This window comes from Marmota flaviventris, chromosome 1 (genome assembly GCF_047511675.1).
Source record: "Marmota flaviventris isolate mMarFla1 chromosome 1, mMarFla1.hap1, whole genome shotgun sequence".
Lineage (NCBI taxonomy): Eukaryota > Metazoa > Chordata > Mammalia > Rodentia > Sciuridae > Marmota > Marmota flaviventris.
Genome location: NC_092498.1, coordinates 187,033,554 through 187,105,642, shown reverse-complemented (window position 1 = coordinate 187,105,642; position 72,089 = coordinate 187,033,554). Strand labels below are relative to the sequence as shown.

Below are 72,089 nucleotides of genomic sequence, written 5' to 3'. Positions count from 1 at the left end.
AAACACACCAATAACACCCAACAGATTATTCGGGATTCATAAAGTTCCAGGCGAGGAGTAAGGATGACCTGTCACAGACTATGCTACACAAGGACTGAAACCAATCAAATTAGTTACTGATTAAGGCCATCTTCTCTTAGTTGCCAAAATAGAAACGAAATTCTCCCTAGAGGAAGATAATATTTATAGTTTCTCATTTTCTCTACACATTTATTATATAGTCCAGAACTCAATGAAAATAATAATCAGATATGTCGGGAGAAAAGATTTGACCAAAATCTCCAAGAGAAAATAAAGGAAATAGAAATGGAACTACAAGTGACTCAGATAATAGCACTGACATATGTGAACTTTAAAATATCTACCATCAATAAGTTCACAGAGTGAAAAGATAGTTCTTAGCAGAAAATTGGAAACTATAAAAAGAGTAAAAATAAATTCTAGAAATAAAGATTGCAATCATGGAAATGACAACCTTAAATGATGGTTTTAATGTATGATTCACGGCTAGCAAAAAATATTCATTCAGTGGGAGATAAGCCAAAAGAAGAGATCCAAGCTAAATTACCAAGAAGCAAAAGAGTAGAAAGTTTAAACAAGGGCAGGAGAGACTCAGGATACACAGTTAGAATAGCAAAAGGAACAGAGAGAATAGATTAGGAACAATCACCGACATGGTAATGGTCAGAATCTCCCCAAGCCAAAGGGACACATCAGGCAACAGATTAAAGAATAACAGTGAAACTCATGCAAAATAAAACACAAAACATATTTATGGTAAGACCTTTGGAAATGAAAGCAAAAAATGTGTTCCAAATAGAAGAAAAGGGTAGATTTTCTTCAGAAGCAAGACTGACTTCTGATTTCTGCTGACTTCTCTACGGAAAAAAAATTATGAAATCATGTCTTTAAGTTAATGAAAGAATATAGATACTAACCTTGATTAGTAACTCAAATGAAATTTCCTTCACATATTTGATGAAATAAGGGAATTTTCAAGTGCAACCCCTGAGAAGATATGTTACCAGAAGACTTGACAGAAATGAAAGCACCAAAGGGTTTTCTTAAGCAGAAGGAAAATTATCCCATATAGAATCTCAAAATTGCAGAAAAGAAAGATTACTGATGAGGTTAAACATGTGGGTCAACAAAAACAAATATTGAGTAATATAACAGTAAAAACATTACAAATATAGCTTAAGCTTTTTTGTAGGATTAAAATTCATGACAATAATTATTCATAAAGTAATGGGAAGTAGAGTTGAAGATTTCTGAAGTTTCGGTTTTTCTTGGAAATTGGAAAGTATACATGATATAAGACTTTAGTAGGTCAAAAATACATTATCTCATTATCTGCAGTTACCATTAAAATTATAAATAATGATGATTTTAGGTAAACAAAATCTAATGGATAGATGGAATCATACAATAATTTTCTATTTTTTTATCATGAGTGTAAGGAAGAGAAAGAGTTAGAAATGTCTATGCTATGTTCTCAAATTGAGAGCTAACTGGTGAGTCAAAACTTTTGGGGACCAAACTCAGGTTGACATCTGGATTTTGCTGGCTCTTATTTGTTTAGCTGGAGCAGTTTACCAACCATTCTGAGTTTCAATTTCCTCTTTATACATTAAAAACAACAGCATTACCTAGAGAATTATTGCAAAAACCAGCAACAATGTATGTAAACCACTTAGCATCAACCTAGGCACATTGTCAACTGCCAATCAACTGAGCCAAAACTGTTGTTGATTACTGAGCACCAGAAAAATCTTCTGGTCAGAAAAGCTAAATTCATCAGATTTAATATATAGTGAAGGATAAGGCCTTGAAAGTGTTTTGAAAAATGAAGGCATAGTGTTTATAGGGTTTTAGGGCCTTGGGGGTAGATGTGTGACTTTGAGGTCCTTGTAAGACAGGAACTGGTTAGGGCTGAGCAAAATTTATGACATAGTTGTTTGAGATGGGTGTTAATAGTTACATGGGGATGTTTGAAAAAATTATTGGTATGTAATAATCATACGTAACAGTGGGATTTATTGTGATATATTTGTACATGCAGATAACATAATTTGATCAACTTTATTCCCCAGCACACCCCCTCCCACGCCTGATCCCCTTCCTCTATTGAATGCCTTTCCTCTAGGGGACTCCCTTTGGTGACTGCTCAGTTCTAGTGTTGTTTACATGGAAGTATGGAATTATGATGGTTTCAGTTGTCATCTCTCTCTCTCTCTCTCGGTACAAAACGTCACTTATTATCATCTAGGTCTCACTTTTAGTATGTGAAGTGAACACAGCTATAGAAGAAGTCTCTGTAGGAAGTGGAAGGGTGCTCAATGAGAATAGTACTCTGTGATTGTACTATCTGTTCTGACTGCAGTTTGCCTTTGATATCTTTTCCATTCACTAAACTCACTAGCATTGTTCATTTCTGTTCTTGGAACTTTCCCATGAAAGGAAATGATGAGAAGAACCTTTGGAAACCCCCAAACAAGTCTTAGTGCAGACATTACCATCTTGTGCTATTGAAATGTGGAGCCCACTTTGATTCCTAAATTTACTGGGTAAAAGTAACAATCTTTCAATTAGATCAAATTGCACTTAGCAGCCCAAGAGCTTAAGCCAGTTCTTGTTCTTCTCCCAATGCCATTAGTGAAACTTGCAGAGAGGTATCCTTTATCATTTTGATGTCATTCTCTAGGAAAAAAAAAAGTCCTGGCCTACTAAAACCCAAAAACTATTATGTGATTTTTAGGAGTTTTTTTTTATCTTACTCTAGGACTTAAAAATCATTTAGACACTTGATCCTACAGCAAACACATTAAGAATGAGAAAAGGGTAGACTCTCATGGGCTTGTGAAAGGGTTATTGATTAATTCTAAAGTGTTTCAAATATAAACTCTGGAAAGATGCAAAAGGCTTTTACTTGCTCATGTTTTGATTTAAATTTATTTTGGGGTCAGGTGCAAATGAGAGGGTTTAGATAACCATGAATCCAGGTAATTCCTAAAAAAAAAAAAAAAATGGTATCAGAGGGATGTCCCAAAGAAGACTATCTTAGAAACAGTCTTGTAACACCTACTGATGGCCAAATATTCTCAGGGTTAATGAGAGAGTAATATGAGGGTCTGATGGACTGATTAATACGGTACTGATAAAAATATCTCGGGGATAGATAAATTATGTTTACTAGTAGGCAAATAGATGCAGAAAATAAATGAAAATATTATTATTTTTCCCATTGTTGATCTCCTGGAAGATGGATGATAGTGGTTGGGTTTATTTTTGCTTTGTTAATAAACTCTAACTAACTGTCATGAAAAGTATGAATCATTAAATTGCTTAGACTGCAGCACTATAGTGATTGGGTATTATTCTATCAATTACAACCTGAAATAAACAAATTCAATGAACTGATTAAACTTGGTGTTGTGTCTGGGCCTAATTAGATCCAAGGAACACCAAAGGGGCTTTCAAACCCTTGAACTGATGTCTACCTGATCATTAGTGAACAGCATGAGTTTGGAATTTTAAGCCTGGTATTTAAATTCTGGCGCCGATATTTGCTACTTGTTTTGCTCTGGTTAAATTACATAATTGTTCAGCATGTGAAATTTTACTACTTGAAAACAGATAGTTCATAGGTTATTTAGGGAATTAAATAGAAGATTATATTTAAATGCACTGCACCGGAATTGGGATGAGGATTCTTTCTGTTTTCCTTTTAAAATGAGGTAGGATCATGGAGGTATGTAATTCTTTGGTCAGAGAAATAGCTTCTCTTTTATCAGAATTTTAGTTCCCACAACTGCTTCTAAATCAGGGTGCTGCTGCTTATTTCACAAAGGCTGATGGATGGTGTCAAAAAGGATAAAAGATAAAGAGTTAAGTCCCAGTACACTATGTTCTACTCTGTTCTCCCAAAATCTTGAGCAAGGAACTTCATACTGAATCTGTTAATAAATAAAAATAGTGGTATGGGATTAAATGACATCAGATATTGTAAAAGAGCCAATGCTTCAAAAAGTAGTCGATAAATTTTTGTTGATTCTGTACTGCAGCCACTTCTAGAATAATTTGGATATTTTCTAATTTAGATCTTTTTTTCTCTGGATATCAGACTTATAGACACTATTCAAGGAAATATTCTTTTCTTGGTAAGGACAGAGTTTTCCAAAACAATATAAAGGAACCACTGGTTCAGGATGAATAGTGACTGTATACATTATCTTTCTACATTAAAATAATAGACAAGGATTTTCATAAATGAAGTAACCCCATACTGTGAGAGCTGTTGGTGACCCTTCTAGATTCAGTAGGATGTTTCAGAGGTGGACTCTTAACCCAGTTGCTGTGAATATATTCAAAGTTCATAACTGCTATGGGCATTTTCTGTTTTAGTGCTTCCCAGGGGGTCAGGCTGGAGCACAATTCCTGTGCTGTGCATTTAAATATAATCTTTTATTTAATTCCCTAAATAACCTATGAACTATCTGTTTTCAAGTAGTAAAATTTCACATGCTGAACAATTAGGTAATTTAACGAGAGCAAAACAAGTAGCTGAGACTATAGCCTGCTCAGCTCCTTCTCCTGCCCTGACCTGCTACCCAGCTTCCTTTCTCCATAGACCTCTCTCCTAATAAGTTGCTCGCATTAGAATTCCCATCTCAAGTACTTCTTCTAGGGATCTCAAACCAAGACAACCCATAAAAGTGAATAAGACAATGTGCGAGGGGCATGGCTGTTAAAGTTACTTTTGGGTGACAGTTTCTAATACATTTCTTAGAAACAGAAAGCTTATTGATAAATAAAGTGGTATGGAAGCCAGTACAGGAATAGATTCTGGGGCTCAATATTGGTGGGAAAGGAGTGAGATATGGAGATAAGGTAGGATTAATAGAAAGATCAAATTTAGAAAAGTATTAGTATGTCCCCCTTCCCAGCACATACGCTCCACCATGCGTGTTAGGTATATTCACATTTGTCCCAGCCAAAAACCATATGATCTATCCTTAAACAAACACAAAATTCTGTAAAGAAGTAGGGGTTGTCAATGGCCATGCTAGAGCTGGTCTTATAAAACTCCTTCAGATATTTCAGACTAGCCAACAGTCAACTCCCTGCCCACCACAAATAGAAGAAATCCATATACCTGCCTAGATTAGTCAACTGGATCCTTTACATTTAAATATGAACACACCAAGATCAACAGGTATATGAAGGCCAAAGTAAATAATCACAATAACTGACTCCAGAAAAAAAGAAAGGAAGAAAGAAAAGAATTGGAATGGGAGAAGATATTGATCCTATTAAGCAAAAACTTGGCGGCATCTATCTTTTTGTTTCATTTAAAAATAATAATAGAACAAAAATGTTTTGAGAAAGTCCAAGTGGTTGCAAAGATAAAACAATCAATGGGAATATTGGAAGACAAAATTTAGGTGTTCTGCCATAATGTAGAGTGAAAGGGTAAAGAGAAATTATGAAGGATGTATAATATACATCTCTACTGTCATATATGGTAGCCATTTGCCACACTGAGTGCCACAAATAGTCTAAGTGCTCAAGGCATGGCTAGTCTGAAGTGAGGTGTGCTATACTAATTAAATGTACATCCCAGATTTTGAAGTCTTAATATAAAGAATATAAAACATTTCAGTAATAGCTTTATATTGGTTAAATGCTGAAATAATATTTTGGATAAAAATACATAAAATATAATTGCATAAAATGTTATTAAAATTATTTTTACTGCTCTCATTTTACATTATTAATGTGGTAGCTAGAAAAACTAAAGTTGCATAAGTAGTACACATTTATGGCTCATTTTATATTTCTATCGGACATAATTGCTAGCGAGGTGACTCCAAAAGGTTCAACTTCTGATTAGTAGAATTTCATGAAAGGAGAGTTTGGAAAGAAGGAATTTTTCTAAGCACTAATGGATAGAAAGTTTCTGGAGCCTAAAAAAGAATCATCACTCATGAAAGCAGAAGATCTCATGGAGAAATAGAGTTTACTGAAATTATAGAAATTGTAAAAATAATAAAATGAAACAGGAAGCTGATGCCTATAGAGCTCTGGTAAGAAACATATATGCAAGCTTCTCTGTACTTCCAGATAGAAGAGAGAATGAAACTATGCATTCAAAGTTACAGAGAATCTCAAATTCCTACCAGCTGTTTTGTCAAATAAGCATGAAAACATTAAAGACTTTTTTTTTTTTTAGATATGATAACAGCTCAGATAGTTTACATCCTTTCCAAGGAAGCTGGATGGAGATGTATTTCAATAAACATAGGGTGGAAACCTCCCCAAAGAGAAAGTCACGGGGAACAAAAATACAGAATGGAGCCAGAAGTCCCCTTAATGGACATCCCAAGACACAGCTGTGTGACATGCCTCTAAACTAGAAGAGGGACCATGCTTAAGTAGCTTATCTTCAAAGAGGAAGACTGGAATGGATCCCAAATAACTGATGCAAAGTGCAAAAACGCCTTGCTCTGATGTGGGAGGATGCTTCTTTTCCAGAGGAGGAAATTTAAGGACACGGACACTCTAGAAACTGCATGCACACGTGCGCGCGCACACACACACACACACATACACACACACATACACACACACAATAGAAGGTCATAGTGGGACTATGAAGAAAAGGAAGATGTGGCATGATTTTCTGCAAACTGATGAGCAGGAGGAATTGGATCCGTTAGGTCTTCACAGGAAGAGCATGCTCCTTCCAATTGAATAAGAATTGTAACATGGAACTTGGAGGCAACTAGCTTCAGCTCATAACTTAACCAAGACATAGTACTGTAAGCTTTGTTTGTTAGTTTTAATTCTAACATCCAACCTCTGGGCAGTGCTTGGAAGAATAAATTACGATGATAGCATGGAGTATTTCTGTTACAATATAAAAGCTGATGTGTAAGTTGGATGATGGAAGTTAGAGGGAAAAAGCCTGCATCAGAGAGGAAGATGAAGGCATTTCAAGAAAATCAGTTGGAGTTAAATTGTTTATTGTGCACATAAAAGAACACTTTAACAATTAGGAGACCTTGAGCCAGGGGCAAGCCACTTTCAGCATTTAGAGCACAGTTTACAAAGTGTTAAAGAGGAGGTCTTTTGACTTGTTTTATGATTGGCTGTTTTCCATTAACATTCTTTTAGAGCAAAGCAGAACTATTTAGGTGGATTTGCTTATACCTGGTTGGTTTGGTTTCTCTAAATTCTGCTAACAAGATGGTAAAGCATATGTTTTGAGTTGTGTTTATGATTAGAACGAGTGTTTCCAGAACATCAGGATGACTTTGTTATATGCTTATGGACAGTTGGGTTTGGCTGTGACTTCCAAGTTTGTTTATTTTTTAAGAGTACCAGTCACAATAGCTTACCTAGAAGGGAATCCATCCACTCTGGGCACTATTTGTTGACTTCCAAAAATAAACTCATGCAGTGGTTATAATAAAATTATGGAAAAGAAAGAGGGGGGTTTGGGATGCACCAAAATCTTATTTTTTTATAGCAAGGAGTCAAAAATGATAAGCTGAGAGATCAGAACAAAGCTATTAAAAATATACTTAAAAGCACTACAGTGACAATCACCAAAACAAAAACAAAACCAGAAAGAGGTAAGTGAGAGAGAGGGAAGGCCTGAGAACGAGATTGTTGCTTTGATTACCAGCCATTCTGCTCTGCTTCATTTTTAAACTCTGTGCACTCTGGGTTGCTTCTAAAATTCATTCATGTTAAACTCTTGTGAGGGTCATTCTGGTTTTGACCAGTTGCCCAGCACTCACCTTGGGCTTCGAGTACTGCTAGTTGTGCAACTCAATGGTGCTGTGGCGGGTGGGGAGATCTCTGCAGAGGGTCTCCACCATCCTTCATTTCCACAGCAACATAATGAGTCTGCTACCATGAATCTTTCCATTCTCCATCCTTAGTTCTCAGCCCAAAGATAATAGCCTTTCAGTTCATAAACCTGTTTGGGGCTGGTGATGTATCTCAATGGTAGACCACTTGCCTATCATGTGTGAGGCCCTGGGTTCAATCCCCAGCATTGCCAAGAAAAAAAATCAATCTGTATTTCTTATTCATTGTGAAAGTTTTGATTTGGAAGCTAGAATGTCATAAGCTTTGAACACCAGAAAAGGATAGAACTTCTGCTCAACCAGACACCTTAGTGGCCTCTTGGAGAGACACATCCCTTTGTACCTTGCAGCTTCTCCCAACCCTTCATTTCACAACTGAAGAAAGTGCACCAGAGAACGGAGTCACTTGTGTAATAATATGTAGGGTTTTATGATTAAAAAAAATAAAGTTTAGCTAGGGGCCAAGAACCAGGCCATCTTGATTCCAGATGATTTATATTCAAACAGCTTGTATTTCCAAATGTTTTTATTTTGAAGAAAAAAAAATTTAATGTATTTTTATGCGAGTGTACACATAACATAAGGCTGTGGCATCCGTCTGTTTTGGCCACTTCTGGGCATCCTCACTTACCCTGGCATCTAGAGAACATGTGTTTAGATAATTCAAAGCATTCTTTCCATCACAGCACTAAATTCCTGTTTCTGACTTAAATTGCTCAGATGGGTCCCTGTTCCCTGATCTTAAGTCACAAATTCCAGACTCCCCATTTGGTTTGACATTTCCTTAAGGTAATGATTTACCGGCTGTGCCTACACCCTGCTGTTTGTCCTCCCTATTACTGACTCCATCAAGTAGTCCAATTCTCATTTACCAGAAATTATTCTAAGGCTCCTAGTACATTTGTATGACTGCAGTTTATTTCTTTGCTTGTTAAATAGAAAACCGAGCTGTGTTCCCAAGTATTGTTTTTCTCATTAGACATCGTTGGTAAATCTGCTCTTTTTTTTTTTGGCATTTGTTTACTCCTACATCCTCTTCTCCAACTGTCATACATTTTTCAGTGGCTGGACACCTAATGAGACAGAGTCAGAAGATGTTTCCAAGCGATCCGACTTCCCAGGCTGTGACAAGCCGGAGCTTGGATTTTCAATTAAAAGAAAGTTGAAAAGAGAGAGAAGAAGAAAGCAAGCAAGTAATTAAGCAGCAACAGGGTCTTGGCAGAAGTTGTTCAATGAATTATTTAATGAAGCAGTTTGGTGCAAGGAGACCTGGCTCCCTCTGGCTCTTGCTTCCTGTAAAACCCAGGGTGGCTGCTTCTTGCCCTCTTTGTCATGCTCTGACAAAAAGCTCCACTCTGTGAGACTGTGAGATCTGTGAGACTTGGGAAAGTGGGGATTTGTGTGACCAATGCTTTTCACTGAGTTTGTCAGCCTGAGAAGACTCTGCCATGAAAAGGCTTTCTGGCTAGGAGCTTTGTTTGGGTATTCCCAGCACCCCAACCCAGTGAGGATGCATGAATAGGAGTGGCTCTCTTTGAGAGGTAGCCTGGCCTAACACCAGGGTTTCACCATCCTCAAGGTCCAGGGGATCCAGGGCCTAGTCAGGTTGAAATGACTGAGGAGGGAATCTGGAAGTTCAGGTTTTTATGTTTTATCTCCCTCATCTTAGCAATGAATCCAAAACACATTATTACACCCTTCTGGCCAACTGCTGACTAGATTCAACCTCTGAGCCGCCAATTTAATTTGCAACCTCTGCGCTCAAGCATGTGAATAAGGGAAGAATTCCAAGAAGAGAAAGGGATGAGAATAAGAGAGGGCACATGCTACTGAGCTTGAGTCTCCACACCCTCAGGTACCAGTGATTTTTGTGTCTCAACCTCCCCCAGAGGAGAATAGAAGAGGAAATTTCCTTATGTGCACATCTGGGCTTAACCATCCCAACCTGAGGCCCCTGCGGTGGAAATGAGTGGGTGCTGTTGTGTGTCTCCATTTGCAGGATATCTCTCTGATGAAGACAATTTGTGTGTGTTGCTTTGTAGGGTGTGTGTCTCAGTGTGTGCCATGTACAGCAGAATCCCCCAAAGGAAACAAGAATACATTTGAATAATACAGGGGACTAACGGAAGGGACTAGAGGAAGTGATATGAGCGGTAAAGAATGACTTCAACTTTTCAAAAGGAAGTCTTGAGGTACTAACAAGGGGGAAAGCATATAGAGGGTGCCTAATAATTGTCTTTGAGGATCTGCTACCAAGTTCATCAGCTGCAATGTGGTTGATCATAAAGGATTCCATGTGAGACCAGGAACAGGAAAACACATCTAGGAAAAGGAAGAAACATTGAAAGAAAAAGACTAATGTCTGTCCTGGGAGGGAGTAGGACTCACTTTGAGAAATCAGGCAGCCATGTCCTGGGGGCTACAGGAATGTTGAGAGGTGTCTGTGCATAGTGAGACAGACACTCCTATGGACTGTGCACCTCCAGGTGGTGAGATACCGTGAAGACAGTGCTCAGTTCTTACTAGGTTCTACCTCTAGTGAAGAGGAGGCTACTAGTAGCCTATTAGGCTTGTCTCTAGTTGAGTCCAAATGCTGGCCTGTGCCTATCTGTGTCCAGGGAACGTTTTAGGACACTATGGTAGTTCTGCAACAGGAAGTCAATTGTGTGTGAAGAAGCCACATACCCACACTAATCAGAATGGCTGTCATGTCCCCAGTCCTTCCGACAGTGAAACAAGGGATTTACTGGTGTTATTTAATTTAATCTAATCTTCACAATACATTTAAGAAAGGCATTATTTTCCTCACCTTGAAGATGAAAAAGCTGAATCTCAGAAATATTAATTTACTAGTTCAAAGTCATACGATGTATAAGGGGTAGAGCCTGGCTTTAAAGCTCTGTTTGGTTTGACTCCAAAGGCAGTGGATAATGAATACAGTTTTTATTATACTATCCTTCATAAGGGGTTGTAAGGGTATCACTGGGCTAGAAAAGGATGGGGATTTTCTATCACTGAAAGGAGAGCAGAAAGAGAAAAAAAGGTTAACTGGGGCTTGTCAGTTGCGGGGAGCTCACCCAAGGTCGCATGCTGCCTGACCAGCAGGGAGAGGTGATAAGGGAGATTGGAGGTTGTTCAAGGAAAGAAGGACTTTACTTATTTTTATGTCAATCATAAAGGATAAAGTTAGTGGTTGAGAGAAGAAGTTCAAGAGATGAAAATGTAAAAGATTTTCAGCAGACATGACAGAGTCCCCTGATTGTCCCTCTGCTTCCTAACTGTGCCTCCTATCTTTTTTTACCCAGCTCCCTCATTCCATGAAGTCTGATTGGTTGATGAACTGTGAGACTTGTAAAAACAGTTCTTGTAAAATATTGTCTCATGTTTGGGGGAGCTTCCTCACGGACCATAAAAACCAGAAATAATTCCCCTAAGTCCTAAGTTTTGGTTAAAGAAAAAAACTTCGAATGATGCCTATACTTCAAGGACAACCACACAAATGTCCCCTTCCTGGTCTATAAAACCCTGACCCAGTGCCAGCTGGGCAGTGTCCTGTCAGCTGGCCAGCCAGATGTGTATCAGCAGAATCAAACTTTTACCTCTATGGAAGCACTTAATTTTCTTTTAAAAAAACAAATTTTTGGACAAAAATTTGTGAATTCTCCTGTTTTCCTCTGTATTTTCCAGGTAAAGAAGGCCACTTGTCTCTTCTGTCCTTCCCTCCTCAGAAGACACATGGCTGATTCTTCCTTCCCAGTTTCTACCCATTTCCTGAATCTTTCCCTTTTTTTTTCTTCTAAATTTTTGTTCCCTCATTAGCTTCTCTTTCAAATAGCTCCCATTCCCTACTTTACTATTTCCATTCCCTCAAACTTTTTACAATCCTGTCACCTTCTCTACCCATTTATATTTCTACCTCATTTTCTTAATAATCTTTTAAAAAAATCATGACCTTTAGCTTTTGGTTATTTTCATTATGACTGAGAAAACGTCTCCCTCAAGATTCCACAGTGAACTCCTGACTACCTGCCCCTCTGGTGCCCACCCCCCGCACACCAGGAGCTTCATGGTCTTAGAAAACATGGTGGACATTGGCCCCTGAAAGTTTCCCTCTGGGATTCCTGCCTTTCTGCATAACTACCCCAGACTTCTCTGTGAAGAGCCCCTGTCCTCTTTCCTCTCTGGTTGGCATTCTGTCCTCCAGTTTTCCCCTTGGAGATGTTATATCCTGAACACTGAAACATCTACAGTTGACCTCTTGGTATTTCCATCTAGATCTTTCTCTTAAGACTGCATTTCACATAGGTGTGACTTCAATTATGTCAAAAATAGAGTCTGTCTTGATTTCTTTCCAGAACAGAAACTGTTCTGATTTCTAAAAGTCCTTCTAGTTAACCACACTCAGAAGTTCAGGATCACTTTTGGTCCTTCTTTTTCTCAAGCCCTGATCTTTATTAAAATTCTAACACTTCTCTCCAGCTCAACAAAGCCGCAGCAGTGGATGCCTTCGGTGGCTCAAGTGCTGAGCCCTGTACTGGATGGAACTAGCCATCATCAGGCCTCCCCAGAAGGCCTGCATTCATGGACTGTGTGTTCTCCATACCAGCCCCACCAAGCCTTGCTCCTCACTTCCATGCTATTAAGTAGTTCTCTTACTGCTTACTTACATTTTGCACACCACTGAAAGATGCAACTCTTATCATACTCTACTACCTAGACAACACATTAAAAAGTTTAAGAAAAAATGCTGATCGTTTCTGAACTTTCCATTTATTCTAGCTTAAAACCCTCAACATTTTTTTTTCTTTTTGCTTCTATAATGGTGCCTTTGCTGCCAAATTCATTTACTTGCTGGTTTTTGAGCATTCTTTACATTCAAACTATATTTCTTTCCTAAAATATACCTCATAGCTGGATAACCACCTTTAAAAAATCTAGCTATCCTCCAAGAACCTTTAAATGGCAAGTTTCTTCACTGGTCTTTATTTTCACCTTGGAGTAGAGTTATTCTCCCTAGCCTCTGAACTTTTAAGATTTTTTTTGTGTGTGTGTGTGTGTGTGTGTGTGTGTGTGTGTGATATGTTTTTAGTTTTTCATATTATATGACTTGGATATTTTGTTTTTCATTTTTTGGTTCAGTTTAGTAGTACATAATGGTGGGATTTGTTGTTACATGCATACATGCACACAGTATAACAATATAATTTGGCCAATCTCATTCCTCCTGTGTATTCCTATCCCTTCCCTCCTTCTTCCCCCTGTTCCATTTCCTGTATTATACTGATTTCCCATCAATTTTCATGAGATTCCCCTTGCTACCTTTCTTTTCCAGCTTCCAAATATGAGGGGAAACATAAGACTCTTGACCATCTGAGTTTGGTTTATTTTGCTTAACATGATGGTCTCAAGTTTCATCCATTTTCCTGCAAATGTGTATAATTTCACTTTTCTTTATGGCTAAATAAATGTAATATTTGTACACATACTACATTTTCTTTATTCATTCTTCCTTTAATGGATACCTAGACTGGTTCCATAGTTTGGCTATTGTGAACTGTGCTTCTGTAAATATGGATATAATGCTATAGTATAATGACTTTGATTTTTTAGGATAAGTACCAAGGAGTAGTATACCTGGGTCATATGGTGATTCCATGCCTAATCTTTTGAGCAACCTCCCTACTGATTTCCATAGTGGTTGTACTAATCTACAGTTCCACCAGCAGTGTAAAAGTGTTCCTTTTCCTCCACTTCCTCTCCAGCCTTTATTATTGTTTGTTTTCATGATGGCTGCCATTTTAACAGGAGTTATGTGGTGTTTTTAAAAATATCAATGAATAACCAGTATTTTTCCCCTAATCCATTGCAAACTGATAGTCTGTAAATTACAATAAAAATAGAGCACAAATAAAATGAAATAAAAGGGCTTGCACAATATTAAACTCTGAATTTCACTATTATATTCATTATTCAAGACCTTATATCTTATGGATGTTACAGCAATGCTAGATGATTCAAAGTCCCTACACAGTTACCCTCAAATTGGGTTTTCCCCATTGTGGACAAGCAATAAATGGTGCCCAGTCCAGCCATATCTGCAAATTCCACTGTGGGTAGTAGTGCTTCAGGCTAGAGCATTGACTCTACCACTTGTATATTAATTGACTTGGAGCAAATTGTATGTGCATTTGCCTTATGGATAAATATCCATCGGATAAATCATCTAAGATGATGTGGATTAGGTCTTAAACATTTTTGTATCTCTCCCAACCCAACAAAATGTTGGTGACAAATATTTATGAAATGACTGACTTACTGAACAATTGAAAGACTTATACACATACAATATAGTTTCTCTCTTTTGATATGAAAAAATTCCCTAGAAACATTTTACATTTAGGTACTTAATGTAAACTACATTATAAATTTATCTTCTGGCTTCTGTTTTTCTTTTCTCCTCTATCTAAATTAGGTTCTTGACCTTCTCTTACTGTCACCACTAGCAGCCATAGCTAATAATCATGTTTTTATTGAAAAAGCAAATTCTAGTAAATGAAATTTGATTTCTATTAAAATGGCAGGTTGTGGATATTAATATCAAACAAGAAATAGTCTTTGCTTGGCCTTGAACCTCTTATATTCAACTTTTATTATTTTGTCTTATAATTTTAATACTGTGCTATCATAAATTTGTAGACTGACATTCTCATGTATTCTAAGCAAACATTGAATTTTTTGATAAAACTTCTTTTGTAGTATAAAGAAAATGATTGAAAACTGAATGTAGTACCTCTTTCCATGTTGCTACTATTAAATAAGAAAAGAATAAAATTAAGCCAACTTTTACAGAAAAGATTGTATTAAATCTAGTTTGAAAATGTAAGGCAGGGCAGGAAATATTGCTGATTCTCAACTCCCATCATAAGAAGATCTCAGAATGAGAGGACCTTAACCCCAACAAAGACCCTTCCAAAAGTGTCCAAAGATCAAACATCTGAGGCTAACTGAGGTTATCAAGACTTCAGTTAGAGAAGAAAAGAAATCAGAAGTCCTAAAAATCAAAATGATAGAGACTCTTTGAATGAAAAAGCAGGTAATGATCTGCTAATAGATAAAGTAACTTTCCCTCATTATGGGCTTTTAGTGGAATATGTCTGAGAAAAAACATCATATTTGTTCTTGAATGGTATTCCTTCCATTTAGGTTTCCTCACATATTTTCATGGCTTGATAGTTATTTTCAGTGTCAAATAATATGCTAAGGTCTGGAGATATCCCAGTTGATCCATTCACCTGTGGAATGATATCTTGACTGATTCCAAGTTCTGGCAATTATGAGTAAAGCTGACATAAATATCCATGTGTAGCTTTTTTGTAGACTTGAGTTTTCTTCTCAATCGGGTAAATACCAAAGAGTGTGATTACTGGATTGTGTGGTAAGGTTATATGTAGTTTTGTGAGAGAATGTCATACTGTTTTCCAAAGTGACTGTACTATTTTGCATTTTCACTAGGAATAAATGTGAGAGTCCCTGTTGTTCCACATCTTCCCCAGTATTTGGTGTTGCCAGATTTTGGTCATTGTATTACATGTGCTGAATGCATCTCATTTCTGTTTTATTTGCATTTTCCTATTAACACATGATGTGGATTTTTTCATGTAGGACATTTTTTTTTTGATGGAGGGAACTGGAGTTTTTAGTACAAAGGACTTGAAATAAGGATTTAAATTTGGGGTTATGGCTTATGTTGGCCCAAACCACTTGGGGAAATCTCTTTGTCCTGGGGACCCCAAAAGAAATTAAAAATGGTTTCAACTTTAAATATTGAAGCAATTATGTTTTTAACTTTTATGAAATTGTTTAATCTCTTCAGTATAGGGGTTTTATTGCTTGAATAAACTCATGAAGCATAAAAGAGCAGAAAGGAAATAAGAAGAGGGCTTGTTTGCCCTAGTCCTTCCTAAGTACACAGTAGCTCTAAGTTCCATGTGGGCAATTGGTAGCTCTGAAATGGGGCCAGTTGGTAAGTGGGGAAGGCAGAATAACACTCAGAGAGTGTCCCAGAAAAGGTATCATCAAGCGGATAGCAAGAAAGAGGAGAGAAGAAAAGATCTTGAGTGCATATCAAGGGAACAAAACAGGAAATATAAACCAGTATAATTTTATAGAATAGAATGACTATTATGAATTTTTTTTAAAGATTAGAAATATTTTAAACTAGAAAAATCTTGACATAAATAGAATATTGCAAAAAAAAAGTTTAAGGAAATATGTTCATATGAAAATCAAGTAATGTTGATATTTCTAATACTATCTAGCAGAAAGTAAAAACTAATGATTGCTAAGTTTTTATCTGAGATATAATAGAAAGTGTATATTTTTTTTTGTAGTCAGATAGATATGGATTAAAAATCAGCTTTCACTTCTAGTGCTTATGAGAACTTGGACTATTCATTTTAGTTTATTCTTATGAGAAACAAAATGGTATTGGCAATTTCCCATAGGAAAGAGAAACATGAGTCAATCAATATACCTAGCTGCTTCATATGCATCATGTGTCAGTATTAGACTTCGAGTCAGTGTTGGTATTAAAATTGGTCCTGGAGTTGGTATTAGTGTTCATATTGTAGGCATACCCCCTTTTTAGTACCTTTCTAAACATTTTCAGTCAAGTGGAGATGTATATGAATTTGTATTTCTCAAAGAAATGACTGACAAGTGTGAATCCTGATACTGTGGATTGATATTATATGAGAAGTGAACAACAATGGTTTAGAATATTATTCTACATGGGTGAAGATGAAAATGGCATAAAAATTTGACAAACATATATTCCCAACATAGAGACTGAATAGGGTGTTCAATTGTTGTCATATTTTTTATAAATCATTGTTTATTTTCATAAAAAAGACTGGATAAATTCAGTGTTTGGAATAAACACTCAGCTGAGACAGGAGCATGTTTAATTATGTTTGCCTTCCTTGGTTAGGCTGACAAATGAAAATAATTTTAAATTCAACAAATTTTAGTTGGTCTAATGTTCAAAAGATATTTTCTTGATAAATATTTGCTACTTGTTAAACATTATGTATATTGCTGCTGCCAAAGATCAACAGTTTAAATGATCCACATAGCTTTTAAAAATGTTTTTCTTTTATTATTTTGTAGAGACTGATTTGAGAAATCCACCAAATATAATTATAAGAAATATATCATATATACATATAAAACTAAGAGTGCTATGTGTTATTGTGTGTGTGTGTGTGTGTGTGTGTGTGTTTTGAGATGTATTTATTATTCTGAAGGTTAAATGGATGCTCCCTGGTTATGAAACTCTTGATATATAGGAATTAAATTTTACCTCATTTATTCCACAGGGTTTATTATTTTTTAGAGGCAGACAATGCTGCATTATGTAGAGAAAATTAAAGTTGTCAGGCTCATGAATCAAGGCCTTAAAGTGAGATTGCAAGTGAAAGGTAGATATCACAAGAAGGCATTACGTTGCCAATCATTGGTGATTTTTCAAGTCTAGGACTGTGGAGATGGTACTTGGCTGCAAATTAAGAGGGAAGTCAAGGGCAGTTTAAGTGAGGATAGCATTCAGATCCTATGGTTTCTCTCCATGATGAGGAACAATCCCCTTCTCCTTGTTAAAAGAAAAGGTGGTGATCAGGTTTGAGGCTCCTCCTGAAATTCTTTGAGCTTCTGCAGAATCTCTGGAGCATTTATCTCCAACTCACTTTTTCTTAGGTTTTACTGTACATATCAGGATTATTATGTACCTTGAGTATATAAAATATAATTTTTTTGACCTTGCAAACTTTGAGTTACAAATAACTCTCTGAAATGGAACAGTTGCATAATTTGGAAAATATTTTTGCAGTTTTCAGTCAAGTAGTGAACATTAGCCCAGAATATACATAATTTTTATTGTGGTAAAAATGTAGAGAAAGATAAATTTACAGCACGTTGACAAGTTGCTCAGGACATCCTACATAGGAATAATTGCATAAAATGTGAATTATCTATTCAACTCTTGGGCAAAAGTTGAACATTAGCAATGATACACGTATTTTACTGCAATAAAGGTTTTATGAGAAAATAAAATTACATCGGCAAAATAGTGTTCTTCTTTCTTTGAGAAATCAATTCAATTCTGACCAATATTCTCATCACATTTCTGGAAGTTATTTTTGACACTGGCCTGTAATAAGGACATATCATGATCAATTATTTAATAGTTTCGGAATTAGACCATTGTTCAACTATAGTTATCAGCTTCTGTCCACTCTTTTTTATTCTTGATAACTTATTTTCAACAATGATAATGGAAATGAACATATCCTTTTTTCATGAAAAGATGCTAATTTAAAATTAAATATGCAAATTCTTTGCAAACTTATGATGGTCTTGGACCTCTAAAATAGTGTCTTTAGAGAGAAAAAATAGTTTGTCGCATTATCATTTCCTCTGTATTTTAGAATGTTGTAAGAGAAACTGATTTTGAATGAGGGTATAACAAACCTGTTATAAATGTAGCTTACTATGATAACTTATTCCCTCTCCCTTTTATTACACCTGTGACAAAGAAATACTCTAGCTCCATGGATTAGAAGGGAAAGTTTCTGAGATGAATTATCTTAATCTTTTCTGACACTTCCTGGACCTTCAATTATTAAGTACAGGATATTGACTCTTAAACATGGGGAATGAGGGAGAAGAAATTGCTATGTACTAACATTTCTAAGATAGTCTCAGTCCTCATTTTAATGTTTGATAAAACTGTGTACATGATGTGACATTCCAGATTAGACTACAATGTTCATTCCTCCAGTTTTTAGTGGAGAAAATGGTATCACTGCATATAGCTATGCTTCATTTTCTTTGATGCTAATGTAGCAATGATTATTATCTCTATCATAGGAAGGAGTACATACTGATTTAAAGAGATAATTGAGAAATAAATGATAATTCTGGAGCACATAATACTTGATTAATGATAGCATAAGTACATCCAAATTAAGAATTATTTTCAACACCATTACACATTTCTCATTTGCTCCAACGAAGTTGAAGTTTAGGAGAGAAAAATTCTGGGAGGATAGTGCCAAACTGAAATCATAAAAAAATTCCCTAATGCAAGACTCAAGAAGCCAGTAATATATAGGCAGATCAACCACAAATGAACTATAGCAGTCTGAGTCACTTGATGGCAATCTGGGGAATGAAAGAATAAGCTTAAAATTAAAAACAACACCATAGCTACATAATTAAAGTGACTTTCTGCCTAATTAACTTCTGTAATGCAAAAGTAGTATGTTGATACTCAGGGTTATTCAATTTATGTGTTTCACATTTTTATTATGAAACCTTCTAATTTAGATAATCCAAAATTGTACTGAACAATTTTTATTATTTTAAAATATTTCAGGATGGATAGTCAGATATTATGCATATATTTCAATACTGTAAGTTACATAAAGAGAAATTCTACTCTAAGAGGGCTGTAGCATTTTTATTAGAAAATACAAACTTAGGAGTTCTACTGTCTTTACTTCTGATTGACACTAGGTGCATCATTAACTGTTGGAAATGGATTTCCACCAGTGAAACGGCAGGGTTACTAATTAGCATAATGTGTGTTGTAAATGAGCTTTCATTGGTGAAATTGATGGTATTTGTGACACTTGAATTGGGGAAAACATTTAACTGATTCTCCATATTATGTGAATCGGGTCTTAAAATGTATGGAGAACATGATCTTTTCTTTTTTCTCTTTCCCTTACTTTTTTCTCCGGAATTTCCTCCATTCTTCCCTCCCTTTTTCACTCTGCCTCCATTTTCCCTCTCTTCCTCTTTTCCTTCTTTCTTTTTCTCACTAAGTTTGCAGTCAGTTTAAGAATTTTTTAAAATGTGAACTCTATGAAAATGTGAAACAGGTTTTTGGAGTAAAGTTTTCTTTGTCATTAATTTGGCTTATGCATATGCTTCCTTCAGTTTGCCTGGTACTTGTCATCAGTGTAGAGAATGAATCTAGTTCTAAGTTCTATGGGAGGTGTAGGTATGTAGACCCACATGATAGATCTTTGTTCAAATCTAAACTCTCTCTCTCTTAATAATTATATGATGATTGTAGCTGATATGTGAGTCTTGATTTCTGTGAGAACACATCACTTTTAGGGTGCTTTACCGACTAATTGAGATAGCTTGCATAAAGCTCCTAGCATGGTGTTTTATCCATAGTAGGTTTTTAATAACCACGAACTCATTAACTCATTTCTTCCCCCCCACTCCCTTGACATTGCTGCCTATGGTGAATATGTGTTTACTTGACTGGGCTGAGATACCCAGATTACTTATATTATTTCTGGGTGTGTCTGTATTTTTATAAGAGAATAGCATTTCATTTAGGGAAATGAATAAAAGCAGATGGCCTTCCACCATGTGAATGGGTAACATCTAATCTGTTGAGAACTAAAATAGAGGGGGAAAAAAAAGAAAAGCAGAGGAAGGGTAAACTTGCTCTTTTGAGCTGAGACACCCGTCTTCTGTCTAGATATTGGCACTCCTGGTTCCTTGGCTTTTGGATCAGACCATGACATACACCATCGGCCCATCATTTTCAGGCATTTGGACTTGGGATTCATTCTACTGGTTTTCTTGATTCTCCAGCTTGCAGTCCATGGGACTTCTTGGTCTCTGCAATTGCATCAGTCAATTCCTATAGTAAATCTCCTCTCATCTCTATCTATCCTATTGGTTCTATTTCTTTAAAGATCTCTAACATACTGCCTTTGAAAATATAAATTGTGTGTGTAAAGTGTGTGTGTATGTGTGTGTGTATATATATAGGTTCACTTACTTTCTGTTAAGATTTATTGAAGTATAGTAAGTATAATCAGGTACTTTAAAGTGTACAACTTGACTAGTCTTGACTTATGAATATTCTTTGAAAACCATCCACTTTTACAGGCCACAACATTTTCCGTTTGAAATCCTTTGTGCAATTTGTGGTTATCTAGTTTTTCTATTCCACTTTCTCTGTTGTCTGCTTAAATTGTAGCCAGGGTATATATGATCAGATCTAAACTTTTGAGCCAGGCCTATACTTCAACATTTAGTCCTTACATTTTTCTCCAGTCTTATTTCCCTTGAATTCTTCATTATAGCAATGGGTTTGTTCTTCCAGTATGCCTAGTAACAAGGCCATATTGTTCTCTCTAAAGTACTATTCTGCCCTATGGACATCTTGTCTGTTAGAATCTTACTGTTCCTTTACATTATCAGCTAAAATCTCATATCATTTATGAAGAAGTATCATGATGGTAACATTCTTCCTTTTGGTTACCTCAACTACTTTGTACCATGATGTTTGCTACATGAATGTAGGGTACTTGAATAGATCCCAGGTCAGTGTCCTATACAGAGTAGGAATTTAATAAATGTTATTTCAATAAAACAAAGTGAATTGAATAGCTTGACTCACTACATTTATTTATTCACATACTTGACAGATATTTAACACTTTATCAGGGCACATAATATGTAAAGGCTGAGTGGAGGGGATACAGGTATAAAAGAAGCATCATCTCCCCCACAATCTGGTGAGGATAGAAAAGTGAGCAGAGACAGTCACAGCTCAGTACAAGGTGTGCAATAAAGATGAGAATTGGGTCAAAGAGAGCTCACAGCTTGGATTCAGCTCCACTTGCTCAGTGCCCAGTGGGAAGGTATTCCAGTGGTGTCAGAGCTAATGTTGCAAGCAGAACTGGAAATTTATATTTTTAGATGTACTCTCATTCTGTAATGTGGGCTCAAGTTTCTTAGACATGATTTTGACCAAATGAAATGATTATGAGGCATGGCTGCAGCCTGCAGGACATCAGTTTATGAATTCTGCTCTTCTACATTAGGCAAGGTAATGTCATAGTCACTTGTGATATGGAAGGAGCCTACCAGTGGGCCTAAGAAACCATCACTGAGAAGGACTTTGTGCTGTGTGATGTGGTGTGGGAACTACTTTTCTATCAACTCGCCTACTTCCTCTCCTGTGCCCTCTCCTATCAGAGCATCTCAGAATTCTATTTTGAGTTCTCTACAGTCTACACATACCCTGAACTGAGGCCAACTCTCAGATGTTATGTTTTTTAGCTTCATGGTAGAGAAATAATTCTACATTATACTTATTAAAGAAGAAAAACAAAAGATAGATCAAGAACGTGCTCTATTTAAAACCTTTGTAGAGACCATATTATTTTTAGAAGTGAAAAATATTCTTAAGTATTTAATACGCAGCCGTGAGGTCCCAGTCTCTTATTTATAGCTCCTTTTTTGGCCCTTTATATTAATCATAGCTCAGTTGATGATAACAGAAACTTCTTTAGAAACTTCTCTGGCATTTTACAAAGGAAGTGACTTAATATAGGGAATTTGGTGTTTAGAAAATTACTGTTGATCTAAGAGACCAGGTCTCCAGGATTGACTCTCAGTGAACAGCACAGAGCTATATGGCCACAGGGGTTGGCTGTATCTCTGCTACACTCAGGATGAACATGCTGTATAGTTCTGAGATCTGGAAATCAGGAAGCAGTTGCCAGGTGACTGCAGATACACACAATCCTAGCTGAATTCCAGGGGTAAGGTGTATGTGACCAGTTCAGAGAGAACCCACATTTATTAGATAGACACACATTAGTACTGCAAATATTTTGCATGCCAGCATTCCCTCTCTACCTAGGAGATTTCTAAATTCAAATAAGAAAGATGCATCTTATTAGTGAAACTTGTATAGTATCTGGAACGATCAACCTCAACATAATCTTTTACAAATGCAATTTCATTTTATATTATTGAATTTTCAGAACATCATTTATTATTTATTTAAACTTTTGTCTGTTTTTAATTAGAGCTTTATATTATACATATCCTTGTTTTTAAAATATATTTTTAATATAAAATAATGTAGTATTTTTTTTTTACCTAAAAATAGATACATGGCTCCTATACTGCAGAAAAAGATGTTGAGTCCACCTACCTTCTATGTTCGTTACTTTGATATCCATGTGAGCTCTCTTTGCACATGTAACCTTCAAAACAACAACTGCTTATTGGTGTACGGGGGAAAAAAATCACATTCTCAATTGCCAGAAATAATGGTAATTTGCTCCAGGAAGGTGACTATATTGGAACAGCAGTGATAATTGGAGACATCACCTAATTAAGTGATGATAAATCATGTTCATAAAATCATCTTTTTTAAACAAATATTTGGTTTAAGAACAGTTTTAGAGAAAAATTGCACAAATAGTGTAAGTATTCACATTTACCCTATGCATACATTCCCCATTTCTAATATATTATTATGTAATCTGTCACATTTGAACAATATTCATACATCATCATTAGCTAGAGTCCACGCTTTATTTGGATTTTCTTAGTTTTTGATTAAAGCCCTTTGTTCCAGTACCCTGTCCAGGATAGTGCATTATGTTCAGTTATCAGATCTCCTTAGATTCCTATTTCTTACAGTGTTTCTAACTCTCCTCCTCCTCCTCCTCCTCCTCCCCCCTTCCCCTCCTCCTCCTCCTCCTTTTCCTTCTTCTTTTTTTCAAATGACCTTGACAGTTTTAAGAACTACTGGTCAGGTATTTTTTTCAATATCTCAATTTGGATTTGTCTGATGTTTGTCTCATGGTTAGACTGGGGGCTGTGGGTTTGGGGAGGAGAACCCCAAAAGTGAAAAGCCACTCTCATCATATCCTATCAAAGATATAATTAACCCCCATGATTTACCACTGTTGGTGTTGTCTGTGATCAATTAGATAAAATGGTTCATCTGTCTGTCTTTGGCACAGATCAAATAGTATATTACCTGGGTATGTTAAATGAATTAATACTCCTGCAACTTCCAAATTTTTTGTGGTGGCCCTACTTTCCATATGCAGCATTGATCTCATTTCCTGCTCTTGGTATAGAGGAGCTTAGTACTTCCCACATAAGAATGCTCACTCTACAGGACAGGAAACCATTGTGGGATTTGTCAGTTTGTAGGTATATTTTCTAACTATGTAGTTCTACTGGGAGACAAACTCAGGTTAAAACTCCACTTATGATAATTCCTATAAACCCCCTCTCTATAGGTAGGCCCTAATGGTTTATGTTCCCAGAAATGAACAATTAGCTCAGAGGCAATGTTTAACAACCCCCTAATCTGGGAAGACTGGGGAACATGACCCTTCCTTTCCTCAGTGTGGAGTCATTAGAGTCAATGGTTTTAGTGCTCCTGTCAAACCACCCAGACCACTGGAGATTTAAGAAGGCCCCTGTCATCCCTCTCTAAGGCTCACCAGTGTTCACTAGTCCTCTCTCCTTATCAAAAGGGAGTGAGTTTGGTGATAGCAGTCAGGGTTCATATTGCTACTTGATCTTTTCTATAAACTTGATGTTGCTATCACCAGAAGGCTGATGAGAGAACATTTTTAAGTAGTCCTTTCCTTTAGTAGGAAAATATCTTTTCTAGTTGCAATTAGTTTAATAACCAGATGAGTGGTTTAGATATTAAGGGTTCTTTTTTATGATAGGAAAAAAAAGAGATGAAAAGAAGAAAATTAAGGTATGTAAAAAAAAAAGCATTTATATTTCTGTCCCTAGGGAAGTATATTCATGTTTTATCTTTATATGCTTTAAATTTCCCCAGGTTTGTTGAGGTATGATTGACAAATGATCTATATTTAAAGTGAACAGCATGATGTTTTATACACATACACACATGTATAGCTATATAATAGAGTAAAATGTTTACTACTAACATATCAATCATCTAACATAGTTACTTTTTGCGTGGTGAGAACACTTTAGATCTGCTCCCATCAAATTTCAAGTATATAATATGCTATTACTGACTATAGTCACCAAATTGCACACTAGGTCTCCAGAACTTTTCATCTTAAAAACATACATTTGTACATTTTAATCAACATTTTCTCCACTTCCAGGTCCTGTTAACTGCTGTTCTGCTCTGTTTCTATGAGTTCAACTTTTTCAGAAGGAAGGAATTTTTTTTTTTTTTTTTTAGAAAAAGAGATTAGAGCATAAATCAAATAGAGAATAGAAAAAGTATAATAAAGATCAACAAATCTACTTTTTAAAAAAATATAACTGATGAATTTAGTTAGATGAACTCATAATAAGAGAAAAAAAGACAAATAAAAATCAGGAATGAAAGAGGAAACATTCCAACTTATAACACAGGGAGCAAAGAATCATAACAGACAGCTATCAACAATTGTTCGCCAATAAATTGATAACCTAGAGGAAATGGATAAATACCTAAAAACATATAACCTTCATAAGATATATCATATCTTACAATATGTTATACCGTATGTTCATATCCATAGATGTAGAAAAATACTGACAGAATTCAACATCCTTTTGTGATAAAAACTATAAAAATTAGGATAGAAGGAATGCAACTCAATACAATAAAGACTATATATCAAAAGCCCACAGCTGACATTGAATGGTAAAATTGAAACTTTCCCTTTATGAACAGGAAAAAGATGAGGATAAAGAGATTGCCAGTTCCATTCAATATTAACACTGGAAGTCTTAAGTAGAACAATCAGGAAAGAGAAGGAAAAACAGGCAAACTAGAAAGGAAGATGTTAATTTGTCCTTTTGTGAAGATGACATAATCTTACATATAGAAAATTCTAGACTCTACCACAAAACTATTAGAATAAACGAATTCAGTAAAGTTTTAGAATACAAAGGAACATATGAAATCAGTTTTATGTTTCTATACACTGACATCAAGATATCAGTAAAAAATCAAGAAAACAATCCCATTTATAATAATATAAAATAATTAAAATCTGTATACTTAAAAAATAACATTGATGAAAGAAGTTATAGAAGACACAAATAAATGGAAGAAAAAACTGTCATCGTGCTAGAAGAACCAATACTGCTAAAATATCCATACTACCCAAAGCAATTTGCAGGTCCAATACAATCTGTATCAAAATTTCAGTGACATTTTCAGAGCAATAAAAATAACCCTGTGATTCCTATGGAACCATAAACCCCCAAATAACTAATGTAATATTTTAAAAAATTCTTTTTAGATATACATGACAGTAGAATGTATTTTGATATACATACATGGAGTACAACTTATTCTAATTAGGATCCCATTCTTGTGGTTGGACATGATGTGGAGTTACCCTGGTCATGTGTTCATATATGAAGATAGGAAAGTTACTCCTGATTCATTCTACTGTCTTTCGTATTCCTATCTCCCACTCCCTTCCCTTCATTCCCCTTTGTCTGGTCCAATAAACTTCTATTTCCCATTTCTTATGGTGTGTTAGTGTCCTTATATTGTAGAGAACATTCAACCTTTGGTTTTTTAGAATTGGCTTATTTCACTTAGCATGCTATTCTGTAGTTCCATCCACTTACCAGAAAATGACATAATTTCATTCTTCTTTATGGCTAAGTAGAACTTCATTATGTGTATATACCACATTTACTTTATCCACTCATGTAATGAGGGACATCTAAATTGGTTCCATAACTTATCTATTGTGAATTTCACTGCTATAAACATTGGTATGCATGTATCACTAAATATGCTGTTTTTAGATATTTTGGATAAATACTAAGGAGTGAAATAGCTAGGTCAGATGGTGGCTCCATTTCTAGTCCTTTGAGGAATCTCCATACTGCTTTCCAAAGTGGTTGTACTAATTTGCAGTTCCATCAGGATTGCATGAGTGTACATTTTCTCCCACATCCTCACCAGCATTTATCATAAAACTATTAAATTTTTAAAATAAAACATAGGCATAAATCTTTATGACCTTGGATTAGGCAAATTTCTTTTACATATGGTGAAAAACATAAATGATAAAAGAGAAAGTAGGTAAATTGAACTCATTTAAAATTTAAGATGTTTGCCCTTAAGGACACCATTAAGAAAGTGAAAAGACAACTTACAGAAAGGGAGAATATATCCGAAACTCACATATCTAGTAAGGGTCTTATATTCAGAATTCCTCAAGAATTCTTGCAAATCAAGAAGAAGACAAAATAACTCAAATAAAAATGGGCAAAAGATCTGAATAGACATTCCACCAAAGATTACCATTGGTTGATAAGCATATGACAAGACATTGCACATCACCATCCATCAGGGAAATGCGAATCAAAATGTCATTGAGGTACGATGTCATATCCATTACGATGGCTCAAATAAAGACTAATAATAATAAGTGTTGACAAGGAGGTAGAGAAATAGCAACCCTCATATACTACAAGTGTCAGTGTAGAATTATGAAGCCAATTTGGAAAATAGTTCTGCAGTTCTTCAAAAGGACAAACATGAAGTAACCAAGATACTGAAACTCAATAATTTCACTTCTTTTATGAGTGTAAGAGGATGAAAATGTGTGTCCATACAAGATGTTGTACAAAAATGTCCACAGATGCATTATTTATGATAGCCCCAAGGTAGAAACAGTCCAAATGTCTATCAACTGAGGAATGGATACCTAGATAACCATACATAAACACCGAGCACACAAATAGTATTGCTTTGAAGAATATGGAATGTCATTTGGCTACAAAAAGTAATGATACTTGAAATGATATGGGGTGAACTTGGAAACATTGTGTTAGGTGAAAGAAGATAGTTCTGCATCTTCTGTGAATCCATTTGTGTGAGATGTGCAGAATAGGCAAATCCATAAAACCAGAGAGTGGATCCATGGATACAGGGGTTCAGTGTAGAGTTAGGGGGAAATAGAGATTGGACCTTGGGGCTGGAGTTGTGGCTCAGTGGCAGAGCACTTGCTATGAGGTACTGGGTTTGATCCTCAGCCACATGAAAATAAATAAATAAAGGTATCGTGTCCATTTACATCTAAAAATGTTGAGAGAGAGAGAGAGAGAGAGAGAGAGAGAGAGAGAGAGAGAGAGAGAGAGAGAGAATGGACCTTAATAGGTATGTTGTTTCTTCTGGGAGTGATGAAATGATCTGAAATTGATTTTGGTAAAGGATATGTGACTTCATAAATATACTAATACCATTAGATTGTGCATCTTAAATGGGTGAGTTATACAGATAAGTGAACCATATCTTACTAAAGCTGTTATTAAAAAAACAAAACAGACCATGGCTGGGTTTGAACACATCTTAATCACTGATAACATTGAATTTAGCATTTCTGAGCTTTGTTTTTCTTAATTGTAAAGTGGACAGAACAAAACTATCTGCTATAAAGAGTTGTATTAAACAAGAAATGTAAAATACAAGGTCAGATCAGTAGCTACTATGTAGCATGTGCTTATTAAATGTTAGCTGAGATTCATTATTGTGTATCAATAAATATTTTTAAAATGATTCATTAGAGGTATGTACCTTAATTTACTTAATCAATAAAATAGATATTTTAATTATATCTCTATATTTTGCTTTCCTTAATATAAATTTGGTAAAAATCACCCAGATTAGAACATGGCAAATATTAGGTATACAGTGCATATTATATATAAAAGAATAAATTCATGCATAATTAATAAATTATGAAAATTAACACAATGAAATATTTGTGGCCTCGTTTCAAAAGTTTGTTGGGATGAATTTCTAAAAGTAGAACATGTAATTATTTTCAGGCTTATTTGTATGAATTGGATGATTGCCAAAGGAAGATTTTGCCAATTTCCATTCCCTCTAGCTGACTATGAGCTTGTCTGCTATCCTGTATAGAAGGTAATATTTTCTTATTCTCTGTAACAGAAGCACACATGTAGGCTGAAATAACCATGACATATTATTAAAGCAAATAATTTAAAGATCCTTTCTTTATTTTTCATTATATTGTTTTATGACTGTCTGAAGTAGCTGGTAGAATTTCTAATTCATTGGGGTTTTTTTTTAGAGGTTTTTGGGACTCAGGGGAAATTAGTTATGCTTTCAGATATATGTTCCTTTTCTATGGCCAAGGGACTCTGCTGAGTGAAATCAGGTCTCTTGGGGCTTTTGATAACACGAAACCAAACCTGTGAAAATAGGCATAGGGCCTGAGAGAAGTACCCATATCCATCTGGAAGTAAAATAACTAGTCAACTTCTGAGGAAGTATATTGACAATTTATTAGTATTTAAGTTTAAAAAAAATGTAGCTTTCACCCATTTTATCAGCTGGGAATATGAATAAGGTTATTTCACAGAAGTTCTAAATGTTGACAATTTGTTGGCATTACTCTAATCATGGTGGTAGAAGGAAATGGTGTGCTAGTTAATCTGAGCCACTATGATACCATTTGCTCAAATCTTGGTTTTCTATCCGGGTGACACATGCATCTGTTGACAAGAGACACATCTTATTATCAGAATTTTCACCATAACAGCAAATATAAAAAGAGCACTTCTGGTATACAAAAAATCATATGAATGCACACATTGTCTTTAAAGGGGCTTTTGGTTTGTAGAGGAAGGGTCCCATTATTACAAAGATTATTACCCAGATACTTTGCATGAATGAGGAAGGAGATGTGTTATCAAATGTGAGAGGCAGATACTACCATTTAAAATAAGAAACATGAAATTTAGTTTCTTTGTTGTTGTTGTTTGTGAGAAAAAATGATATATGTGAGATAATGGACAAAAGAATAACAGAAAAGGTGAGAAAAAGGACAAGGCGGAGGTAAGAAAAATGTCAAGACACCATCAGTTGTGCCTACATAAGACCCTGTGTACAGAATATATCTCTCAATGTTCCAAGAGTACTATGATACTCATAGATGAGATGGATCTTTAACGTAAGTATAGCTTGGACAGACATTTTCTGAGATATCTATTTGACTAATATAGAGCACTTCAGAAGACTATTGGAATTCCCAAGATAATCTGTCTGTGAAGAACAGGTAATGTAGATGAAGAGATGGAATAAACATGGGGCACGTAAATTTTTGTAAGGTTTGAAACAAGTGGGCTTACCTACAGACCAAATGCTAAATCTTTTCTCAGGGGGAAAATATCTTCTTTTAACCACGTGTGGCATTTAATAATGGATAAATGTATAGACATGAATAGGAGGAAAAATCTAACTTCCTCTATGTAGACTACAATATGCATCTTTAAATTAATATTAGAGGGTCATACTAGGGGCAGTAAGGTAGAAATGTATGGGGAAGATCTGAATTCTTGAGGGCTTCCAGTGTAAGAAGATCTTGGAGCATGAACACAAAGAGCTTGTATTTGAACGAAGGAAATGGAAGAGTCTTCCAAACAAAGGAAGTGACAATGTATAGGTTCTTTCTCCAATTTCTGTAATACCATGGGTTATAGGTTGTACCATCAGTTTAGTAACTTCTTTAGGGAGGTAGGTGAGGCACAAGCCATGTTTAAATCAATGTTTTATCCCTGTTCAAATTTAGGAAACATTTAATAAGGTTTGAAGAAAAAAAATACAGTTTGTAATTTAATTGTACTATTTAGGAAAGGTTAGATTATGTGGTCATAACAAATCTCTCCTCCCCCGCCAAAGATGCCATAGGTTTAAAACAAATAAAGAACAAAGCTTTAGTTTACACACAGGCCACATTTACTTTGTGTATTGATGGGGGTTTTCCTTTATTTCACTCAGAGATCCAGGCTAATGGAGATTTCATTACCAGAACCCCTTGGTTAGGTCAGCACTGGCAATTAAAGGTCAGGATTGACACCTGTCATGTCCATACTTTGTTGGCCAAGGTAGGTAGGTAGGCCTGTTGCCTAACTGTAGGAGCGGGGAGGAAGCCTCCTGTTTGCCCAGAAGCAGAATTATTTGATATTGATGTTTAGAAGGCATGGATACCATGTTGTAAAATATGAAAACCGGATCCTTTTGGAGTAAAAAAAAGAAAATTATAGTGAAAACAGTGTTTTTGGTGCCTTCAGCTCTGTCACATTCCTTGAAGCTATATCAATTAAAGATTTATTAGTTTTAATATGGTCATCCTTAAAATGTAAGTTCCCTAGAGAGTAAACACACCATCAGCAATTAAGATTTTAGAATGGATGGGTTATATTATATTACTTTTCTAGGATACTTAGTTTAGATAAGTCTCTGTGGGAAGGAGATATTTTGAAGCAGAGTGACAGCTAATTTGATCCAAGCATGTGTTATGAGAATCCTGGCATGGAGTGGTAGAGCAGTAGAAGTGTGGGTGAACTTGAGGACCATGTCCCGTACAAGAGGAGGGACATAGTTTACAAATGGAAGCAAGTTGGCATCTAAACAACTGTGCCTCTGGCCAGTCCTTAAACATGACAAGCAAAATTGCAAAACCACAGTCCTGATAACTTAAGAGGAATTGGTTGTTTTTCAAGTATTTTTTTTTTAGTATAGTTTAAAAATGCTAGCTTGAGTGCTTTTACATAAAACTTTTCCTATTTTTATTGATTTTTATTCTATTTGTTCTTTTCACATGCATAACCTTTCCTAATAACATATACATTTATTTAAAATTAGCTTTTTATTGTGTTGTCTATCTTTACTATGTTTGCATAAGAAGTTCCATTTGAGAAACATTTGGAAAGGGGTTCAATTTTATGCTGTGTCTTCTTCAAGAATTTGGGTGGGAAAAATTTGGGTTCAAATCTTAATTTATTTTTTTCTAGCTGTGCCATTATTAGCAAATTACTTAAAACTCTTCAAATTTCAGTTATGTAATCTGTGAAATAGAAATGGTAATATGAAAGATGCCTGCCTTACAGAATTATTGTCTCACATGAAGTTCTTTATGTAAACATGTTATAAATATATCATTAAAATTCTCATTAAAATATTAGTATTGTTTATAATGTTACCCATACCTTTTTTTCTTTATCAATTAAACTGAGTGAGCTATAATTTGCATGTCATTATTCACAAATTTTAAGGGTGTTTAAACAAATTTTTATGTTCAATGATTTTGAAATATATATACACATATATATACACATACATATATATGTGCATGTTTATACTCATATATATATATCTGTCATCATCCCTAGAATCAAGATTTAAAACATTTTCATAACTTTAGAAATTTCCTTTGTGCCTCTTTGATGTCATTTGCTAATCCTGGTGTCTGGTCCTGGTAACCACTGACTTCACTGTCAATGTGGATCAGTTCTATGGGCATAGAATTTCATATAAAAGGAGTCACAGTATGTATTAACATGAATATAGCTTCCTTTACTCAGCATAGTATTCTTGAGATTCATTTGTGTCATTGCACGTCAGTGGCTCCTTCCATTTTTTTTGTTTGCTGAATACTACCCTGTTGTACAGATAGAATATAAGTCACTTATCCACTCACCAGTTGAAGAATATTGAAGCCATTTCTAGATTTTTGGCTTTCATGGCCAACACTGTTTTGAATATTCTTTTATGATAAGCCTTTTAGAGAAAATGAGCTTTTCATTTCTCCTGCATAAATACTTAGGAATGAAATTTCTGAGTCTTTTGGTAAATGCATATTGAGTTTCTAAAAGAAACTGCCAAACTGTTTTCTGAAGTAACTCTACTACTTTATATTCCCCAGCATCACTCTAGGAGAATTTCAGTAGTTCCACATTATGAATTACATTGGTTTCATGTGATTGTTTTAATCATACCATTCTAGTAGAGCTGAAATTGTACCTCATTTTGGTTTTATTCTGCATTTTCCTGATGACTAATGATATTAAACATCCCATGTGTATATTTGTTCTTTCCATAGCCTCTTTTGTGAAGTTGTCTGTAAAGATTTTTGCCTGTCTCTTTTTATCATGTTGTTTGTCCAGTTATTATTGAGTTGGAAGAGTTCTTTATATATTCTGGATAAAAATTGTTGGTTAAATATGTACTGCAAATGGTCCCTCTACATCTGATTTACTTTTCATTTTCTCAGAGAACACGTGTTAAACTTTAATGAAGTAGAATTTAGAATTTTTTGAATGAGTTATGTGCTCTTTGTGCCCTCTTTAAGAAATCTTTGCCTTCCTCAGGTTACATAGATTTTCACTTATTTTCTCTAACACATTCATATTTGTTACTTTTATATTAAAAGTTTTGCTCTATTTCCAGCTAATTATTATATATCGTGTGAAATAAAATTCAACATTCATTTTCTCTGTTGTTATAGCATATTTGTTGAAAAGATAATAATTTCTCCATTGAATTATCTTGGTGTCTTTGCTGAAAATAAACTAACAGGGGACACACACACACACACACACACACACACACGGGGTTTATTGGTTTATTTCTGGCTTCTATTCTTTTTCATTGATCTCTATGTCTGTGGTTATGCCAATACCATAGACTGTTATTTACTGTAACTTTATATTAAGCCTTGAAATCAGCTAATGCAAGTCTCCAACTTTGTTATTTTACTGAATTGTTTTGTAGGGAAGATTGAATGTACTGATTCCTGATGTTACTTCCAATGCTAACATCAAAACAATTGTCATAAAGAAAGAATATTGAGTGAGGCAATATAAACTTGTTAAAGCTGCTTCTACTAGAAATTGTGAAAAGGAGGATAAAAACGTGTTTTATAGGGGAGGTAGAAAAGAAAGTTACACAATGATGTAATCAGAAATGAGGACAGCCATTTTTATTAAGACAATATATTTAAATGATATATTCAACTGTTAAGAAGAAAATACTTGGATTACATAAAAAAACAGATTTTTATTTGGTGTTTATAAAATGTATATGAGGAAAAATAGTGGTACCAGGATGTTCAAAATTAAAGGATAAACCAAAATGCCAATTGAAGAAGATAAAGTTTGCAATTTAAACCTTCAAAAAATGTGTGCAAACTGAGGTTGCATTAAATGTAACTGATTAAATGTGAAATCCACAGTGAGGACAATCATTTACCTTCTTCATTGGCATAACACTAAATTGCATAAATTAAACAAAAATAGAAGCCAAACCACTTGGCATTAGAAACTTCTAACCAGTTTTTGGGCCACAGAAAAAAATCATAATAGATAAATAACACCGAGAAAAATTTTTAGAAATAAATATGAAAATAAGAAAAACTAAAGTGAACAGATAACAGGTCAATTTTAAAATTAGATGATTAATAAAATAAAGTTAATATAAAAAATAACCAAAGTTATAAACCAAACCACTAACACCATCCTGGATGACACCCTCATGGAAATTCTTGTTTTCATCACACAGCCAATGGATATGTTTAGGTATCACCACTGAGTTGTATGGAACAAGTGGATCATTTCATGTGCTCCTGAAACTCAAGTTTGATTTTAAAAAGTCATCATTAACACAAAAATATTAAGGACAATTTTCCTTAGATAGATATTGTTATATGCAGTATACACTAATTTTTTAAAATATTTGTTTATTTTTTAGGTGTAGATGGACACAACACAATGTCTTTATTTTTATGTGGTGCTGAGGATCAAACCCAGGTCCCGCCCGTGCTAGGCGAGGGCTCTACTGCTGAGCCACAACCCCAGCCCCAACTAATTTTTTTTTGAAATTAAAAATAGACTGAAATAATGAAAATGATAATTTTAAATAAAAGACTGGGTTTCGGTCTGCCCATAGACAGCTGGGTATGAATCTCAAACAACAAAGTTTGAACTTTAGTAATTCAGTTAACCTCTCTGAGATTCAGATCTCTTATATGATGAATAAAATGTGGACCTCTACTAATGGACTGTGAGAATTAAAAAAGAGGAATGCACATGTGAATGTACCTGTTAAACCATGAAGGATTGTAAACTGTAGGTATTAATAAGCACAACACTGTGTTCCTACTTGATTTAAGAAGCTCAAGTATATAGTCTTGGTCTTGGAATATTGGAGGATGCTGATTTCCTTTGGGAGAGGAGACAGAATAACTTTGTGCATTCCTGCCTTGGAGAGTATTATCTAGAGCATCAGTGATTTGCAGAGACAAAATTGCTGGATATATCTTTTGCAGTTTTTTTTCTTCTTCAACATGTCAACAGCATTTGCTTCTTTCTCATCTCTTCTCTCTGATGCTCTGTGATGCAACTGAATGCTTCCCTGAGAATGAGTGCCCATTGCAGTCCATGCATGTGTAAATATGTGTCCATTCCACCACTGTCTTTGCTACATAGAGAATGCAGTCACCGGATACACAAGAGAGAGATGTGAGCAGAATAAATGGGTGGCACACATTCTCCCAGTGGCTCAAATATTACTGTCCCCAGCCCACAATTAACAAATCCTGTATTTAATTCAAATCATTTGATTTTGATCAAGAATTAACTGGTTGAAATGTAACAGTGACATTTATAGTGCCCCCACTCCTGTTCATCTCTCTCCAAGGTCCCTCTTCTACTCCTTAAAATACTGGAGGCTTCTAGGTCATTTTTCACTTCAACAACTTTGTTTGGCTCATTTGAGGACATGTTACTGCATCTCGCTCCTAAGTCTGCTATTGTTTTGTAGAGACCTTGGGTAGTAAAGACATTTGGCATAGCTATGGAGAATTATTTCAGCTCAGATGTTAAATTTATATTGGACTTGGCCATGAGAAACAGGAACAGAGAGAGTCTGAGGTTTATAAAAAAAAAAAAAAAAGAAAACTCACTTTGAGGTAGTATCTTTTCTACCTTAGTCTTTTAAAAGGTATACATAATTGATTGTAAAGCCACCAGCGCTCAGGGAAATGACCTTAGAATAGCAACTGTCCTTATTTAATAATAACTTGCTCTCATTTATTTCATTTCATTTTAATTTTTATTGACAGATAATAGTACATCTTTATGGGACACAGTGTGATGAATGTGTTGGAATATTTGTATACATTGTGTATTGATCAAATTAAGATAATTATCTATCATCTCAAACATCCATCAATTCTTTGTGATGAGAACATTTAAAAATCTTTTCTTCTTGCAATATTGGTAACTCTAATTGCCCTCTGTGTAATGAAAGGTCACCACTTGTTCTTCTGATCTGGCTGTGATTTCATTTACCTGTTTTTCCTCTTCCAAGTCTTTGGTACTCCTATTCTGCTCATTAGTTCTGTAAACTCAACTTTTTAGATTCCACACTGTGAGTGAAGTTATGTAGCATTTGTCCTTCTGTGGATGGCTTGTTTTACTTAACATTATAATCTACAGTTCCGTCCAGGTTGCTGCAAACAACAAGATTTTTGTCTTTTGATGGCTGAATAATATTTTGAATGAGTAACACATTTCCATATCCACTCATCCATCCATGGACACTTCAGTTGATTCCATATCTTGGCTAGTTGTGAATATTGCTACAATAAACAAGGGAATGCTGGCATGTCCCTTATATATTGATTTCATTTCTTAGGGTGAATATCCAGCGATGGGATCACTGGATCATATAGGAGGAAGGTCTATTTTCATTTATTTTTTTGAGAAACTTCCTTACATTTTTTTTTCATTGTAATTGTACTAATTTACATTCTCTCCAACAGTGTATAAAAATTCCCTTTTCTCTACATCTTCACAAGTGTTGCCACTTTCATTTTTTTTTTATTATAGCCATTTTAACTAGGGAGAGATGATATCTCCTTGTGATCTTCATTTAGATTTCCCTAATGATTATTCATACACGTGTTGGCCTTTACATATTCCTCTTTTGAGAAATGTCTATTCAGATCATTTGCCTACTTTTAAATAAAATTATTTGTTTCTTTGCTGTTAGATTTTTATGTTCCTTATCTATTCTTTGCAAATATTTCCTCCTAGTCTATAGGTTATCTCTTCACTCTGTTGCTTATTTCTTTTGCTGTGCAGAAGTTTGTTTTAGTTTGATGTAATCCTGCTTTTCTATTTTTTCTTTTGTTGCCTGTACATTCATATTTTTGGCCATAAACTTCTTACACAGACCAATGTCCTAAAGTGTCCCCCTTCTTTTTTCCCTAATAGATTCATAATTTGGAGACTTATGTTTATTTGGTTTTTGTATATGGAGAGAGAATATTGTCTCATTCTTCTACACCTGGACATGCAGTTTTCCCATCACCATTTATTGAAGAGTGTCCTTGCCCATATGTGTGTCCTTGAGGTTTTTGTTGAAAATAATTTGGTGGTGTGTGGGTTGATCTCTGGATGTTCAATTCTGTTTCATTGATCTCCATGTTTATTTTTCATTAGTGCAATACTGCTTTGTTTACTATACCTTTTATAGTAAACTAATTTGAAGTCGGGCAGTGTGATGCTTCAATCTTTGTTCCTTTTATTCAACATTACTTTGGTTACTTGGCATCTCTTAGGGTCCCATACAAATTTTAGGATTATTTTTTTCTATTTTGGTGCTATGTGACATTGGTATTTTGATAGGGATTGAATTACATCTATAGATTGTTTGGGGTGGTATGAACATTTTAACAAGCTTACTTATTCTGATCCATGAATCAGAATAACTTTCCATTTATTTGTGTCTTATCCTCATTTTTTCATCAATGTTTTACAGTTTTTATTGTAGAAATCTTAATCTCCTTGGTTAAGCTTATTCTGAGGCATTTAATGTTTTAGCTACTGCAAGTGGGATTGCTTCTTCAGTTTCTTTTTCAGATAGTTCATTATTGTCATGTGGAAATGATACTGATTCTTGTAAGTTGATTTTGTTTCTTGCAACTTTACTAAATTCATGTATTAATTCTGTCATTTTTTTTTTGGTTAAAGTCTTTAGAATTTTTTATATATGTGAATACTTCATCCGCAAATATGGAAAATACTGGATGCCTTGCATTTCTCTTGCCTAATTTTTTAAAAATAGAAGTGGTGAAAGATAACATTCTTGCTCTCTTCCAGATCCCAAGGAAAATGTTTCCATCTCCTCCTATTGAGTATGGTGTTAGTTGCGGGTTTGTCACATGTGGACTTTATTGTATCAAGGTACTTTCTTCCTATACCTAATTTATTGTAAGTTGTTCTCATTGAAGCTCAATCCTCCCTATATTTTTTTTTTCCTGACTCTGAATCTTACCCTAGGTCCCTGGTTCCAGCAATTAGACCACATCTTTTGGTATCTAAATCTTGAATTCCCTAATAGTTTGATCAGTTCTTTGAATTTCTGTGCTTCCAACCATCTCTAGTAGGAAATTTCTTAATCCCCAACTACTTTCTCAGTGTCTTAGAATTTCCCTTAAAAATAATAAGTATGGAAAAACACTTCTTAAATATTGGATACATATGTGTTCTGGAAACTTAAGATATTATGAGAGAGAGAGAGAGAGAGAGAGAGAGAGAGAGAGAGAAAGAGAGAGAGAGAGAGACCCAAACCTGTTAGGAAGTATTCTGCAGCTGGCTCCAGAGAATAAAGTTGGTTGCACGTCAGTTGGTACTGAGCACATAGCACAAAGAGCTGCTCTATACCAGTGTGTTGATTCTTGGTCTGTATGTGTGAATTACACTTGGCCATTAGTGAAATAGAAAGCGAGGGCCAAATAATGTGTGCAAAACTCATAAGGTGGCAGTGGTCATTAGGGGGATCCATATGGCGCAAATATGGATATAGATCTACAGAATATCAGGGCCTCGCTGAAGCCAGCGGCGGCTTTCCTTGGCAGACAGTCCAACATTAATGGCGTCTCTTAATTCCTGTAGTCTCCATTCCAGTACTGACTTCACCTTCACAGCTTTATGCATTGAACTCTCAGGGGCAGACTGCAGGGATTCTAACCCTGCTGCAATTCGCCTGGCATCCTAGGCCTTACTTTGAAATCTTGGTGGGAGCCTCCAGGATACCCTAACTCCAGCATCCTGTAGTCCTGCAGAACCAGCACCACACTCACTATGCATACTGCCAGTTTGAGCAGTAGCTGGGTCCCCATAGTCCGTGTTTCCAGAATCTTCTGAGTGCCTGGGTGGCTGAGCATGGAGAAACCTCCTAGGCCACTCTGTGCAAACCAAAGTAAATGTTCCCTCAAGGTCTTTTCTCAAAGGAAATTTTTACTTTTACACCCTTGAACCTGTGATGGGTATGATCTTTTCAATTCCTGAGATCCTATTTTCTCTGTGCAAAGTACTTAACGTCTCTTTAGCTGTTGTGATCTCGTCAATGAACACACATTCCTTGGCCCCAATTTTAAACACACTTTTCTGATCAAACTGCAAGTTTTTAAAATCCTGCTCTGGTTTCTGCTCCCAGTTCTCACAGTAATCCTGGCTAAAAGCTGCCAGCAAAATCCATGCCACAGCCTGAATTTTGTGCTACCTTGAAATTTGCCAGATTAATTAGCCCATCGTCTTTAAATTCAGCCTCAGACAAAGTGTTAGGACATGGCAAAATATAGATAAATTCTTTGCCAGATAGTAACATGAATGACCTATAGTCCAATTTCCAGTAGAGTCTCCATTTCCCTCTAAAATCTCACGAGCACTGTCAGTGTTCCTCTTGCCATTCTAGTCTTTTGAATTCCCAGCAGAATTGCACATTAAGGTCTGCTGACGACATTCTAAGTCTTCTTCAGCACGTATCTCTAATTTTTTTCAAACTCCTCCCACAAACCCATGCCCAAGTCTTCTGAACCACACGGTCACAGCAATGACCCCACTCTCAATACCAATTTCTATATGAATCCAAACCCTAGCAGGGTCTTATTTTTAATGTATTTTCTGCAACCCTGATGCTTCTGACTATGCCTGACATTTTATATACACTTAACAAGTATTTGTTCAGCCAATTCCCTTATTAATATAAAGGAAGAGGGGGTGTTACAGAAACCTCACTGTAACATGGGGAAGTTCCCTCCCAAATTTGTGTTTGGATGCCATACTCATGAGAGCAATTCTTTTGTTGGAACAAAAATTTATTACTCACAGGTATGAGTCCTGAGGCAAGGGGCAGGAGGACAACTCTCCTGGAAGGGGGAGCTAGGAAAGAAAGAGCAATGAATGCACAGGTATGTATAAAAGAGAACTTCCCTTTACCCTCTAAACTGGGATATTTGAAGGAAGCTCCTGCCCCAAGAAAAATTTAAACAAGGCAACAAAAGGAAAATGCATGTTTGCTACATGTTTGTGTGTGTGTGTGTGCGTGTGCAGAGGTGGGGTAAGGCAGTGGTGGTGGTGGAGGGCTACCTTTTATTTCTTAGGGAAGGAAAGATAATTTCTGGATTAGCATCTGAGATCAAAACAAGTTCTCCCATTTCTGATTCTCTAATATTCCTAGTTAATATTTTTTCACTTCTCCCACCACCTTCCCAGAGCTCTTCTCTTATTATTAAATCTTTTTCATTAGTCATTTTTATTAAATGGAACATGCCTTTATATTAGTTGACACTTAAAAATGAAATAAATAATGACTAAATATAAATCAAAGGAATTTTGCAAAAGAGGCCCATGGTCCTACTTGCCCTACCCCCAATGCATGTAAAATGTAAAAGACTTCCTTGTTGATGAAACTGACTCTATGTGAAGTCATCTTCAACCGTCAAGGTGCTCACATATAAATTTGGGGATGGGCAGCCCTGTGCAGCTTGTGTGATCTCACCAAGGAATTTGGACCCTCTTCCTGCATCGCTAATATAACTAGCTTGCACACCTTCCTCTCCCGTCCTGGATTTCATGGTCTGGAGGCTAAAAAACCCTACAAAATGCAGAAAGGTAACTTTCCCAAGTTTTCCACATTTTATTCAGAGCAGTAATTTATTCAACTTTGTGATGGATGCTTTATGAATACATCTGCAAAGATAATTATTTATTTATTCCAAATATAATCATTTATTCATTATGAAGTCCTGACCCATGCTAAATTCTAGAAGGAGAGCCAGAAATCACTGGGACTCAGCTAAAGACTGTTCTCCTGAGCCCTGGGCTGTGGCTTTGTCCTGTCCCTCCTCCTGCTGCTTGCATTGATAACTGTGATAGCCTTCAGCTTGCCACCCTTGACTGACCCTTGATCAGGAAGGAAAAGCCTGGTTGCAGGAGATTAAGCATTACAGATGTGCGAATGCCTTTGACTGTTTGACTCATTCCCCTGACAGGTATTAATAACAGTATTTCCTATCCCAAAACAACCTTCCAAACTCTATTCATGCTCCTCCTGAAAAGCTTCATGCTTCATATTCTTTAGAGACATAAAGTTAAATTCTGATAAGAGATATGGTTTGTACAGAAGGCCCATTCTTTTAGCAAAACCGGACATTTTGTGATAGAAATCAAATTTTAATATGACCTGAGGTACTCCCATCTCTGTATACTGTGAAAAATGTTTACCTCAAAAACTCTCCTTTTATTCCAATACATGATGCTGAGGATAAAAATCAATGTCAAATATTATGATTGCTATTTGGGGGTAATCTGTGTATATGTGATCAGCATATAATAAAGGAACTCCAATTTCTGGTTAGGTGGAGTTTTTCTTTTCAATCATCTGATTGCCTAAACATCGATTATGTTACACAATCCAGAACATGTAAACAGAGGTAATTGCCCTTGTAGTAAAGTTATGTTTTGTAAATTTTATTCATTTATAACAAAAACTCTTCTTTTTTTTTAAAAAAAGTTAATGTTTGAAAACATGCAATTCAATAGACTCCATTCATGCAGACAGAAAAACTCCATGTCTCCTAAATTGGCCTGAAAATATAAACATGCTTTAGTAAATAGATAAAATGTGCCACAGATGTACAACTGAATACTATCCAAATAATAAAAGGCTATAGGTCATTGATAACGTGCAAAAATATACATGGATCTCAAAAATATGCTAAGCAAAGGAAGACATACAATAAAAGGTAATGTAATACATGATTCCATTTATATGAAATTCTTTAAAAGGTAACACTTAGTATGTTGTATTTCCAATGTACACAAGTTCTTTGATACTCTTCTTTTCAAGAAATAGAGTCGAATTTCCTCTAACGTGAATGTGGGCTGAACCTGGTGACTTGTTTTTAACAAACAGAATGAAGTGAAAGTGGCCGTGTGCTCCCTGGGAGACCAGATCATCAAAGACACACAGCTTTCGACTTTCTTGTTCTCTCTCAGACCAGTCACTCTGCAGGAAGCCAGTTGCCCTGTCATGAGAACACCCAGGAAGCCATGTGCAGAGCCCATGCCAACGGCCATGCCAGTGAGCCTACTTGAAAATGAATCATTAAGCCCCAGGTGAGTCTGAACAAACTGCTTTCCTGCTTGATGCAACCTCACGGAAGTAACTGAGCCGCAACTTCCAGCCACACTTCCAGCCCTACTTCTGGGTGAGATGACATGTTTCTTGTTTTAAACTGCTAAGTTTTGGGGGCAACAATTATACAGCAATACACAAATAACACACACAGTAGAAGGAGACAGATCAGTGACTGTCTAGGGTCTGGACTGGGGTGGAGATTGACTGCAAAGAGGAAGCAAAATGCACTGGCACACATCTGTCATTCTAGTTGCTTGGGAGGCTGAGGCAGGAGGATCGCCTGTCTCAAGATAAAAAATAAAAAGGCTGGGGATATGACTCAGTGGTAGAGCACCCCTGGGTTCAATCCCCAGTATCAAAATATATAAAAAGCAAAAAAGCAACTTTTTAGGGTAAAGGAAATAGTCCAAGTTTCAGTTGTGACAATGTTTACATGAATGTAGACATCGGTCCAAATCCTTCAAACTGTCCACTTCAAATGAGTATATTTTATTGTGTGGAAATTATACTTCAATAAAGCTGTTTAAGAGAGCACTTTTATATTCTTGACACTAACTCAAATCAAATACAATTGAATGAAGTGGGAACATATTTCCGTCATTGACCAAATGTGTTTAAATTTTCAAGTTATGTCTAAGGAGGATTAATGTGGTCCAGCATGAAACCCGTGGTGTATCTAGCAGGGCCCTTCAGTTACTTGATTTCTATGGAGAAGGGTGGCCTCTACTTCCCTGCTCTGTTGTTCTCTGGATTCTCTCCTTTGGGTAGAAGGCTCTTCTGGAAAGTTGCTTTTTCTGTCATGTGGATTGTGAATAAACCTGCAAGGATGATCAAGGGTAATGATTGTATTAATTAGAATAAAAAATGACAATTTTTATTTTTAGATGAACTCTGAAATCTACATCACTTGGCACTCAGAACTGGGAGGACTGATGACAAAGAGCAGCAGTTGAGATCAGTGGTTGGAGCATCTGTAGCCACAATGGGAGTTAGGTGCAAGTTGGGAGTATGTATGGGAGGAATAGGTCTCCTGTCTGAAGAGCCAAGTTCCAACAGAAGATTATAAATGGCATTTGTGAGGAGCTATCATAGCTTCTACAAAGTATTAGCAACTCCACACCCTGGATTAATCTCAAAGAATCAGAAATGCAGAGTGAGTCACTTTAGGGGAGAATTTTTAACCAGAAACCATGGTATATATACAGATCTTATGATTTCTGAAAACAAACTTTAAGAATCCAAGGCCTACTTTGAAGCAAAGATTTAAACATGGACTAGCCAAGAATCTTCAGAGGAAAAGGGAGTAGTTAATCCCATGGTTGTAAAAACTGGATCCATAGTCTTTCCCTGAACCATTGATCTCATCATTGCATTAATATGGTTGTGCATCTGATTATAAGTGTGTGTGTGTGCCTGTGTATCTTTATTTTGCAGGCTGATTTGTGCAGGCTGAAGTGACTTTCTGAAATAGGAAGGAGAAAGAAACCTCAGGCTTTGGTCTAGGGGACAAGGATTTTCCACCTTTCATTCCCCTGAAGAGGGAAGTAGCTGAGAATATAGCAATGAGTATCTGTGGTATTTGTACTGGGGGCTTCTATGGCCATTTGGTCATATATTGTTAAACCTTGGGAATAAATATTACTAGGGATCAGAATTATGGTGAGTACACGGTGGTAAAAGAAGTAATTAGTAAAAGAAAAGTAACACTACTGCTTTTAAATGGTGAAATAATGATTTTAGCCTACAAGAACTCAGCAACATGAATGTGTCTGTTAATGGCACCTTCTTCTACAGTAACAAAAGAGTCAGATTTGTTGTGAGAGTATTAGTCATCTATCTCTGAGTAACAATTATGCCTCAAACTTAAAGGATATTAAGTTTATTTTTTCATATATTTTGAATGGGTCAGGAATCTGGGAAGTGGTTTAGTGGGGTGATTCTGGCTTGAGATTTTTCACAGGTCATGGTCAACCTATTAGCCAGGGCAGCATTCATCTGCAGACTTGACTGAGGTTTCATGACCCACTTTCATGGTGGCTTATTCACATGGCTGTTGGCAGGAGGGTTCAGTTCACCACAAGTGGATCTCTCCATAGTACTGTTGAGCACCCTTACAAAATGGAAGCTGGTTTCTCTTAGAGTAGATGATGAAGGAGAAGAAGGGGAAGCAGCAACATGTTCTGTGATCTAGCCTTGGAAGCCATGTGCTACCATTCCTGTTATATTTTCTCCTGTAGAAGTGAGCCACTAAGTATAGCCCATACTCACACGTATGGGAATTTGTTCCCACTTTTGCAAGGGAGGGGTGTGGCATAATTTGCAGACACAAGCTAAAACCACCATAGAAAGGTTAATAGAATATGGTTTGGGTACAAAGAATGGCTACACCCAGAGTAAATCTGTTTTCTTGCCTGCAGAGGAGCTTGAGCAAGAAAACACCTTGGAGATGAATCTAGAAAAGTTGACCACACTGTAATCTTGAGCAGGTCACTGGCTAGCATAAGCCTTGATTTGCCTTTTGTGCAAAACTTGGGGTGAAGAAGCCATACTAAATACGTATATACAGGTCATATACTTGTATAATTATTTTGTTCTACATCAAGGAATTTGAACTCTTAGTCAACGAGTTAAATCTAACATATGAATAACTAGAAGGTTGAAAAGTGTTAGACGTTGCAAGATAATCATTTAAGTAAGTGTTCTGAAGAGAAGCTGAGGGAGAAAAAAGAAGTTGTCCTCCTGGTATGCAGAGGGTTCCTTCTTTCTCATTCCCCAGCATGAATCTGAAGCTGGATTTCTGTGCTCTGCTATGTTCTCACCTCAGTGAAGGTAGGAGCACCTCTTCAGTCTCCCTGCCTTCACCAAAATGCCTGGAATGTGGTACATGTTTAAAAATCATTTATGATGGAGAAAACCAGTTAATGCTTACTGACTTAAACACTGGTAAATGAATTCATGTTGAAGCGTTAATGAATAACAGAACAATGCAATGTGGCTATTTCCCCAAGCCACCAAAGTGTTAGAATTCCAAAGAGTAAAATTTTAGGCCTCACTGACAGGTAAGAAAGGATATTTCTAGGCTGGGAGCCCTTTTCATGTTTCAGAAATTATATACCCTGGGAGACCTTGGCTTTTGTTTAGGTCTGGACCTAGAACTTCTTGCCCTTCTTGACTATTCTTCAGTCCTTCCTCCAACCACTGCCACCTTTCACCTTCCCCATGAACTGTGACCTATTTTAAGGATCTATAAAACTCTGGTCCAAATTCCAGTCCAACTTAGAAGTTTCATGATACTTTACCCTATGCCCAGCCCTCATTTTACCCCACACAGCTAGTACTTCACCAGCTGTTCAATCCAATGGGGCTGTATGTCACCAGGAAAAACAGTGTCTTAGACCATCATCACTTTTATCTTCACTGTGTGACTATGTCTAAATGGCTAAAACTTTAAAAGTCCCATGATTTAATTCAATTCTGCCTAGGTGTTTGTTGTCAATATGTTAAATATATAATTAGGAGAAGTGAAAACCAAATAAGATTTTTTTTTTTTTTTGAAAAGTGCCAGAAAACATTTATGAAAAAAATAAAACACCTTGAAGCTGACTTCTAGGATAGTGCAACTGAGCATTTTTGTTGTTGTTTTCATCTTTCATTGATCAATCTACAGCAGTATCTTCTTATTAAGGAAACTTATTTACCTGCTAAGAAAGAAACACAGGCAGGGCTGGTTTCACAGGCTGGAAGGGGTAAAGGAAATACTTTGAGACTGATTCTAGCTCTTCCTGCATGTCCTGTTTGTTTTTCTGAGCTAACCTGAGTGTTGTGGTTTTGGCTTATTTTTTTTTGGTACATGCCGTCCCTTCTTGGAATACTGTTCCCATTACCTTCTCTGTGTGTCAGGCTCTTAGTCATCCTCTCTGACCCAAATCAAGTGCCATTTTCTCCTTGAAGCCATAGCCATAAGTTGTTATCAACACAACCAGATGTCCACTCTCCCCTCTCTGATCTATAAGTCTTTGTTTTCATTTTTCTTAATGTCCTCCTAGAGACTGCTTTGGAATAAGATTATTTGCAAATCTATCTTCTCTGTTTTATTAGATGTTAAGTTCCTTGGGAATAGATACTATGTCTTATTCATCCGTATAACTCCCTCCTTGGGAACCCCTTGGAAGGTTATTAGCATACTAGCATTGTATTCAACATGAATTTGTTTTCTTCATAATACTTATTGTCAGGTTGGTATAATCTTCCCAAGACCAGGTTGAGGTCTGAAACACAGAGCGTCATAAAAGAAAGGAGAATGCAGTTTGGAATATTTTTACAAACTGAACAGGAAGAGTACTGGGCTGATTTTAGGAGAGTACAAATAGCCAATGCTCATTTACTCACTCTTTTCATATGCCAGGCTGTGAACTAATTAAGCATTTTGCCATGTTGTTTTCAACCCTCATGTTTTAATAAGAAACTGATCTCTTATTAGAGATCACACAGCTGGTAGGTGGCAGAGATAGGCCCCTAATGGCTTCTGAGTTCTTGCTGTTAACCTTTGCACTATGCAGCCAGGACACATAGACCATGCACCATGGCCTTCTCCTGTTTGTGAATTGTATGGGCAAAGGTGGCTCAAGGAACAAACAACAGCTCTTTTAAGTTCTTGTTCTCATTCCTTTCTTGGAAGGTTGTACAAGTGGGAATCTGTCACTCAATTATAATAAATTTATCATTAATGTGTAGATTACTATTAGGAAAGCATCTTTTCTGGTGAGATATATAAATTCAGATAAGTTCCCATATGGTAGTATACCAATTGTGAAAGTCTGAACCAGTAGCATCCATATCACCTCTCAACTTATTAGAAAGAGAGATCTTTGGGCCTCCTCAGACCTATTGAATGAAGAAGCCTAGGAATGGGGCCCAGCAATCTGTGATTTAAGAAGCCATCCCAGTGACTTTAATGCAGTTACAGTTTGAGAACGAATACACTCATCCACTGGTTCTTAAATGTAGCTGCACATATTGGAATGATCCAGATTTTAGGAAATACTAATGTTTGTGTACCTCCCCTAGATAATGAGTTTTAACTGGCAGGGTAGGGTCTACCTACCTCCCAAGCTGATTTAAGTGTTCTACCCTGAGTGGAATACTCTCTGTTCTGATGCTGAGGGCTTCTAATATTAGGTATAAACCTTGTTAGTAACAAGGCAGCACTGTCATCCTGGTCACAATAATCCTGAAACCTAGAACCAAGCCTGACATGTAATTAGAAGCTCAATAGATATCTGTTAAATGACTGTGCTGTGGTTTGGATATAAGGTGTTCCCCCAAAGTTCCTGTGTTATCACAGGAATATTCAGAGGTACAAAGATTAGATTATAAAAGTTATAACCTAATCAGTCCATCCTAGTTGAAGTGCTAATTGGATGTACCTGTAGGCAGTTAGGGGCATGGCTAGAGGAAGTGGCTTATTAGGGGTGTGTCCTGAAAGGGCTCATCCTTCTTGTGACCCCTTCTCCCCTCTCCCACTTTCTGGCCACCATGAGAAAAGCCCTTTCATCATGATGTCCTGGCTCACCTCAAGTCCAGAACAATGGAGTTTGCCAAACATGGACTTAAAACCATGAGCCAAAATAAAATTTTCTTCCTCTGAGTTGTTCTTGTCATGTATTTTGATTGCATTAATGGAAGCTAACAGAGCATCATGTTACATAGTATTGTGATGCTTCACAAAGTACATATAATAATGCTTATTCATATTATAGCAGTTTACATTTTTCAGTAGGTATTCAAAAACTCCTAATCCAAATAAGGCCTTTTTGATCATATAATAAAGCAATCAGTCCTGCCAGATAGATTCTGGCATTGGTGAGAGGTGCTACTTTTAGCTGCTGGTCACTGTTGGGATTAGTATCTAAGCCCCATGTTGGCTGAAGTTTTTTGGTTCTATCTGATTCTACTCGTATACAGAGAGCTGTTTGGAAGCTTCAGTCTTAGAACCAACTTGTTAAACCTGACCATCTGTTGGGAAGGATTTCATTTTAGACGAGAACATCTGGGTCCCCATTTGTACTGGCTGAGGTTAATAGACCTGACAACCTTTCCCTGTTCTCAGCAGGGAGCATGTCCTGGACCAGTTATGGAGGAGGTAGCTGAACTTTCCACTGGTTGTTCTCAAGTGCACTGTGCTCACCTGAAGCCTCTTTTATATTCTGCCTTTTTTCTTAAAATTATAGCTTTCTGCTCTATGAATGGCATTCAACCAAGAAGCTGTATCAACTAATATGATGTTGTGGTAGATCATGAAGAAGTAGGATAAAGCAGGGTGTCACAAGCCTCAGTCAAATTTGAAACTATTTAGATGCGTGACGTTGATTTAAAAAATGAAACAAAATTAGACCTCTCTGAGTGTAGTCTTTTCAACTAAAAAACAATGAGAAATAAAAATATCTATGTGGCTTTTGGGGGGATAGAGTTAAATAATATTTATCAAAGTACCCAGCATTTTAATCAAATGTCATCATTATTTTTACCTTTCAGAAGGTTACTCCTTTAGAGCTTCTGCAGGACTTTTACGTACATTTGATTTGATTCTCAAATCAGCCATTGCAGCTTGCATTTTCTTGGAAGCAGATTGTGAGACAGGTTAGTGAGCAGGGATCAGCACCTACTGAAGAGGAGGAAGGAAGGAAAATGCAGCAGAAGCAGAAGTTGAACTATGACCCCACGGTCAACTGCAGGGGGCAATGGAATGAGAATGGCCTGAGGAAAAGTTGTCATGAGTTGGGCCAAGAGCTCCAGGTGTTTATATGCCTGCACCTGGCAGTCACTGAGTGAGGTTGCAATGCACCTGATGGATAAGGGGTCTTGGGCAAGGCACTTCCTGCAGGGAAGTGATTGCTGAAGGATGGCCCCCAGCATCCCTCCCAGCAGCTAAGTGATGAGTTCTTCACTTCAGGGGGAGCTGGTGTTGGCGTGCATCCCAGGCCTGGAGTGTCTTTCTTAAATAAATGAGATAGAGGGGTGTGTGTGTGTGTGTGTGTGTGTGTGTGTGTGTTTGTGTGTGCATAAACAAAGAAGATAGAAGAGAGGAGAGAATGGAATCCAAACCATTTTTTTTCTAATTGGAGCCCTTTGGGGAATTAAGGAAACTTTTTTTTACCAAGAGTGATTTGCTTTAGACAAAGATCCATTTGAGCATAAACCTAAGTAATCTCCCCAAGCTTCCTAGAGAGATAAGAAAGTCAACTGAAAATTCTATTTCTCTGTTAAAAAAAAATGAAAGAAAGAAAACATTGCTAATTCATAAATACAGGATGAGTCCAGGAGGAAGTTGGAAGATGTCAAAGTAAGAATTACATGGGGAAAAAATTTAACAGGTGAGAAGACTATTCAGTCTATTGCCATGGGGGGGAGTCACAAATATTTATGACAAATATTTATGTCACAAATATTTGTGACTTCATATGTCTTCACGAAGTCACAAATATTTCTCATTGGAGGTATTTTTAAGGGCTGGAGTGAGGGAAGTATTGGCTATCTGTGTCTACTAATTGACTTACATAAAGGAAAAGGAAACCTGTCTCTTCATGAAAGGGGGTAGCTTGGGACATTAGGTTCCTTCTAGTTTTAACAGGGATTGGATAGCAGAGGCTACATCTTTCAGGGTTGACATGCCAAAGACACGGTTCCAGGGCCACTGAGAAAGATATTCCCTCGGTCTTCAAATTGTCTGGTCTTCTAAGGGGATTTATTTCAAATGGGACAAAGAACGAATTTGCAATTATAAGTTTTGTAAAGTAAATTGCTTTAAGAAAAGGAGGTCAGAGGCCTGAAGTCAGGAAGAAACTTTTCCCTATCTCAATTTCAGGCAAACAGAGGGAATATTAAGACTATTTTGGCCAGAGCTTTTCTTTGGTTAAGCGTTTTTAGAGGAGCCCAAGAGTCAGAACTGGGTGCTTGGTTTGACAAGCAGGCCAATTAAATCTGATTGCAGCAAGCAGCACTCGGCCTGATGGGCCCGTGCTGAGCTGCCTTGAGATGCACACTAGGATGCCCACTATCCAGACAGGTCTATGTAAGTCAAAGTCCAACCAGGATAACAGGAAGCATCACGTATTCGAAACAGAATGAATTGTGGTACCTTTTTAAAAACCTTAGCAATGAAAATAATATTTACTCATTGCAGAAATATCTGAAAATAGAGGCATGGTAATCACTACTGATAGATTTTTTAGTGACCTTATAAGCATGAATAATCTGATTTTTTTCAGGTATCATCAGTCTAGAGATAATAATTGAAGATGTACTGACTTTGTCTTCCTGATTACAATGGGACATTTAGCATGCCCTCTTCCTTTCCCCTGTATATTCCAGAGATTTCTGGGATCCTTTTTGGGGAGAGGATGTTGCAGGTGTCAAATATGAGATCAGAAACCAATTCTCACATATATTTGCACTGCTGGCCTCTACCTGCTTTTCAGCCTAGGGAAAGGCTAGCCTGGGCTCATGGATGGCACTCTACCTTGTTGGGCTAACACTGAAATCTGCTTCTCGTGCAGCTCAATTCTAGTAGGTAAGGGACAAAACACATTACAATCAAACAGTCATGTTTGTGGGGTCTTTGGCTGATCTGAGTATGTTGACCCTGAAATCCATTGCATGTACTTCCAGTGGACCCCTAGGGCATATTTCCTAGAAACTAGGAGGTGGAAGAAAAATGCATCCAGGGAAATACTCTACCTTTCTCTCTGCTATGGCTCCCCCATGGCTCCACCTCCATAGTCGGACAAACCAACCTTGGCCCCTGTTGTTACCACTGTCCACCCATCTCCTGCAGGTGAAAGGGGCTTATCCACCACCCTAACTTCATCCCCTGTTTTCACCCAGCTGTTCTATCACTTGGGAGTTAAATTCTCTCTATTTAAAACATTTAGAGTGATTTTGCTGAATTGAACTGTGATTGGTATAGTCTTTCTCTGGATAACCAAAATAGAACCTAATATAATCTTTATTCTTCAGGCTCTTATTTTCTCTGGGGACTCCCAAAGGAGGATTTTGGTATGGTTTCAGACTCCCTCAACTGATGAAAAAGAAATGGAAGTAATGTCATGTTCTCTGAAGTTACATTTCCCTCTAGCAGCTATGTTGGCAGTGCAGACTTGCAGAAGGAAAAGGCTGAGTTCATTTGCAAGCCCTAGAAGCTCCCTTCTGCTTGTGAGGTAGAGAAAAGGAGAATTGATGGGTTACAGTCAGACCTTTTAAGAAGCTCTGAAGTAGCATCCTATTGCTTAAAGGAAAAGAACATTCTCATTTCTCAGGGTGTAAAACCATTCTTCTTTCAATATATTACAAATATCTAGGACAATTAGGACATGCTTAAGTGAGTAAACAGTTGTATTTGTGGACATACTATTTTTAGTTACTTCTCTTTCTAAGCAATTATGCAAGGCAATATAGTGTTCACCTTTCCCCCATAATGAATGCTGTAAATGGCATTCAGTTAAAAAAATTATATTTTAGTTACTGGAAACTGGAAACTGTAAGTCATTGTTGATGCAAAAGGTTCTCATAATTTGTGGATAACTAAGGAAAAATGGTCCTCAAAGACATTTATATAAAGCGTTTGGCATTTAGGGCTTGGATGGGAATAACCACTGATGATCACTTGGCTCTCATTTTCTTATGCTATCATACAGCCTTCTGGCCCACTCTTCAGGGTCATCCCCTTTCTATCCCTCATTTTGTAATATACCTTTCTCCTTTTAGTCATCAGAAAATCCCTTTATAGCCCTTAAATATGAAATAGGTTAATGAAAAATCAATTATAGTAGCTTACATTTAGACATAAAAACTTTGCTGGAAATATAAGATTATGGCTGTTTTTTGGTAATGCATTCTAAGGTTAATGGGTTTCTATACTTATGCTTAAGTGCTGGAATGCCTAATAATCCCTCATTGTAAGAGTCAGGAGTCTTAAAACTGAAAGTCTACTGTGGCATTTGTGATGGTGGCTCGCTAGTGTCTGAGCACAACATGCGTAGCCATGTGGGTCATGGGGTGGTGAGCTCTGGACAGGTGGCTCCCATTGGTAGCAGCAACTTGAACATTCAGAGGTCTGCACTGAGGGCTTTATAAAGTGTAGCCAGGTGGGCTGGTAAGGTGGAGACCCCAAGATCATTCAGAAAAACAGGCTATTCAAGCACTACTCTCAGGAACTCTAGATCATGTCTGAGGGCCAGTTGGGCCAGTTCATGAAAGCACTCTGGGACACCCTCCCAGCCCCTTTGAGAATTACTGGCTACTAAGGCCATGGAAAAGAGATTCTTCATTGCTTGAAGAACTAGAATTTCAAGGAATCAGAGGACCTAGACGTGAACAGTTAGAAAGTTGAAATTCCCCAGCCATTGAGTTGGTATCCTGAATAACTTGCCTGGCCCAGAAATTTAAGTCTTGAGAAAGTCTCTATAGTTGGAAACATTTGTCAGTCCCTGGTTAGTGAAATCAAATCTGGAAACCTCGGTCTTCAGGAAACTGTCAGCATGATCTGCTGCTCCTGCCTAAGTTCAGCCACTTCATAAGATCTTAGAAATATATGTGGAGACCTGGATAGAAGACCACACAGTTGATTGAAAGGCTGTATGCAGACACGAACCTCCCCTTTCCAGAGGGATTTGTGATTGCTAATGACATGGACAAGAAGCATTGCTCTTTGCTCTTTCTTTTTTTTAAATATTTTTTTTTAGTTACACATGGACACAATATCTTCATTTTGTTTACTTTTTATGTGGTTCTAAGGATCAAATCCAGTGCCTCACATTTGAGCTGAGCCACAACACCAGTCTGCTCTTTGCTGTTTCATTAAACCAAAGGGTTAAGCTGTCCCTCCATCATGGTGGTAAGCCATGAGACATCCAGCATACCTCACTCACCATACACATGGGTGGAAGAAAAGAGGTTCTCTTCTATGACCAAATTATATGTGATATCTCTTGCAGCAGAGACAGCACTATGAAAAAAAATATTGATGTTTGGAAGAAGTGGACCACCTTAAATTGGTGGCTTACAGCTACCAATCACCACTTTAGGAGCTGAGCAGTTAGTAGAGGGTATGGGGTGATTATTGTACATGTTCTCTAAACTGTGTGGAGGATGAAACAGTCATAGCATCTCCTGGAGAAAAGTAAAGAGTGCTCCTGAGCTTGCTGATGTATCTGCTAAATCACCAGGACTGAAGCAAGTGCCAAGAGTTACACAGTGGATGGTCAGGACTAGGGATGGGCAGTGGTTTACAGACTGGGCATGTGTTCCCCACCACAGGCATACCCAAATTCGACCTATCATGTTCCTTCCAAAGGACCTGGGAAAGTTACAGGCCATGCACCTAGAGTCATGTGTTAGAATATTAAATCATCAAAATACTGAAGGGTACTTTGTGGCTGTATTATTAAAAAAAAATCTTTAATGCTGTGGAGAGAATGTCAACATGATCTCCTGGTCCAGGGTAAATCTGCAGACCAGTGAAACCACAGATTAAACCCTGAAACTTCCACAGGGTTGGACACTGGTAGATAGACATCTTAGAGCCTGAAAGTCAGTTGGTCACTGGAATTGGTGGTACAGAAATAACTCGAACACTTAGAATTTAGAGTAATGAAAATTAAAAAAGGTGTTATGTGTGGTCCTCCTCTATCAACGAAAATGAAGTTATTTAGATTTAAAGATTGGTTTGCCTCCCTTCCTGAAGATGACCCTTTATTCCCACCTATTGAGAGATTTCATGCTTTGGGTCCTTCATTCCCAAGGATGAATTTGTTAACTTAAACTATGGAAGGGAAGAAAAGTCAACTCTATATGGTTACTAAGAAGCCAAGGAGAGTGCTGCTGAATAACAGTGAAAAGAGGAAGAAGAAGGTTATTAACACACGGACACAAAAACCTGCTGTCAAAATAACAATGGTGAAGAATTCGATCATCTTCCAGTTGACACAGGAGAGATTGTATCCATTATATCCATTTTGTAATTCAAGAATTATTACTGTAATAATGGAATAATAATAATGTAATAATGAAGACATGGTTGACCCTGGAAAATCCATTTTTTTCTTTTTTTAGAAAATTCAAATAACAAAAAGTACAGTCTAACCGAGACCTGGCAAAAGGAAGCGTCATTCTTAAGTATAACCTGGATTCTGCAAATCCAGGTATGCTGCGGAGCCCCACTGTGTTGTACAGATGGCAGGGGAAAGGCCTGGATTCAAGAATGAACAGCTTCATTATCTTTGGATGATGGTGCTGGAGAGAAGAAAGAAGAGATCATTCTGACCAATGACAGCACAGCCAGCTCTGGACTGCCAGAGGACCAGGGGGGTAAGGAGCTGAAGGGCAGAGGAAGCTGGCCTTCTGGCAGCCAGTCCAGGCTGTGACCCCACCACACCCAGTCCACTCTGGGGAGGATACCCGACACACCACTGGCCTGCTCTCTGATGGTCCTTTGAAAGAGACCAAATCCAGAACTTCTGAACTATGAAGTATGTGTTTTTAAAAACTGAAACCTGGTGAGCTGATGGAGCAGTCTGGGAGGATGGGTATGAAGAGCTTATGAAAAAGTAATTTTTAGCCCTTAGAAATTGCTCATTGCACAGTGTTCTGTGGCAGAGTTGGGTCGAGCATGTCTATGGCTATACCAGGCTTTCACCTTCAAGTGAAAGAAAGAAAACTGCTGCTCCTGAAGGTTCAGGACACTTTGTTAGCTGACATTGGTCTTAAAGTCCAGTCTCTCAAATTATTTATGGGAAGAATTTATAGCTCCTTACGAAATCTTGGGAACTGCCATCTGCTTTTAAAACAGTGTCGAGTTGCTGTCAGCAGTGGGATGGTAATGTGTGTGGGGTTTTTGTATCAGGGCCTCAGATGACTTCTGTGTTTTTGTACTGAGGACGAATAACTTTTCAGAGTAAGTGCTGTGTTGTGAGTTGGAATACCAATTATGGGGCTTTGTGTGCTTTTATTCAGTTTTTATTTCCAAGTGGGGTTGGGAATCTATTTCATATGGTTTGGGTATCTTTGGAATGTTTAAATAAAGAGCTATTAGTGACAATGCAAAAAAAAAAAAAAAAAAAAAAAAAAAAAAAAAAAAAAGGTGAACCAAACCAAACCAAAAATATCCAGCAACAACAAAAACTGAACATTGGTAACCATTCTGCAGGGCTTCCTGAGGTTGTTGGATACATAAAGAGACTTGTGGGTAGAATTTCTCTTTATTGATTAGTGTCTTCAGGGCATGTACCACATTTTTCCCTTTACTTTGTGTCTTGTTCCTTAGAAATGAGTATACTGTATGTTCAGTACAATTTTAATAAATGTGTGGTACCTTTGCTAGTTTCTTGATGTGGGTATAGAAGTATGCTAAAAGACAAGAGATGACATCTCTGATATCAGAATCATGTTTAGATATTGCTTTCCTGGACAGGTCATCAGGCTAGCACAACCTAAAGGCAACTTCTAGACTCAGAGTTTCCCAACTCTGTAATTTGGAGAAGATATAACCTGTTTGAGTTTTAGTGCTTTTGTTTATAAAATAGCAGGATGGAACAGTCAATGTTTCACTAGCTTTAATAACAAATTCAGTAATTACATATGAAAAATATCTTGTAAATTATAGAGTATAAAACACATATAATGAAGTTTTGTTAATTTGCAGAGAGAGAGACATGTGAGATAAAAGATTGGAAAAATGTCTTGGGCAATATGTACAAAATGTTTACAAATTCTTCAGACTCATATCCTTGTATTTCAGGATAGTCTGTGCCATCTTGGTTTTTTGTTTTGTTTTGTTTTGTGGGGGGATACAAGGATTAGACTCAGGGACACTCAACCACTGAGTCAAATCCCTGGACCTATTTTGTATTTTATTTAGAGACAGTATTTTATTTAGAGTTGCTTAGTGCCTTGCTTTTGATGAGGCTGGCTTTGAACTCAAGATCCTCCAGTCTCAGTCTTCTGAGTCTTTGGGATTAGAGGTATGCACCACTGCACCCAGCTGCATCTCGTTTTGACTTAATGAATTCATTGCTGGTGTGCATCCACTTCTACCATGACTTGTGCCACTCATGACAACTAACATATAATTATGACTAAGGTCCAGGAAAGGAAGAAATTATAAATTTCTCTTCTCATGGAAAATGTCTTTTTCAATATCCATCTACTTAAAGTCCATCGAGCTGATTATCATTCTCCTGAGCCCTAAAAGTGAATACACCATAAAGATGAAAAATGTCCATGAAAGAAAAATTTTTTAAGATCATGAAGAAAGGAAATATGTTATAAACTATATTAAGAAAAAAAATAATGTACCATCTTGTTAGGTAATAGTTTTTAATGCTGGTGTATGTTAGTTTTTTTTTTTTCTTTCAAAGTTAAATTGACAAGCTTTGAACTCAAGGCTCAGTCACCTGAGAAAGCAGTTCAAATGTTCATGATGCAGAATGCAGAGAGAACCTTGGAATTATGAGTATTGTTAATGTGAGAGGACTCTTCATGTCTTACAGATGGATAAATATCAGTAGCAGTAGTAATAGTAGCACAATTATTAGTAGATGTATTATCTATTACTAAGAATAATAATTACATATTTATTGTATCTTTGGTATACAAGTCATTGCTTTTATATAAAAAAATATATATATAAATACATTGCTTTTATATATAAATACAGATTACATAAGGAAACTTTTAATTGGCAGTTTACTCTATACCTGGACCAATACATTGGATAAATTGTTGAGTAAGCAATTCATGTGAAGACTGAATTTCTCCTATAACAAACTCATCTGGCCAAGTTTATGAGGATATTAAAGTAGAGCCTCATATAAGTCACACTTTCTGAATTTTAATTTTGACTGAGAAATGAAAGTAATAACAACTGACCTGCATATTAGTTCACCATGTACCGAGACATCAGTGGGATCTGATCATAATCACTGCTCTGAGGATTAAATGAGATTCTATTTCAAATCTGCTAGCCCTGTGGAATCACATAGTAGCTGTGTGGTACATGCTTGTTTTGTTTCTTGCCATGAAACTCACTCAGATGACTGCTCTTCCTCCTAAAAATAACCCTCAACAGTCTTGAGTTTCAATTATATATGACCACTTCATTGTGGTAATAAATGAGAATATAGACAGCTATGTTCTGCATAATAATCCAGCTAGAATCCCAACTCTGAATGCTAGACCAGCACCTATCAAGGACATTGTTACCCTGCTGGGGAACACATGCAATTAGAAAATTCTAGAAAAACTTTTACTCCTTATTGCTTCAATCTCAGATCTTCATCTGAGTCTTACCTTGCTGATTGAGCTTAACTTTGAGAGGCAAATCTCCAAGGCCTTTATTTGGGATAAGGTCCCTACTGGCATGTCTGTGTTCCCTGTATTCTGGAGTACTACTTTGTTCTTTTGACCTATGGCGGGTAGGTGTAGGTAGATGCATCTGCCACTAGAGACTCCCTTAAACTACCCTATCTTATCAGCCTCATGGGAGAGTAGAGAAAGTGTACAAATCAAATACTTCTTAAAAAAAGAAAAGAGAGAATGGTAGTTACATTTTGTTCTGTTTAGAATACCTTTATTTCTCCTTCATATACAACAAAACACAGTGTTCCATTCTTTTTCATGGCAGCCCTGTTTTGTAAACTTGATACTATACTACATTTTATTTGTATCTTATAATAGAGTCTCTTCTTTTGGGGGGGGGGGTCAAAGTATGTGTATGTTAGTGGAGAAAGGAAGAGTGAAGTATTTTATTGCAGAAATCGACAGAATTACCCAAAAAAGTAGGTATTATTATTATTATTATGGGTATTCTTATGGAGAATAAGAACTTTTTTATTTAGAAATGGATCCCTAAATATGCCAAAAATGATTGAAATGTGAACAAAAGTGAACTGAAATTTTGTTTTAGTTTAGACATAGCCTGTGCAGATTTTGTGGTTACCAGTGTTCCAGGAAATGAGTGGGTAAATACCTAAATAAGTACCTAAATAATTATGCCTGCAAAACTGGGAGCTCTTCTGGGGTCCAAGCTGTGGGCATGTGAGTAAATGAAATGCTCCATGCCTGGAAGCATGTGCACATATTGTGTATGGCAGGAGGGAAGGGGATGGTGGGAGGAAGCTCATTTATAGGCCAAGCTGTGTGGGCAGAGCCATTTTGAGGAAACTCCCATAACATTCACCAGCTGCAGAACTCTGTGTATTTGTGAGGGGCCAAATTTACACTCTGTTAAAATAAGCTTAATGGGATCCACCAGAGCTAGTTTTCAAATGAAGCCCACTCCCACATCAGCCATCCGAACCAACCAAATGCAAAAGGGAGGAAAAAGGTTTCTGAAGGTAATACCCAGGTTAAACTCATGCCCAGGAATCGTGTGGCCAGTGCATTGAACAAGGAAGATTCAAAAGATCAGAAAAATGCATTTTTTTTTTCTCATTCACTCTTTAAAAGTTACTTGATGGGAGTGGTCCTTGCTCCAGTTATGGATGGAAACAGTCAAAACTTACGGAAAAAAAAAACTCTAGAATTTTTCTAGACATTCTTAGGTAGTAGAATTTCATGGTCATATTAAACCACAGTCGTGATTGCATTTTAGCAACTGAAAATGATCTGTTCTAAACAATAATCAAATACAGAACTTGATTGAATGTTAGATATCTTCCCTCCCCGTCACTCAGACTGAGGTGAAGTGTACAGTCTTTCTCTTTCTAACTATATCTTCTTTTGCATTTATAGCTACAGATTCTGATCCTACCACTAGCTGGGGTAGATGAGAAGGGAGGGAAGGATGGAGAACATTCACCTGACTGCCAGAGTCCAAGGTTAGCCTTGAGCTCCCTGACCCTGTAGGCTGTGTAAATTTGACTCTTCACATTGGTACTCTGCTGGATTCTTAGGAGACTCCCTCTCTGAGGCTCCCTGACACTCATTCTCTTGATTATTTAGTGGGATCTCTCCTGCTGGCTATTCCTTGGCTCTGTTCAACTTCTGCCTTCTCATAGGTCAGTACCTATTCCTATTGCTGTAAACTTTCTTTCCCTGCCAGGTCACTTTCTTGGGTAATTCTGTTGATTTCTGTCTCCTGGGTATTGTCATACTCCCAGTATGCAAAAAACTGAGTGTTAAATTCACCACAATATAGCAAGGTGAAGATAGAAATAGGTAAAACCAAGGATAGGACAAAAAAGGGCAGTAGCAAAGCAAAGAGGTGAGATAATACAGAAAGATGGTGGAGAGTACCAGGGCTTTTCCCCTCTAAGTTTGTTCCCTTCATAAGTGGTGTGAGCTCCTTTCATTATGATCAGCTGTTGTTCTTGACACGTGGCTTGGTTGTTGTGAGTAAAGGAAGATGGAGATAGGAAGAGCCTTTCTGAAACTCAAAAGGGTCCAGACCTGTTTCTTTCTTCCTTTTCCCTGAGTCACGGGGACAAAGGAGCCCAATGTGGGACAGAGGTCAAAAAAGGAAGGAAGGTTCCCAAGTGGCCTAGTAGCACAGAACACTGTAAAAGAAAGCACAGAGCACAGGACAGACTAGGAGGAAAAACAAATTGGATATAAAATTATAAACACATTCTCCTGAAACCCAGAAGAAGGAGAGGCAGAAGACAGGGAAATAACTAGAAGAGTTAAATCACCAAGATCCTCATCTCTGAATTCTCTGGAGTGGAATAGCCTGTCCTTCCTCCTGGTGACTTCTCCTAGCTAATCAGTTGTCTTCCCTGTTTTCTCTTGGTCACTACCTGAATTTGGGATGGTGGCCACTGGGGTATACCTCTTGGGTGGAGGCTTTAAATGAGATCTAGTTTTCTGAAAAATTATCTGGAGAATGAAAGGGGGAATACTAAGTGGGCAGATGGGAAAAGAAGGCACTAAAAGAAAAATACAAGGTTCTCAATATCAAGATTCTTTTTAATACCATTTCAACCTTATATTCTCTTATGGCATTCCTTGTCTGATCCCTATTAGGCACATCTCATCTATGAATGGGGAGACTGGATTAGTTGTCAGATGCAACCCTTAGTCTAGCTGCCATGATTTCCTTAGCCTTCAGTCCTAGTCGTCTGCTGTCCAATTTCAAGGACACATTTAAAGCCTTCCCAGGATTAAGTTCAAATCCCTCACAATGCATGGAGTTAGTAAGTTCCACAGCCCCTTCCTAATTGGGAAGTTGTAAATTTCGGATCACCTCTCTCCCCCAAAGAAATCTTCCCAAATCTATTCTCTCCTTTTATAACCTCTTTCTGGGTCAGCTATCTGGCTGGTCCTCACTCAAGGAAAGTGCTGTTCATTTCTTTCATGCCTAGAGCTGAATTACATTATCATTACATTGCTGCCTTAAGATTTCCCAGTTCCTGACTTTGCCTTGGCCATGAAAAACTACCTTAGTACAGGTGGGTGGCAGTCTATCTAACCCCAGTAAAACACACAGCACAGCAAAACTTTCTCAGACTCTAATACTTTCTATCCAGTGGATATGATTTATGTCTTCTTATTTCGGTGGCATGTAGCAAAGTAAATCAATCGTCCTCCCTTCCCAAGATAGATGCCACTACTAATAAGGTGGCCTCGGATCTATTTCTAAACACCAAAGAGTCTTGACTTCATTGCTTTTTCTAGTTTCTCCCACAGAGAAATCAGCTCATTATCTATCATAACGGGGGCAGCACTGAAGGCCCCAGAGAGTCCTCAGAACATCCACCTTCCTGCCAGCACTAAATTTACTCTAGAAGGACTTTTTTCTTTTAGCAATTTAGCAATCGCATGAGTGTTCAGGGGTTTCTTTGTTGATATATATATATATATATATATATATATATATATATATATTTTTTTTTTTTTTTTTTTTTTTTTTTTTGGAAAAATCATACCCGAGGCCCTCTAGCCATTTGAAGTATTTATTAGTATCTTGCAAAGTTAGAGTGTCTAAGTTTTCCTTAATTAGATTGGTATCAGACTTTTCAAGCTACGCTCTATAGTGTGCTAAAGGAAGGGAAAATGCTCAAAGGAAAGAGGACATTGGTATTTGATGGGCACCTGCCCCTCTACTGAGACCTCTTAGGTGTGTTCCTTTAAGGCATACCTGTGTTTTATCATAGAATGTGAAAACCCAACTCTTATTGTCCACGTAGGCATGTTTGGCCAAAGTTTCATATCTGCCTTCTAATATTTTATCACTTCCTATGCAATTATCCTCTACTGAAGTTTAAAATTTCTCCTTTGAGGTGTTTCATGCAACAGAGGAAATATTCACTTAAAATTATCCATCAGTGGCTTCTTCCTCTTCCTGAGCCTCAAATTCCTCATCTGTGAAATTGGGATAATTTTGACTGCATCACAGAATTGGGAGTGTTCAATCACAAAACAATATGCTAAGTCCATGAAAGGGTGCTCAGTAAATATTTATCCAGTGTATGATAGATACAACTAGAGGCCATGTTGAAAAACATCTGCAAGGCAGCCTGTGGTGGATGGATTGCCCATCACTGCCATAGTTCATGCTTCTTAAAGAGATGCTCAGGGAAGTGCCATAGCCCAGGTCAAACACAGAAACTGGGGTGGGTGAAACTGTAACCTTCTTTTCTCTTCTGTTCTTTCCACCATATATTACTGTCATTTGTTAAACATCACAGTTTTTTAAATATTATTGCTTTTCACTCTATGGGAGATATTCTAAACTATTTAATACATATAAAACCTGCTGTGATACATTGGAGAAAAGATAATGTCTTCAGTAAAAGGTGCTGGGAAAACTGGAAATCCAGACATAGTAGAATGAAATTGAACCTGTCTTTCACCTTGCACAAAACTCAACTCAAAGTGGCTCAATGACCTAGGCATTAGACCAGAAGAAAAATAAGGCCAACTCTCCACCATGTTAGCTTAGAAACTGACTTCTTCAATAAGGCTCCTAAATTAGCTCAAGAAATAAAGTCAAAAATCAATAAATGGGATGGTATCAAATTAAAAAAGCTTCTTCATAGCAAAGGAAACAATCAGGAATGTGAACAGAGAGCCTACATAATGGTAGAAAATCTTTGCCACCTGCTCCTCAGATAGAGAGCATTGATCTTCAGGATATATAAAGGAATCAAAAAACTTAACACCAAACCCAATCACTAAATTGGCAAGGGAACTGAGCAGGCATTTCATGGAAGAAGAAATATGAATGGTCAACAAACATATGAAAAAATTTTCAACATCTCTAGCAATTTGAGAAATACAAATTGAAGTACACTGAGATTCGATCTCTAATCAGAATGGTAATTGTTGACAATAACATTAACAATAAATGTTAACAATAAATGTTAATGAGGATGAGGGGAAAACGGTTCACTGATAAATTTTTGGTGGGCCTGCAAATTGGTTCAACCACTCTAGAAAGCAGTATGGAGATTCCTCAGAAAACTTGGAATGCAACCACCATTTGACCCAGTTATTCCACTCCTCAGTTTATACCAAAGGACTTAAAATCAGTGTGCTACAGTGTTTATAGCAGCTAAAATCACAATAGCCAAGTATGGAAACTACCTAGGTGGTCTATAATAAATGAATGGATAAAGAAAATATGGTATTTATACACAATGGGATATTACTCAGCCATAAAGAAGAATGAAATTATGGCATTTGCTGGTAAGTAGAGAGACTATCATGCTAAGTGAAATAAGCCAGTCCCCCAAAATCAAAGGCCATATGTTCTCTCTGATATGTGTATGCTAACCTACAATAAGTGAGAATAGGGAAGGGAAGATTTGAAATTCATTGGATTAGACAAAGGGCAATAAAGGATGGGAATAGGAAAACCAGTATCCTTATATATGAATACCCGACCAGGGTAACTCCAAATCTTGTACAATCACAAGAATGGGATCCTAATTAGAATAAGTTATACTCCATGTATGTACAATATGTCAAAATATATTCTGCTGTCATGTCTATCTAAAAAGAACAAATTAAAAAAAAATAAAACCTACTATGAAGTAAGTTTTTCCTCCAGATAACCGAATGCGGAAAAAACCCTTTCATTTAAAAGTTTTATGATTGTCATTATTGCAAACAGTACTCATATATGTGTGTGAATATATTTCTGAGGCTAATCATTTAGAGAAGTTTTCAGAGGAGCTGAGTTACTTCTCTCCGTAATAGGGCATAAAAGCTTCATACTTGGAAATGATGTCATTCCTTTTACTGTGAGAGCCTGATAGTCCCAAATGACTATTAGGCAAATATGTTTCTCAGAGGAGTCATGCTGCAGATTTGAGCATTTTCTTATATAAAATAACTATCTGTCACCCTTTGGGAGCCTTAATATGCAGAATTTAAAAGTGGAGAAAATAAAACACCTGGAAGATGGTTGGTGTAAATGACAATGTTATTTTCAATACTTCTCAGGACAAGAAACTTGTAATAGATATTAGCGAAAAAAAAAAAAAAAGATATAAACCATTATGTCTATGGAATGGAATATTTTTTGAAAATTTTTGTCTATTCTACTTGGAGTCTTTTTCTAGGTCATGGTAAACATATTATTTTAATATATTAAGAATAACCTTTTGCATTAGTATATCTCAACTGATGTGGCCAGAAAAGTTTTCCATACATGACTTTGTTTATTAACTCTTTGTTGGGTTAAATTGAGGTAGGTAAGTTTAGTTATACTCTCTTTAAAGAATGCAGGTAAGGCTTTTGGGATGAAGTAATTCTGGGATTCATTAGAGAGGTATGTAGAAAAGGCTTAGATAAAAAAGAGGTCACTTAGCCTGACACAGTGGTGCACGCCTGTAATCCCAGTGGCTCAGGAGGCTGAAGCAGGAGGAGCATGAGGTCAAAGCCAGCCTCAGCAAAAGCAGAGCATTAAGCAATTTAGTGAGACCCTGTCTCTAAATAAAATACAAAATAGGGCTGGGGATGTGGCTCAGTGATTGAGTGCCCCCGAGTTCAATCTCTGGAACCCCCTTCCCAAAAAAGAGGTCACTTGTCTTTTAGAGATGGTCGGGTGTGGGGGAGAGAAATAGTACCTAGACCACTATCTTTGCAAGTTGGATCTAGAAAAGATATTTGCATCTGATACAATCAGTGACACAGAAGACCAAGCTACCTTTGGAGAAAGTATGGAAGAGTATATTAGAACATAAAGAAACGAGGTGGTGGCAGAGTCACCAAGACCCGGTTGAGAAGACCAATAAAACTGGAACTTCAGGCTCAGACCAGAATCAAGTTATCTATGTCCAGATACTTTCTAAAGTCAGTTAATGCTTCAAAACAGCACTCTCAGTTCTTCCTTCTCTAAAACATTAACCTGGTTAAGATAGGGAATGGCTCCTTAATCAATGGTATGATTTGCGTTGCAACCTTTTGGGCAGTGGGCATGGAGACTGGCCACAAACCCTGAAGCAGGATTGAATGCAGTAGCTACCTCCTCACCAAATGGAGTGCACATCTTGGAGGATCTCAGTCATTCTGTGGAATTATCTTCAGGTCAGTAACCATGGTAACACCGCCCGTGGTCACCTATTTCCCACCCTACAAAACATCCACCACAAGTCTCAGTCTTGAATGCTCAGCATGACCTGTTCCTTGTATTTCAATCCTGGCACTGCATTCCTCTGTGCCTTCATTTAAAAGCAAGTTCAAAGGAGACAGAGCTGAGAATTCAAGATTTGTAGTCAGGAGATGCGATGAGAGAAAGAGAAGATGAAATAGATGAGGGGAATTGTTCAAGGTGATGCAGAGTCAGAATATCACAAGTGAAAGTCCCCTAAGGAGAGCATGTACTCACTCATGCATGTTTTATGGATTCTAATGGACTGAACAATATTATAAGATGAACATTTCCTTCCACTTAAAATATTCCTAAAGGCAGGATTTTGTTGTGGAAGATGTACTTGTTTTGGAACCAGAGAGCTGCAACTTTCCCCTATAAGATCCCCAAATGATTGCTGCTATCCATTGGTACTGACAGAAAACTCACTAAGTGTAAATTGTACAGACATTAAGGGGGGATTAATTGGCTAATTCAGTATAAAGTTCAGGAACTAGTTACCAATCATGGTTGATTTGATTCAGTGACATCAGGATCCAATTTCTATTCTTTCCTTCTGCTTTCCAGGGTATCTAACTTATTTAAAGGCCTTGGATGATTAGCTACAATTTCCACACTGTGTATTTCCTTGCCCCTGTCCAGGTGATTAATTTCAGCCAATCAGCACAGTCCATTGCTCTGGGTGCCATTATTGTTTCAGAAAAAAATAGATTCTATGCTGCTTAACTAGGGTGAAATTTAGACTTAGATTCTGAGACAGGAGCCACCCATGCTGAGTGAACTAGTAGCTGGGACCAACTTAGAAAGGAATGAGAATGGCAATGATAATGGCAAGCATTGCAAGGCTTGGTAGGTAGATTGCATTTAAATCTTTAACTGTACTTTATGAAAAATGTCAGGGCTGACATGAGCACTGAATTAGAATTAACATCTGAACAGCTCCTTGTATAGTACTTGTTATCTGGTAAGTATGTTAGTTCCTTTCTCTTCATCTTACAATGTAGTAATATATTGGATGATGAAGCATAGAAAGAAAATTGGGTGAAATAATTTGCATTTTCTTTCCAGTTGTCATATTTCAATACTTATATGAATTGGGTGTCACCCTATTTGCAATTTATTATCTTGAAATTTCCAGGACCTTAGGACAATATTGATCACTGACAGAACTTTCTTCCCCCCTTTCTGTTTCTCTTTTACTTTTGTATGTCCTTTTGTTATTGTTGTGAAATAGAACATGCATTCGAAAATCCTTGCCCCATCTTTAAATGTTAAGCTTAAGCTGTGGAGATAGTAGAGAAGACTTGGTTAATTTTACTTAAATTTACATTTTATAATTGCGAGTAAAATGTAGTTCAATGCAATGTTGGGACCAATTTGTTGGTCATGAGAACCATTTTTTCGTTTTTCACAGAAAGTTTTTGTTATGGTATATATAACCACATATTGATATGTGGTCAACGTCAAAAGCTCACGTGTGAGACAATGAAAGGATGTTCAGATGTGAAATGATTAGATTATGAGAGCAGTCAATCAGTGGATTAATCCGCTTGAATGGATAAATTGGGTGGTAACCACAGGCAGATAGGGTGTGGCTGGAGGAATTAGGTCACTGTGAACAAGCCTTTGGGGTTTTTGTTTAGTTCCTGGGGAGCAAAGCCCTTTCTATTTCCTGGCTGATAAGTCTTGACCTCTTTCCCTCCATTACGCATCTCTGCTGTGATACTCTTCCTCGCCTTGGCCCCAGGGCTATGGAGTCAGCTGATTATGGACTGAACCTCTGAAACCATGAACCAAAATTAAAATTTCTTCTTCTAGGGCTGGGATTGTGGCTCATTTGGTAGAGCGCTTGCCTAGCACATATGAGGCACTGGGTTCGATCCTCAGTACCACATAAAAAGAAAATAAAGGTATTGTGTCCATCTACTATAAAAAATATTTGAAAAAAATTTTTTTTCTCTTCTAAGTTGTTCTTGTTGGATTTTTTTTGGTCACAGCAATGATAAAACAGCAGATATAACTGTTTAATATTGGACAAGAGGCATCATAGGCAATGATTGACTGTGAGAACCTAGGAAAATCTAAACCTCCCTGATGGATCTTTTTTTTGCAGGGGGGGGGGGTCTGGAAAATTAAGAGAAAAAAAAAGCAGGTATGAATCACAATATTTCCCTAAGGACTGAGAAGATCCAGAGCAGTGTGCTGAAACTGTGTGATAAATAAATGGTATCATCACCTCTAAGGTTTATTATACATTGGCTTTTAATTGTGCTTTTAAATATTGTTTAATAAAGTGAATCTATGCTGTTAGAAGTCAGGAAAGAGGTTACCCTCCGGAAAGAAATGACTGTATATAAATTTCAAGGTTCTCCAGAGAAACAGAAACACACACACACAGAAATATATTTGCAGGAATTGGCTCAAGCTAGAAACCATCAAGCAGGAGTTGCTGTTGCAGTCTTGAGGCAAAATTTCTTCCTCCAGAGGGAAATCAAGAGTTTTGCTCTAAAGTTTCTTAACTTATTGGATGAGGCCTACACACACCACGCAGGATAATCTTTACTTACACTCAACTGAGCGTAGATGTTAGCCCCATCTACAAAACACCATGACAGTGACACCTCAATTAGTGTTTGAGTACTACTGAGTGTTTAGCCCAGCCAAGTTGACACACAAGACAGGTCACCCCTGACCAGACCAGGGGCTTTGGGAGTGAGGTTTTTTCTTAATGTGGGTGCTGGAATTTGGGGAATACTTCCAGCAATACACTCATGACTTGTATACTCTTCTGTGTATACATTGCCCTTTAGTAAAGAGCATTAGTATGTTTATTTTAACTTCATAACTGAAATTAGAGGGAACAAGTTAGATTTCAGGGAGATTTGTCAGGTGGCTGCTCTGGCTCTTTTTTAAAATTAAATTATTTAAATTATTCTCTTTTGTTATATATGATGGCAGAATGCAATTCATTTCATATTACACATACAGTGCACAATTTTTCAAGTCTCTGGTTGTACACAAAGTATTTTTACACCATCTGTGTCTTCACACACATACTTAGGGTTATGATGTCCAAGTCATTCTGCCGTCTTTCCTACCCCCATGCCTCCTCCCTCTTCATGCTCTGGGACTTGTACAAAGATTTCTGTGATTGCAGAAGACTTGGTGGGTGAGAGTTGTTGTGGCCAGATGGTGATCTCTCCCAATACCCAAGCACAAGAAGCCAGCATGTCCCTAGGTATCTGTCACACCATTGCATTATAGTTTAGAAATGCAAGATGACTCTATAAAGTTATGTATTTTTAGAATAATAAAGTTGCTAACATTCTGCCTGTACACAGGATGTCATAATACAAGGGTGATCAATTTAACAGTTATTTAGTTATAACAGCAATAACATGAAGTTTTTCTCTAGGTTAATAGATCTTCAGGTCTGCCTAATTTGTTGTTCTATTGATTAGTTATAAACAGTAAAAAAAAAAAAATACATAATTGACTTGGGAGTTAAAAGACTTGAAAAAATCTAGTGTATATCCTGACCAAAGTTGTATGGTTTTCTGCCTCCTGATTTTAGTTCAGTCTCTCGTGAAGGATCAACCTACTATGACCTACGTTCTTTGCATTTCTTGCTGATAAAGTAAATGAGAACCTGCGGAAGTACATTTCCCTGTTCACTCTCCATCCTTGATCCAATTTTGCCAAAAACCACATTGAAATGGAAAGAGATTTCCAGGCAATTCCCTCTCATTGGATTCTTTCCACCTGCCACAGGCTGTATTTTGTCAGCAAGGTTGTTTCTAACTGGCAGCAGTGAAAGTGGGCTTTTGGCAGAGAGTACATTGAAGAAGGTGGCAGAGAAGGAAAGGCACAGGATGGCAGGTCCCTCTTTCTGGTCATGCCAGATTGCTCATGTTGTAGCACAAATGGAATGGATGTCTCTGAGCAATTTGTTTCCACCCACTCTATTGACTGTAGGCAGAGGAGTGTTTTTATGCCAGTAAATCCTTCTGAAAACAAATGAACAAGTTATATATTTTTTTCTGGCAATGAGTGGAAGGGTTAGGACTAGGGAGAGGTGACTAGACCCTTGCTTTAGATTCAAAATTATGGGGGGCTCCAAAAAAAACCTGGGTACTTAAGAGAAATACCATCTAAAAATATTGCATTAAGATAATAGTTATCTTGAGTAAATTTTTTTGTTTGTTTTGTTTCGATGGCAAGTTGGGCAGAACTCAGTCTGAGATGTGTGGGACCCTTCTGACTTCTAAACCCATGTTGTTGAGGGTAACGCTTTTTCTTCAGGATGTATATAGTTTCTCTTGCATAAGTATTTTCAATTCAGCTTATCCCAGTTTAGAAATGCCTTGAGGAAACTACCAAGCAAGGTGTCAAGAGTAACAGTGATTACACAAGGGATAAAGAGATAACCAGGTAAAAGAAAATATACAGGAAACAATGCAGGCAGGAGAAACCTATATAAGACATGTTTCCTGAATATAAAAGCAATAAGTTTTTGTTAGGAAACTTAAAATTTATAAATTCAGAAAATTGTAAAGAAGGAAGAGTATTACTTTCCAAATCAACTTCATTGCCAAAAAAATATTCCCCCCTACCTCCTTGTCTCCCACCTCTTGTTCCCTTTCCTCTACTGATCTCCCTTTGATTTTCATGAGGTCTGACCCCATCTTTTTTTCCCTTTCTTCTTCTCTAGCTTCCACATGTGAGAGACAACATATGACCCTTGACCTTCTGAGTTTGACTTATTTTGCTGAACATGATGGTCTCTAGCTCCATTTTCCTGCAAATGACATGATTTCAGATTTCCTTATGGTTGAATAAAACTCCACTTTGTATATATACCAGATTTTCTTTATCCATTCATCCATTGATGGACACCTAGGCTGGTTCCCATAGTCTGGCTATGGTAAGTTGTGCTGCTATAAACATGGGCATGGATGTCTCACTGTAGGAAGATGGCTTTAATTCTTTAGGATAAATACCAAGGAGTGGTATAGTTGGGTTAATTGGTAGATTATATTCAGTTTTATTTCTGTCATAATTTTCCATTTGTTTTTTTTTTCTTCTGTTGTCAATTGCTATCAAAATTTCACTTTTGTTCTCAAATGATTCTTTTTCTGGTGTTTTTATTTTGACAAGTGGTTTTATTTAAAATTTCAAAAGATATTGCTGAATCCATAGGTATATGGTCATTGACATCAAGAATAAGAGGTCTTTAGGATTCCTTCTTCCAGGCAATAAAAGTTAATCTCCTGATTGTGACAATAAAAAAATCTGAGAAAAATACCCAAAAGATCAGCTTTCAAAACAAGGGGCGTAAGATAAATGAGAAAGGACAGTGATCCCTAAAGAGAGATGGGAAACAAAAATGTGTGCCCTCTGATTGAGCAGCCTTCATGCCTTGCAAGTTTTCAGGCTGTGAGTCAGGGACAAAGAACCCAGTGGACTTTATTTGACAGACAGAGCTGGGAATTTGGGGAAAGAGGACAGGCAGTGCTCACAGGACAAGGAACCACACAGGAGAAAGATGCACAGAAGGACAATTTTGGAGATTTGCCAGGAATCCCTGTTTTCTGTAGATGAGGATCAGTGTATATGCGTGAGAACACTCCTTGGGCTTGGGGAATTAACCACCTTATCCCAGTGGCTCAGGAGGCTGAAGCAGGAGGATCACAAGTTCAAAGCCAGCCTCAGCAACAGTGAGGTGCTAAACAACTCAGTGAGACTCTGTCTCTAAATAAAATACAAAATAGGTCTGGGGATGTGGCTCAATGGCGGAATGACTCTGAGTTTCATCCCTGGTACAAAAAAAAAAAAAAGACAGTACTTGATGCCCACTCAGTGCCAGGGGCAGGGCATGTCTCCACCAGCCAATCTGGATCATCTCATAATTCCTTGATGCATTCAATAGAGGACTTGAATTAATCCTGGAGGAAGTATGTATTGACTTCTTTTGATAACATTTTCTTCTCTTGGATGCATGAAATAACTTTTTGTTTTATTAAAAATATTAATTCACTTATCCCATTCCTCAATATATGCCCACAGGACTTAAAATCGGCATACTAGAGTGACACAGCCACTTCAGTGTTTATAGAAGCTCCACTCACAATAGCTGAACTGTGGAACCAACCTAGATGCCCTTCAACAGGTGAATGGATAAAGAAACGGTGGTATATATACACAATGGAATATTACTCAGCATTAAAAGAAAATAAAATTATGACATTTTCAGGTTAATGGATGGAGCTGGAGAATATCATGCTAAGTGAAGTAAGCCAATCCCCAAAACCCAAAGGCCGAATGTTCTCTCTGATATATGGATACTAACATAAAATAAGGGGTGATGGACAATAGAAGTTCATTGGATTAGACAAAGAAGAATGAAGGAAACAGTGGGGGTGGGAATGGGAAAGACAGTTGAATGAATCAGACATGACTTTCTTATGTTCATATATGACCAGTGTAATTCCACATCATGTACAACCACAAGAATGGGAAATTATACTCCATGTATGTAAGATATGTCAAAATACATTCTACTGTCATGTGTAACTAAAAAGAACAAGTAAAAAATTAAAAAAAATTAAAACTTAAAATATATTAATTCAATATTAGGTGTCTATACATGGGCTTCCTATCAGTTAACCTTGGTATTAAATGTGCTCTTGGTTACTTTTTTTTTTTTTTACATTTCCTGTCTTCTATTGTTTATTCCATATGTTCTTGTCTTTCTCCATCAACAACATGAAACGAATTTCTAATTTCTGTCCCCTAATTTATCATCTTCTCAATTAATATCTTCTTTTATTCTTTCCCTTTTCTTTTGTCCTCAGCATCTTGGTTTGATTTGCTGCAATAACGTTCCTCCTTTTTATCATGTGTAAAGCAAAATTAAAATCTGTATCAAAAGTAGAAACTATTTCCTGGTCTCATAAATTTTCATTTTCCATCTTTTCCTATATCACAATTAGCTCCTTTTTTACTTCTCATTTCTAGAGCCCCACAATTTATCAAATTTCATTGACATTTAAGAAGCTCATTGCTTAAAATTTTTATATTAGTTTCTTGTAGTACTTTTTAAAATGTGAATCTTCTTATCTTAAGGATAGGTACCTCATTCAGGGTTCTTAGAACATTTTACCTATCATCATCTCGTAGTTAATGTTTTTTAAATTGTATATCAATAATAGCCACAACTCTGTGGAAATAAAAAGGCAACAATCCTTGGTCTAAGCACTGAACAGGCATTGATTTGTTTTCTTACATTATTTCTGGAAGGCTATTCATTCAATCTTGAATGAATGAAATCTTTTCAAGTTTGGCATCTGTCAAAAACCAGAGTATGGATGCTTCCTGCTCTCACACATTGTTTAGCTTATTTTATTTTCATTTTTCAGATTTCTTTCCCAAGATCTTGAAGTAGAAAACCGATATTGTCAGTGACCCAAACAAATTT

General features: G+C 36.8%; 1 pseudogene; it reads left to right on the top strand.

Annotated features, from left to right (window-relative positions):
* The first annotated feature begins 39,781 nt into the window (after positions 1-39,781).
* LOC114090121 (RNA cytosine C(5)-methyltransferase NSUN2-like) lies at positions 39,782-53,541 on the top strand (annotated as a pseudogene).
* The last annotated feature ends 18,548 nt before the right edge of the window (positions 53,542-72,089 follow it).